Here is a 56,185-nt window from a genome sequence, read left to right as displayed (position 1 = left end):
CACCTTTATTTTTAAGACTGAAGTTTTCATTCAGTTGGAAGGGGTTCTTAACTCTCCCAGGTTTTGTTCACTGTATTTAATGCTATAATTCTCTAGCCTCTACTTCCCTAGTGAATAAACGGCATGCACCAGGGCCAGCAAGATTGTTCACAGGTTAGGGTTGTTTCAAACTCAGACAACCTGAGTTCCTTCTCAGGACCTACATAGTGGAAAGAGCGGCACAGACTACTGAAAGCTGTCCACCTCCATGTATGCAGTCTGGCATGTGTACATCCATGTACATATACCTAAAAAAATGTAATGTTTATCAATTCTAATTTATGTAAAATGTGATTGCTCAAAAAAAGTATCTTAGCACTTTTGACAGGTTTTCATTCGACATCACATTCCAGATGTGTCCAAATTTACATTTTCATAACTCCTATTCCACCTCTTTCCAGCCTTTTTTAAATATTACACTTATGGGGCTGGAAAGAAGGTTCAGCAGCTCAGAGTATAGATAATGCTCTTCCAGAGGGCCCTAGCTGGATTTCTAGCACTCACCTTAGGAAGCTCACAGCCATCTGTAATTCCAGATCCAGGGGAACTACCTCCTCTGGCCTTTGCACACACCAACCCTCATGCACATATAAACACACCTATCCATAATTCAAAACTTTAAAAATACCATGAAAATTTATTTAAAGCCAGGCTGTAGTGGCACACGCCTTTAATTCCCATACTTGGGAGGCAGAGAGGCAGGCAGATCTCCAAGTTCAAGGCCAGCCTGGTCTACAGAGCAAGTTTCAGGAGCCAGGGCTACATGAGAAACCCTGTCTCAAAACAAAACAAGACAACAACAAAAAAGGTATTTAAAAATATCTCACTTTTTTATACATGTGTAGGAGATTGTGAATGCAAATGATGGCATGTGTGCAAATCCAAAAACTTGGGGACTCAGGACTCCCTCTTCAAATGGATTCTGAGGATCCAACTCAGTCTATCAAGCTTGTTGATAAGCACTTTTACTTCTGAGTCATCTCACTGGCCCTCCAGACGATTTTCTTTCATACCCCACAATAACAAGTTGACCAAAGACAATTCCACATGATGTACAGAGTTCTACCCACTGGGTTTCTTTTCTATGTGAGCTCTTTCATGTTTGTGAAGGCAGGTGGAAACCCTAAATGCTTTCCCACAATAATTACATATATAAGGCTTTTCTCCAGTATGAATTCTTTCATGGTCACGAAGGGATGTGGAAATCCTAAATGCTTTCCCACATTCCTTACATACATATGGTTTCTCTCCAGTGTGAATTCTTTCATGATTATAACAAGCATCACGTTGGATGAAGGCTTTCCCACAATGCTTACAAACATAGGGTTTCTCTCCAGTGTGAATTCTTTCATGGTTGTTAAGATGACTGGCACGAAGAAATGCTTTTCCACAGTGCTTGCAAACATAGGGTTTCTCTCCAGTGTGAATTCTCTCATGAATGTAACGAGCACTGGAATGGGTGAAGGCTTTTCCACAATGCTTACATAGGTAAGGTTTCTCACCAGTGTGAATTCTTTCATGCCTCCGGAAGGATGTAGAACATGAAAATGCTTTCCCACACTGTGCGCAAACATAGGGTTTCTCTCTAGTGTGAATCCTTTCATGACTGTACCAGCCGCTATAATGGGTGAAAGATTTTCCACAATGCTCACAAGTATAAGGTTTTTCTCCACTGTGAATTCTTTCATGGATGAGAAGGTCATAGGAACGGATGAAGGCTTTTCCACATTGCTTACACACATATGGCCGCTCCCCACTATGAATCCTTTCATGGTTCTGGAGGGATGAGGAATACCTGAAGGCTTTCCCACACTGCTTACATGTGTAACATTTCTCTTCAGGGTGAATTATTTCATGTTTGATAAGATGACTGGAATTAACCAAGGCTTCGTTATACTGCTTACACAGAAACTGCTTTTCTCCAATGGTTATCCTCTTATAGATTTGACCATAACTGTACCTCCAGAAGGCTTTCTCAACTTGCTTCCATTCATGGAGTTTATCTCCAGTGGGAATTCTCTCACAACACTGATCAGAATTGAGACTCCTACAGACTTCATTAGAAGATTCCTTATTTTGATAGGCTGTCTCTCTAGGACTTCTATTTGTCTGAGAGGACTCAGAGTAAGTCAAATCTTTCCAACATTTCTCATGTGTAAAAGCTTTCTCCACTTCTTCATGAGACCCATATGGCTTATCTGTAATTTCACATCTGAGGTGCACTTGTGAGAGTAAATGAGCAATGATGTCTCTTGCAAGCACACTGTTTTCAGATATTTCTATTGCAGGAGCCATGTCTCTTTGAAGAATATGCTCTGAAATCTGTGGCTCAATTTCTCCACACTGACGACCATCTCCATAGACACAGTTTCTTTCAACCACCTGAGTTCTGCAAAAAAAGGAGAAAAGCAAAACTACACTTTTATAATTCGCCAAGAGAAGTGCTAGATGTTGTGCCACTGTTATTACAGTATTCTGGAAGCAGTAGAAGGAAGACAGTAAGTATAAAGTCCATAGGGCCATATACAAACCCCTGGTAGAGGGGAATGACACTGCTGACTTTGTTTCTGTAAGAAGTTATAAATACAAATGGACTGAACACTCAGCTGAGGTCCTGAAGATAGCATACAAACATAAAGTTCTTAACTACTACTGCTTGGGTCTGGAGAGATGGCTCAGAGGTTAAGAGCACTAACTGCTCTTGCAGAGGTCCTGAGTTCAATTCCCAGCAACCACATGGTAACTCACAACCATCTGTAATGAGATCTGGTGCCCTCTTCTGGCCTGCAGGGATACATGCAAACAGAACACTGAATAAAAAATGTCTTTAAAAAAAAAAAAAAAAAAAAACCACTGCAGTTCATACTGTATGAACCACAGTTAACAAAGATGAATATTCTTAATGAAAAATAGTGTGCATTGAAATAGCTAAACATTCTTTATGTGATGCATTGTTAATAGGTTTCGATCTAAACCTGCAACTCACTTTACTTCTGTAGGAAGGGCAATTTGGGGGCAATGAAACACAGAAACAAATCTCACAAAGGTTAGTGTTGGATGTTTTGGCAATACTCATATACTACAGAATTGGCACCCTCAAATTCTGAATGTTCCAACTCAATGCACTTGTAAAGAAAATTTGAGGGCCAGGTGGTGGCACATACCTTTAAGCCCAGCACCAGGGAGGCAGAGGCAGGTGGATCTCTGTGAGTTCCAGGACAGGCTCCAAAGCTACACAGAAAAACCCTGTCTTGAAAAACCAAAAAAAGAAAAAGAAAAATGAAAAAAAAATTGAGATTAAAGATTAAATCAATTGTACCATGATGTGCTGAGTCATCTGCTTGTTTCTCAGATTTCCTACCACTTGTAAATACTTGATATGACTTCCTCTTTCTTTGAGTGTATATTACCTCACATTTTTCCTGAGATTTTGGTAGTTGTCTTCAATATTTTCCTTTCCCTTTGTTTTACCTAAAAAGTAAACCAAAAGAAATCATTATGACCTAATTCAATATCATACAAAAACTTACTAAATTCTATGCTTTGTTATTGTGCAATATGACTAGGAATGCTACATTTACCATCAAGCTCCTTTCCAATATTTCAATTCATGTATTCACACAGATGAATGAGAAATTGATGTTCTCTAATTAAAGTATAGAAATCACACTGTATTTTTTACCTATGGAGATCAGGTTCATAAAGGTTTCTGTCATCACATCTCTGTAGAGCTTCTTTTGACTGGAATCCAACAAAGCCCACTCTCCTAGGGAGAAGTTCACAGCCACATCCTCAAAGGTCACGGGCTCCTGAAATAATCCACATGAAAAAATGTCAAAAATGAGCTGACAACCTGACAGGATCCAGAGTTATGAAAGATGTTGGGAGCACCTGTAAGTACACTGAAGGCAGAGGTTAACTGGCCATTCTGACAGAAGCTTGAAACATGAGAATGCTGAAAGAAATGGGAACTGTCAAGGGTTTCAAAGGGAAACAAGGACACACAGAAACCAGGATAAAAGCTATTTGGGTTTTAACCAAAATTTGGCTTCATTCTGCCCAGAGCCGGATGACCCAAAAGAAGTTGAATTTAAAGAAAGTGAAATAATTTTACATAGAAAATAAGTATAAACAAGCTTAAAATTTTGGACAAGGAGAGTATAGATGACAAATCAGCCATGATTGTTAAAGAGATGAGCACTGAGCACTGGGACAATAAATAGTGAGGCATGCAATTAGCACAGTGACTGTATTAGCAAAATGGGACTCCATTGACTTGGACTATGCAAACATCACTCTAGGAACAATGCACCTCAACCCCTATGTTCACCCGGGGGATACTTGTATACCTACTATGTACAATGAAAACACTCCCCTTACTACCATGCTTCTACTCACATAGATTCTGTAATGCTTCAGGCACTTATGGGCAACTGTAGGTGGTTGTTTTTACTCTTTGCTCTTTACTCTTAGCACTTTGGGGGCCTGCCACCCAACTCCCAAATAAATACACAAACACTTACTTACGAATGCCTGGCCTTAGCTTGGCTTATTTCTAGCCAGCTTTTCTTAATTATCCCATCTACCTTTTGCCTCTGGGCTTTTACCTTTCTCTACTTCTGTTTATCTTCCCCCACCTCCCTTCTTATTTCCTGTTTGTGTGGCAGGGTTTCTGGCCCCTGGCATCCCCATCTACTCCTTTTCTCACTCCTCCCTCTTCTTCTTTTCTCCTATTTATTCTCTCTGCCTGCCAGTGCCACCTACCCTTTCTCCTGCTTTATAGAGTTAAACAAATGCAACATAAAAGAATGCAACACATCTTTGCATCATTAAACAAATAATCCAAAGCATAAATGAATGCAACACATCATCAACTAATATTCCACAATAGGCAATAGAATGATCTGCCCTGAATTAATTTTGGGTGTGTGCACAAAAAAAGGCAAATTACGTTCAAAATGAATCTCTGCGGAGACTTCTCTATTTATTATTTTATGCATATCATAATTAGGATTCCATAGGATTAAAATCAGGTATATTTGGGGAAGGAACAACTGCAGTAAGCAAAGGCTTACAAAATAGAAGCCTATCAAAACAACTCTCTGTATATGATACACAACTTAGCAACTAAACTTCTTGTCAACTGCACATTAAAAGGAAGCCTTAAACAATAATCTGGGCCCTTAAGTATCTCCACTCATGTAGCCAATTATCACCATTCAGAGTTTATTTCTGATCTGTACTATTGCATTACTAGCCCTGGCTACTTTTGCAAATCTATGAGGATCATTATTTCAACAGTCATGACTCTGGGGTTGAGCAACCCTTTCACAGGGGTCACCTAGAACCATCAGAAAACACAGATACTTACGTTACAATTTATAACTAGCAATTACAAAGTAGCAACAAAAATAACTTTATGGTTTGGGGAACACCACAAACCCCGCTACTTTCTAACCAGTTTTTCATACTGATGTCTATGGCTACAATGATTGATGGAACTAATCCACTTGGTTAAAAGGCCTCTTCAAGGGCTGAAGAGGTAGCTCAACAATCAAAAAACCATAACCGAATTCCTGCTCCTTGCCTTAGGATAGTTTCTACTCTGTGGAGCTGCAGAACCTAAGTCTACAGTCATGCAGAATGTATAGACTTTTTTTCTCTCCTCTTTCCATTTTTTCCCTATGATTGTGTATTTCTTTATTTGAAGTGATTCTGCTATATTTTGCTATCCCAAAATTAAAACATGGGTCCTCTGGATTCACTGAAGTTATTTCTGCTCTATCCCTACAGCTGACTGAATTTTAAGAGTTTTTCTCAGGCTGGGGGTGATGATGCCGGCCTTTAATTCCAGCACTGGGGAGCCAGAGGCAGGCAATTTCTGTGAGGTGGAAGCCAGACTCTTCACAGTTCATAGTGAGTTGCAGGACAGCCAAAGTTAAATAGTGAGACTCTGTCTCAAAATAATAACCTTTCTAGTCTTGCTTTTCCTTAGTTTCACATCCATCTAAATGATATATCTATTCCTGAAATGCAAACATTAAGAACATTTGTATTCTTGTGCTGTGGTTTCACAGAGGCAAAACAAATGACTAAGAGTGAAAGAAAGGACACAAATCCAGTTGGAAAGGAGATCAGCAGCTGCCTCATCCAACGACTGGATGAGACTCAGAGCAAGCCAAAGGAATGTAATGCCTTAATCAACAAACCTTACAACAAGATAAATAGATAAATTTTCCTGCATCCTGATACTGTTTCTGTTCTCTGGAACAAAGCCAAATTCTGCTGCTACTTTTAATACATTTTCCCCAGTCTTTTTTTTTTTTTTTTCATTTTCTCTTTTTCTTTTCCCATGTGTCCAGCATGCCATAACTTGAAGAGTTCTGATGCTCAAGTTGGAGACAATAAGGTCTTACACACACACACATACACACACACACACACACACACACACACACACACACACAATCTTTGTGGGAATATTTTTTGTGACAATTGCAAAGGATTATAGAGTTGACCAAATCAAATGTTGGGGAGGTGAAGAGGAAAAACTGCCCTGAGATCTGAAGAAAGCAGGCCACCACTCCTGGATATGCTAGTAAGTTTTATATCAACTTGACACAAGCTGGAGTCATCTGAGAGGAGGGAACCTTGATAAATTGTCTCTGTAAGATAGGGTGGTGCCATCTCTGGGCAGGTGGTCCTGTGTGCTATAAGGAAACAAGCTGAGCAAACCACAAGAGCAAGCCAGTAGGTAGGCAGCACCCCTTCCAGGCCTGTGTATTAGCTGTAGCCTCCAGGCTCTCAGTTTGAGTGCATTGGCCTTCAAGGGACTGTGATTCAAGACATGTAAACCAAATTAACCCTTTCCTCCCCAAGTTGCTTTTGGTCATGGTGTTTCATCACAGCAATAGAAGCCCTAACTAAGACATATGGCAAAACTGCTCTCCCAAGCTCCAGCATCCAGGAAGCAAGCTCCCGACTGAGGATTCTTTGACCTTCTACCTTCCCTTACCTACTCTCTTTTTACTTTTAAAATATCTGTTGTCTTTCTCAGTGTACAGCGTCTAAGAATCAAGAGCCATTAGGACATCTGACACTGGTCAGGGGTTCACATATGCTATCTTTTCTATATCATAAGATACTCTACCACTCAGTAAAACAAAGAGTTTATGTCAGTATCTAATTTCCTATTGAAACCTTGAGAAAACAAGCTTTCTTCTAGGACAGCATTTCACTGACTTACTAAATAAGTAGATAGCCTGCCAGGACCCTATTTTTAAGGTTACTTTTAATTGTGTGTTGATGTCTGTGTGTATGTGTGAATATGTGTATATGAATGCAGTGTCCAGGGACCAGAGAGGTCATCTGATCACCTGGAGCTAGAGTTATAGATAACTGTAGCTGGGAATAGAACTTGCATCCTCTCCAAGACAACCTCATAACCACTGTCTTAACCAATGAGTCATCTCTCTCTAGCCCCAACCCTATGTTTATAAGGATTATAACCCTACATACATACTATGGCTTCAACCTTTGCACCAACTCTGTCAGTCAGTAACCCAATACATGAGACAGTGCCTTTCACAAGATGTCTGTTGTAGGATTATGTATTCCATCCAAGAAGAGTTTAGCCAAAAGCCATTGCCTGCATGAGTAGTACTATACAGTCACAAAAGGACAGATTATGGAGGAACTCACAAAGAGATATGAAAACAAAACAAAAGAGATATGGCATCTCTTACAAGCACAACACCTGAAGATGCTCAGCATCCAAAGCAGAGATTCTAGATGGGGATCTACCAGAGTCTACATTCTGATATTCCCTCTTTTGAGGGAACTTTTCCATTTCAGAGGAAACTGTCGATGATTCTCCATTTCTTCCTTCCTGTTAAGGTTACCGTGGGCAACTCCTTGTGTGTAGTGACAAATTTCCTCCACCTGCCCAAAACCTCAGGTATATTAGTAATCACTAGCAATAATAGTTTGACCCAGACAAAAACATGTCACATTCATTGTAATACTGCCTAGACCCAGGACAAACAGGGACCCACAGAGAAATTATCCCAAAACAGAGCCTCAAATAAAATACTATTCTTTACCTAGATCTTATTTGTAGAAGACAAGAGAAACGGTGTGAGATTCCCAATATTCAAGCCTCCATGGTCCTCTAACAAGACTCCTTCATTTTCCAAGGAACCAGGGGAAGCCCAAAAGGGGAACCTCAAACTTGTCCTTGATACTGTGAATGATACATTCCTGAGTGGTCTGTGTCTCCAAGAAGAATCCCTTACCATCCTGCCCTTATGTTTCATCAACCCAAAAGCTACAATAACTGAGACCTACAATAATGCTTTGCTGTGACCTTCCCACCTGAAGCTGACAGAATCTCCAGGGAAACTGATATCTGATTCAGTTTACAACAATAAGGTTTTCTTAAATACTTGTCTGCACTTAGAAACAACCCCCCCACAAAAAAAAAAATGGGCTCAAAGAACAAGGATTTTATTCTTTATCTTTTTATTGAATGAGCCAAGACTTCATGATCAAATTTTGTTCAAATGCTCAGTGTATATGATTTATGCTTTTCCTCTCAAATAAAGCCTCACTTGCTGCTTAACTACTGCCAGGACAATAGGAAAAATTCTGTTACAAAGAAATATTCCCATACTTCTGCTATATCACAGATATTTGAATCTATTTGTAAAATTTGGCCAACTGCACAATACTTAATGTCTATGACCTTCAGTTATTTAGAATGATGATTAAATAGACAGCAGCACTAATTATAAAAATGAAGTAAAGCACTTGGTTTCCTTAGCCAAAGGCCCTCTCATTAGTGCAGAATCTAAGATGTACATCTTTCAGATAATATCCATGATCTCCTCAGAAACTAGATACTGGGGAGCCGAATGTAGCGATGCACACATTTAATCCCAATATTCAGGAGGCAAAAGCACTGGATCTCTGTGAGTTCAAGGCGAGCCTGCTATACATAATAAGTTCCTGGACAGCCAGAGCTACAGAGTGAGACCTTGTCTTGGAAAAAAAAAAGGAAAAAACCAAACCAAACAAACAAACAAAAAGAAAGAAAGAAAAGAAATACTGGGTACCTACAGACACGCGCGCGTGCGCGCGCGCGCACACACACACACACACACACACACACACACCAAACACAAAAACAGAAATGTGATGACACACTCCTTTAATATCAGAACCTGGGTGGGAGTCAGAGATGGCTAGATATGTAAGTCTAAGGCCAGCCTGGTCTACACAGTGAGTTCCAGGACAGCCAGAAGTACAAAGTGAGACCATGTCTCTGAGGAATAAAAGGAGGAGGAGGAAATGTTAATGACTATCATAAGGGTCTTTCATAATACACTATAATCAGGAATTCAGAATTTTTACACAGTATTTGCACAGTGAGATGCTGAGAAAAGAAAAACGGATTTCCTTAGTTGGGAAAACATATGGCAGCAACAATTCCTTCCAACCTGGAGAGAAAGGGTTCTACCAGGTACTTCAAACTACCTCCTGGGCTGTAACACTTCAGGATATAAACTCTCAGTTCACGCTTTGCATCTCAGCTTTCCGTCCATTTGAGACACAGTCTCATGGACTCCAGAAAGCTGGGTGACAATCATCTTCAACAATTAGACATTAGATACCCTAAGTAAACTTAAAACCCCCCCAACAACATTTCCAATTTGCATTCTTATTCCATTCTATCCTATTTACTCATGTATAGTATTTGTGTGTATGTCTGTGTGCCAGGGCATGCAGACGGGAGGTCTGAGAACAAGTTAAAGGAGCTGACACCAGCCTTCTTCCCCTGTGTTCTAGAGACTGTCCTCATGTTGTCAGGGCTAGTGGTGAGGGCCTTTACCTGCTGAGCCGTCCTGCTGCCTCTCACATTTTAATATTTCTCAAATAGTTTTTTAGTTTTTAATTTTTTGAGAATTTCATACACAAGTACTATATTTTTAGCATTTCCACCTCTACCAACTCTAACTCCTCCCATGCCCTGCTCAAATTCATGATCTCTTCTTCAGTTACATATATGTAACTTTAGTTACATGTGTGTATACATATACATACAAATACACACACACACACACATTTCCAACCTGCTGAGTCCATTCAGTGTTGCCGATATGCATTTAGAGATTTAGGGCTGACCACTTGATGTTGGATAGCCTAGGAGAGGGCTCATCCCTGAAAAAGATAGATTCTCCCTCTTTTAGTAGCCATGACTTGTCTGAAGCTCTTCATCTATGGTTGGGGCCTTGTGACATATCCCCTATCCATGTTGGCATGTCACCTGGTGCTGACAATTGTGTAGGTCTTGCTTAGGTGACCAGATGGCTGCAATTTCATGGGTGCAGACCCCTTATTGTATAGACACTATCTTGCTGCAGCCATGCTGGTCCTCTGGCTCTTCAAATCTTTCTGCCTCCTCTTTCATGATGCTCCCTGAACCTAGGGAATATGTAAATGTATCAACTGGGGTTGAGCACCCAACTGTCTGCTGCTTTCCTGCCTATCAGCCTCACCTACACTAGGTCCTGGGATGGGTTTTTCTAACACTGATAAGACACCATTTGGTCTCCCCATGAACAAAATGTGGTGCCCAGCCCACAAGAAGAATGATAGACTCAAATGTACAGGGGAAAAGTCAGTGTGTTAAAGTTGCCACAAGAAAACTGAAAGACTGTGTGAAGCAAAAACTTTACAAGCTGAGAGCCAATTTTATCTTGGGCCCTCTAACTTAGCCATGCCCACCTCCATGTGTGACTATTAGGTAAGTCTTTTCATGTCAGTAAATCTGAAATATAAAATATATACTGTTGACACTCTTCTCCTAGGTAGTGGCCCTCCACTCCCTGGTTCTCAGTTACTTCTGGACCTCATATTCTCAATACGCTTACATGGTTTGTTTCATCAAGAATCTAACAGGTCCACCTGCAGATGATCCTTCAACAATAGGTGTCACCAGGAAGAACCAAGGACACTCATGTGACCAGGGTCAGGGGAAACATCTATTTGACCCTGAACCAACAAAAAAAGAAGGTTCTTGGCACTCTCCAAGGAAATATAGTAACTTTAGATACAAAATAAGATGTACATCCCTATCTGTTCGGGTTTGTTTTCTCTTGCGGTGAAAAAGAATATGACTTACTTGACTTACATGTTCTGATCATGGAAGCCAAGGCTAGAACTCAAAGCAGGGCAGGTACCTGGAGGTGGGAACTGAAGAAGGGCCCAGGAAGGAAATACTGCTTACTGACTGGCTTCTTACAGCTTGCTCCAGCTGTTCTGTTATAAAACCCAGAAGACCCCATCCAGAGTCAGCTGGGCCCTCCCATATTAACCATTAATTAGCAAAATGAGACTTACTGGCAAGCAGTCCTTTAATTAAAGTTCCCATATCCCAGAAGCACATAGCTTGTGTTGAGCTGACTAAAGAAAAACAAAACAAAACCAAAAACCTAACTAGTATACAACCCAAAAAAAAAAAAAAAAAAAAAAAAAAAAAAAAAATGCAGCTAGGAACCTATTTGCAACCCAAGCCTCCCACTTCCAATACACTGCACATATACATGCTTAGAACAATGAGAATTTTCCCTCAGGAAACCCTTAGCAAAGCCCTGTTTCTATTTAAATATATCTTGGAACACACCTAGGACCTATGGTCTTATGCGGCCTGAACTAGTACAATAAAGCAAATCATGTCTTCCAAGTGAACTTTTAGGAGAACCACCTATTTACCATTTATGCCTATGGATAACTGGGCATATATATGATTAGAAAAAGATACACTGTAAGAGAAGACATGTGCAAAAATACACTGTAAGAGAGGACATGCGCAATGAGTTTACCCAGTGCAAATCTATCAAAACAGAGAACCACGATGCATGCTATGCTCCTTAGGAACCAAACTCTCCCTTTTCTTGATCTCTATAAAATGAAGTTCCTACCAGGTGGTGGTGCACTACACCTTTAATCCCAGTTCTCAGGAGGCAAAGTCAGGCAGATCTCTGTGAATTTGAGGCCAACCTGGTCTACAAGCATGAGTTCCAGGACAAGAAATCCTGTCTTGAGAAGATGGGTGGGTGAGTGGGTGGGTGGGTGGGTGGATGGATGGATGGATGGAAGCTCCTAAGAATAATCAGGCTCCTTTGGCACAATGATTCATGTAATTCACTATCACACTTTACTGTGTGTTTGTGAGTGAGGCATGTGGACTTGCTTTGAATAAAGTTACTTGACTACTTTTGCAAGTCAATGGGAGCATTTTTCTTTTCAATAATTTAAATAATAGGCCAGGAATCTGCAAACACCTATCCCCAGATATGGCCAACATTAGGAAGGGTACACTGAAGGCAAGGCCACAACTACTAGATCAATAAGAGGAACAGTTACATGAAGGCAAGTGCCTACTCATCAAAAGTTCCAAAGTGTAAAAATGCAAATCCTTGTGAAAGAAAACCCCTGAACTAAGAATGCAGCCAAGGGGCTTCACTGCTGAAGAGGCTGTTTCCCTAGAGTCACCAAGCTTTGTAAAGCAATACAGTAGGGCTAAGGATGCCGCTCAGTTGTTATAGCACTTAACAACCACTGCTGAACAGCTGAATTCCATCCCCAGCACTGCATAAAACTGAGCTTGACTGTTCAAACCTGTCATCACACTCCAGAGCTAGAGGTAGGGATATCATAAACTCAAGGTCACCTTCAGCTATGTATTTAGTTCTATATACAAGCTAGATGAATGATAACTTGCCTCTCTTTTTTAAAAGAAAAAGAAAGGAGGCAACAGGTCTCAAATGCCTAAAAAAATAAAAAAACTTGCAAAATAAGCCAAATGACTTGAGAGTTTGATTGCAAGAAGACACAAAAAGTGAAAAGAAGAAAGCCAATAGTACAGGATCGAAAGCAGCAACACAAAGTATCTCACAAACTTAATAGTAATAAAGTATTTCTCAACATAATGCACACTCAAGTTCAAAAACGTTTTCACCAGAAAAAAAAAATAAGGATGTCTTTGTCTCAGGCTGACTATCCCAAAGGTTTAGATATTACCGGCTACAGAGAACAAATACTTGAAGGCAAAGGGAAAGAGCTGAAGATTAATTTTCTCCCAAGAACTCTATTCCAATTAAATTCTGATTGACGAATTCTCATCCGGTTCTTTCTGTTTGGAGAAACCCACTAGAGTAAAACAAAATTATGGTTACAAGAACAGGCTTACAGACACACACACACACACAAAAGCAACAAGACTGCAAAAGCTTTTCAAAATCCTACTTACTGCCTTGATTTATTAATCAAGAAAAAAATTGACCTGCATTATCATTAAAAAGAGAGGAAGCGATACAATAAGAGGTAGAAAAATAGAACCAGAGGAGAAAAGCCTTCACATAGTGAGGAACATTTGCCTAACGTGCCTAAAGCCTGTGGTTCAATTTTAGTACCAAAAGGAAAAATATATACATATATACACAGTGATCACAGAGGAAAACTAAAGCAGGACAAACGGAAGCTCGAGGACAAACGGGCAACAGCGCTCACTACCGCATCAGTTTGGATTCAGCATCACCAACCTGCCAGCGCCGCAATTTCTGCAGAAGCTCGAGTTCGAGGTACGGACTCTCCCTGAGAGGAGTGGGATGAAGCCGCTTAACAGGAAAGAGACAGGACCGGAGGCTGGTCTCCTGGTCAAAGCTGCAGTGATGTCACAAACCCGCCACCCTCGAATCCAGAAGCGCACGGAACACTCACCATTCTGTGCTTGTGACGCATCCTGGTGTCCTCTCCAAGTAGCCCACAATCGGCAGAAATGACGGTCGCCAAGGCAAAACAGCCACGAATCTCCCCGAAGCTACACAGGCTCCAAAATGGCAGCAAGGGCGGAACCCTTCGGTCATCTGCGCTTCTTATTGGACAGTTAATGAAGCAGAATAACAGCGTCGTTCATTGGTGAATAAAATTCTCCCCGCCTCCGATGAACCGAACTGAAGGGCAACAGTTGGCGTGCCTGTGCAGCTAAAGAGGCAGTTATCACTTGTGATCCTTTCAGTCTGCACTTCGCTAGTACAAATTTGGCACAACCTGAAGTTTCGTGGCATCTAAGCAAATATTCTGTAGGCTTTTTAGTGCATTGTATATTCAATGGGCCCTTCCTAGTCAGCCACCTCCCATCCCACCTCCTCCCCAGCACCAAAGAAATAGTGCTGCAGCTTTGCAATAGAACTTCTAAACTTAATATCCCAAGGAAAAAAACCAAGACGTCGCGTTAGGAGAGATCTTCAATTTGGACAAATGAACAGAAAGGGAAATCTGATAAGCAAGCTCAAGACTTGGGGATGAGGTAAAGTGAAGGTTTCCTCACCTTGTGTTTCAATCTACCCATTTTCTGCCAACAAAATCAAAACATATCAACAAGGAATGCAATTATACAATATCCGGAGGAAAATGGAATTAGAGGCTGTTGAACTTCAAACAGAAAGGTTTCTTGAACCAAATGCACAAGGAAATTGAACAGAAAAAGACAAAACTACTTTGGAATTTTATCTTACCCCAGGCAGAATAGCCAAGATCAATAAAACAAATGGCAGCAAATGCTGGTGAGGATGTGGGTAAATGGGAACAACTTATTCATTGCTGGTGAGAGTGCAAACTGCTACAGCCACCATGTAAATTAGCATGGAGTTTCTTCAGGAAGCTGAGAATCAATCTATCCTAATATACAACTAGTCCATTCTTGGACATATACCCACAGGACTCTATATCTTACTACAGAAATATTTGCTTATCGCTGTTTATTGCTGGTCTATTCATTATAGTCAGAAATCGGAAATAGCTTAGATATCCATCAATTTATAGATGGATAATGAAAATGTAATATATTTACACAATTGAATACTATTAGCAAATAAATGGGTAGAGCGAAAATCATCCTGAGTGAGGAAATCCAGGCTTCAAAAGACAAATATTGAATGTTTTCACTTATATGTGGATGTAACTTTTAAACTTTACATATGTTTCAATCTAAATAACTACAGAGGCTATGTAGCTAGTAAGATGCCAGGAAGGAGGTGTGATCTTCCATGGAAGAAGAAATAGAGTGCAGGGTTATAAGCATATAAAGGAAAACTAGAATGGGGGGATTAAATACGGAGGAGAATGGGAGAGCAGCATAAAGGGGGTAATATGCAAAGACAAAACTAATACTGAAAACCTTTTGAAAAGCCATATGAAAACCAACTATTGTAGAAGCTTTCTAAAATGTATGCATACACGAGAGGAATCTAAATGGGGGAGGCAATGTCCCAGCTAGACATCTTATGCCACCAACTAACACCTCTAGTGCCAGGAATCTATCTGGAAGAGAAGGTGGAAATATTCTAAAAGCCAAAGGTGGGAGTGACTCCAAAGAAACAATGTCTTCCAAAGACTGCAGTATTAATACAGTATGAACTTACAGAGACTGTGAAAGCATTTATAGGATCTGCACAGGTTCAAACCAGGCAAAATCTCAGCACTGAGAAAGGGGTGTAAGCACAAAGTTCTACCTCTAACCAAGAAGCTACTTGAAATTGATATTTGCTGGAAAAAAAAAAAAGTCTGTCTTCAATGGGCAGTGGTGGCACATGTCTTTAATCCCAGCACTAGGGAGTCAGAGGCAGGCAGATCTCTGTGAGTTCCAGTCCTGGTCTACAAGAGCTAGTTCCAGGACAGGCTCTAGAGCCACAGAGAAACCCTGTCTTGGAAAACCAAAAAAAAAAAAAAAAAAGTGAAAATATATTTTGGCTGGGTGGTGGTGGTGCATGTCTTTAATCCCAGCCCTAGGGAGGCAGAAGCAGACAGATCTTTGTGAGTCTGATGACAGCCTAGTCTATAAGAGCTAGTTCCAGTACAGCTTCCAAAGCTACAGAGAAACCTTGTCTCAAAAAAACAAAACTAAAAAGTCTCTTTTCTCAAATGGAGTGTCATTGGGTATATCAAAAACACTCCAGGGCATGCCCCAGTCTCAAGAGTAGTTGCCCAACACAAAACAGGCTTGATATATTGGGAACATTTTTGTTTTGTTTTAGTTTTTGTCTTTTCTTTTTGCTTTGACTTTTGGGTTTTCTTGTGATTTCCATCTTGTTGATAAGAAATTAGCTCTTTATTGGGCAGAACTGCACTTCCCCCATAAAGGGGTACACCGTTGTTTTCTCCACACCACTGGGAAATGATATAAGGAACCTGCACTCATTCTGGAGTAGACCTAAACATAAAAGACTTCACTTTATCACAAATCCAGATTATTTTCATGGAAATTTGAAGCTTCCTAGGGACAGGGGAAATCATAATGGAGGTTTGTAGAAACTTCTGAAATTTTAATATTACATCTTTGGTACATTATAATTATTCCATTTGTGGGCTACAATGTGATGTTCTGACACATGTAGATTTTGGATAATACTGTGATGAGATAAGCATAGGTATCTCCTCCAACATATATCTGTGAAGTGGTAATTCTTAAGTTGAGAAGAAGAAAAGGCAGACAAGGGAACAAGAAGCTCTATGGTAGTATAGGACTTTATTCAGGTGAAAAACATAGAGGGGTCTCTGGTGTAAGAATTGAAGCCTGCCATCTGCTTACAGGACATGAAGGAGGAATGGGGTTGAAGCTTTCTTGTCTTGAACCACAGTGACAGATAAATATCATCTGTGGCTGGCCTTTCATGGGGATTAATAAGAGCAGGGAAGGCTAGAGAAACAAGCTTACTTTGGTTCTAGAAAACAAATTACTGCAATTTTTGGAATCATTACCATTCAACCAAACTGGAGGGATTTTACAAAGTGAAATGGCCTTAAAAAATCTATTTCATGATTTTTAAGAAAGATTTTAAGCTGAGTATGGTGGAAGTCAGAGGAAAACTTGCAAGTCTATTCTAACTTCATACCATGTGGGCTCCTGGGATTCAACTCAGGTCACCAGGCTTGGCAACATATTGCTTTACCTAAGCCATCTCACAGGCCCCTCTATGGAGTTCTTCACCAGTCTCTGAACCAACATCATAGGTCCTTTAAATCAGGTCTCATCATTACCAACAATAGGGTCATCTTCACTATTTTCTATCTCATTAAGTACAAATAGAAGCTGAATCAAGTGTGAGCACTACTTCCTTTTCTTGGTCTTGTAGTAAAATAATTGTCTATTAATTTGAGGTCTCTTTACTGTTTGAGTGGAATGTTCTGTAACATGTCTGTTAGATCTGTTTTCGTGGTGGTAGTGGTGGTATGTGTGTGCGTGTGTGTGAGTGATGTCATTTAACTCCAGAATTTCTGTGTTTAGTTTTTGTCTGGGTGACTTGTCTATTAGTGACAGAAGGGTATTAAAATCACCCACTACTGCTGTGTTAGAGTCAGTGTGTGATCTGAGACTTAATGTTGTTTCTTTAAGGAACTTGGCAACTGGGTGCCTCTGTGTTTGTTGTGTAAATGTTTAGAATTATATAATCTTAGTGGATGGATTTTTCCTTTAATGTATATGAAGTCTCATTCCCCATCTCTTCTGACTAACTTTAATTTGAAGTCCTTTTTCCAGATATTAGAATAGCGAGGCCTGCTTTGTTCTTATTTCCATTTGCTTAGATTACTTTTCACCTTACTTTTATTGTAAGGCAATGTCTGTCCATGATGCTGAAGTATATTTTTTGGAGTCAGTAAAAATATGTGTTGATATTTTCTGTACTTAAGAATGGACCACAAGATATCCAACAGTAATGCCCATGCTACAATCTGTTCCATGAATCAGGAGAAGGGTTAGCGGTTGAAATAAGAGGCAAGACAGTGGGTCATTCGTTCAACAGCAATGTCAGAATGCTGAATGCCAAATGCTGTTTATTGAGGGGAAGGAGTGGGCTTATATACTGACTCACAGCACAGTGGAAAACAACAGGGTTTTCAGGCTTAGCTCCTGTCCAGCAGATGTGTGTTAGCAAAACAGGAAGAGTACCAATAACAACTCTGGGGCAAGATTTTCCAGCCAACAGCTTCAGGCTTGCTCTAGGTGCCTCGGGGATCCATGCAGGGCCCTACATCCAACAAAGCTCACTTTAAGAGTTTTACTAAAGAGTGGGGAAAGGGAAGAGGGGGCATGTGCAGGCCTGTCTAGAGGGGGTGTGTCTATTTTTAAGGTCACTCAGCACATGCATATGGAGCTTACATAACCATGCCACACATGAACATAGATTACAAGGCCATGCTGTGACTGCACATAGATTATATAAGGCCCTGGATGACTAAGCATTTTGCTGAATGATGATGGCCATGTGTGCAGCCATGAGACCCCAAACATGCTGGAAATTATAACATGTATTATTACTTACTATAAATCATATATTGAAAATGATTACTTAGAAGTGTTTATTAATTAAATTTATTTTATTGTTGTGGTGTTGTTTTCTAGACCTCTTTTGGTTAACTGTTCTAGGATTATTCCTTTTGGAACAATGATCCTAATTAGTCTTGATAATAAAAACCCAGAGTCAGATATTGGGGTAAAAGCTGAAAGATCAGAGAAGTAAAGGACCAGATACAGTTACTTTTTACCTCTCCAAATGGAAAAGGGCTGAAATCTGTCTCCACTCCACCTTATCATTTCCTCTCTCCACCCATTCTTGTCACTTTTTGTCTATCTGTACATACCTCCAGAACTCTATAGTTAACTAGTGACTAGCTCCACCCTCTGATCTTCAGGAAAGCTTTATTTGTCAGAACACCAACAAAATATCACAATGCTTTTTGTTCCTTTCAGTATGTTCAATCTTCATGTATAATAGCTATAATTCTCTTCTAGGAATCTTCTGTCGAGATGGTTTAGTAGACATTAATCCTCCGAATCTGTTATTTTTATATGTCTTTTGTCTGCATGTATGTCTATGTACCATGTGTGACTGCTGCCCTTACAGAGCAGAAAAGTACATCAGACCCCTTGGAACTGGAGTAACGGGTGGCTGTGAACTGCCATATGAGTATGGGAATTAAACCTGTATCCCCCTAGAAGAGCAGCCAGTGCTCTTACCTACTGAGGCATCCTTCCAGCCTCCCTTTAAATCTATTTTTGTTTCTTTCTCCTTTGATTATGACTGATACTTCTGCTGGGTATAGTAATTTGGGTTGAAATCTGTGGTGTTTCAGAACTTGTAAACATCAATTCAGGCTCTTCTTGCTTTCAAAATCATCATTAAAAACTCAGGTGTAATTCTGATTAGTTTGTCTTTAAATATGACTTGGTTTTCCTCTCTTACAGTGTTCAACATCCTTTCTTTATTTTGCATATTCAGTGTTTTGATTCTGTGTTGTGGGGAATTTCTATTCTGGCCCTCTCTATTGGGTATTCTATATGCTTCTTGCACCTTGAAAGGAATTTCTTTCTTTAGAATAGGAAAATTTTCTTCTGTAACTTTGCAGAAAATACTTTCTGTGCCTTTGCCATGGATTTCTTCTCTTTCTCTTCTCTTATTCATAAGTTTGGCCTTTCCATGGTGTCCCAGATTCTCTGAATGTTCTTTTGTTTTAAAGATCTAACATTTAGCTAAAAGATCCATTTCTTCTACCGTGTCTTTAAGGCCTGATAGTGTCTCTTTTTCTTGATTTAACTTGTTGATGAGGCTTTCCTCTGAACTTTGTGTTTGACTTTTGAGATTTTCATTCTAAGTTTTGCTTTGCTTTTATCAAAGGTTATATCTCCTTAATAAATCCTCTTTTCATATCTTTATTTTCACTATTTTATCAATTGTTTGGATTTTCATGGCCTTCATTCAAGCACTTATATCCCCTTTGAGCTCTTTGAACATGTTTATAATTGCTATTTTGAAGTCCTTGTCCTGTGCATCAGCTAAGTCACTTTTCTCAAGGAATATTACAATTGGGGGTGCTAGTTTTTGGGAGAAACATATTATCTTACATTTGTGTTTTTATGGTGAGATCTAGATATCTGGTGTTATTTATGATATTTACAGTAAGGACACCTGGCCTCCACATTGTTGGGTGGACATTTGGAACTTTGCTGTCACCCAAACTCGTCAGGTTGTAGACAATTGAATACTTTTCAGTCTTAAAACTATTCTGGGATTCCAGGTGGGGTTCCCAGGTTGGCACAATAGGTAGGGCAGCAGATAGGTTGGCAGGTGAGGGGAAAACTGGGTCCTAGCATCTCTAACTAAGATTCAGAGTTGGGGCCCAACAGTAGTTGGTGTGGCTATCTGTTGACAGGCTAATGAACTGTCATTGGGAGCCCACAAGATCTCAAGTAGAAGCAGGAAGTGGGGTGGTTGATAGGTATGCATGCAGGGAAGGGGACTGGCTCTCCCTTTCATGATTTTTAAAGCAAACTATAATGATCAAAGGCTGTTCCATTGTGGTTACAAACAAAAGGTAATTTCCTTCATGAATTTCAACATACTTGAATTTCCTAAAAGCTTTCCCACATTGTTTATATTCATGGTGCATTCCTAAGTGTGAACCATGTCATGGCCCTAATCAAATGTGAGGTGCATATTGACTTCATTGAGTAGCTTACTTTTATAAGCTTTCTTTCCAGTATGAGACATTTCTATGGATTGTCTCCATAGAAAGAACTAAAGGATTTTCCACACTACTTATATGACTCTTTCTCACATTGGTGTAAGATTAAACTCTGGGCAGTAAATGGATAAGTGATTAATGAGGATGTCTACAAACAAATGAGTGTGCTAGCTAGTTTTATGCCAACTTGACACAAGCTGGAATCATCTGAGAGGAGGGAACCCCAACTGAGAAATTATCTCCATAAGATTGAGCTGTAGACAAACCTTCAGGCTATTTTTTAAATTAGTGATTGATGTGGGAAGGTACAGCCCACTGTGGGTCTGATGGCCCTAGGTGCTATGAGAAAGTAGGCTGAGCAATAGGTGGTTGTGGTCCATACCTTTAATTCTAGCACTCAGGAAGAGGAGGCAGAAGGACCTCTGTGAGTTTGAGGCCAGTCTAGTCTACAAACTGAGTTCCAGCAGGATAGCTAAGACTAAAGAGAAATTGTCTCAAAAAAAAAAAAAAAAAAAAAAAAAAAAAAAAAAAAAGCAAATAACAAAAGTAAGCTGAGAAATCCATGAGGAGCAAACCAGTAACCAGCACTACTTCATGGCCTCTGTATCAGTTCCTGTCTTCTGGTTCCTGCCCTGTCAGTGTTCAATGATGAACCATCATATGGAAGAGGAAGGGAATAAACCTCTTCTTCCCCCAAGCTGCTTTTGGTTATGGTGTTTCATCACAGCAATAGAAACCCAAACTAAGATACAAGGTATCATAGAGGAAAACATTTTCATGTTCATAGCATGCTTTGGTCACTGTTGGGTCTCTCCACATTACTTTAAATGTGTTCACAAAAAGAAAACAAAACAAAACTCTATTACTTAAGGGTTATAAAAAGTGAGAAGTACATTTGTGCAATTTTAAGTATTAGTGATTCATGAGAACTGTTAATTTTATATGTAGTAGGAATGTGGAAACCTGAATGGATGAAATGCCACTCAGAGCTCCACATCGGCTATTACAAATTGTGATATTTTGCAAACACATCTAATACTATTTCTATCTGGTAAATGCTGCTCAAATGAGAAATGATAGGAAATAATAGCTTGGTATATTTAGAAATATTTGCATATTAATAACAAGATGTTTTGAAGATGAATCCTAACACCAAAACTCATTTTTATTGAACTTGTCCTTGAAGCCACACCCCAAGGCTCACTTGCTATATCTTAGAATGTTTTAAAGGTTTACTTTCATTTTATGTATATGAGTGTTTTGTCTACATGTATGTTACTCATGAAGGACAGAGGAGGACCTTAGATGCCCAGGAACTGTGTTAAGGACAGTTGTAAGCCATAATATAGATGATGGAATTGAACCCAGGTCCTCAGCAAGAGCAGCAAGTACTCATAACCACTGAGGCATCTTTCCAGTCCCTTAAAGATGCTTTTATTTTATTTTTTCTGCATGAAGTTAAGAAATTAGAACCCTTAGACCTAATTTTTGTGGTTTCACATTACATAATGTCTTCATTGTTTGCTTATTTAAATTTTCCAATTATATGTTGGGCAAAATGTATATTTCCTTGTTTTGAAAACATATTGGTTCACCATGAGCATGACTTCTTTATTTAAATAAAATTTAACTTAGATTTCTCCAGAAGGTTTTTTTAGATTTATTATTTATTTATTTCATGTATGAGTGATATATATGCATGTACAACTGCATGCCAAAAGAGAACATCAGATCCCTTATAGACAACCACCATGTGGTTGCTGGAAATTGAACTCAAGACCTCTGGAAGAGCAACCAATACTCTGAATTGTTGAGCCATTTCTCCAGCCCTCTCCTGTGTTTTTCCTAAAATGTACACTAACAAAACTCATACTTTTTTTTGGCCCATTTATGAACTTTTTTTAGATTTATCTTATTTATTACGCAAACAGTATTCTGTCTGCATGTTTGCCTGAATGCCAGAAGAGGATATCAGAACTTATTATAGATGGTTGTGAGCCACCATGTGGTTGCTGGAAATTGAACTCAGGACCTCTGAGAGAGCAGTCAATGTTCTTAACCTCTGAGCCATCTCTTCAGCTCAACTCATGAATTATTAAACATTAAAAAAGAACAACTTTTTGCCACATCACTAGCACAATATCATGTACAGTACAGTCACCCAAATATTTCCTTTTTTTATTCTATGAGCAAGAAATTGTTTTCCTCTGATTGACTAAGAAGCAGGCCATTTTTACCTACAAAGACCCAGTTCCACAAAATCACATCTTCATAGAGCTCCTTTTGGGGAGGATCCAACAGAGCTGTCATGCTATATATGATGAATACATCTTCAAAGGCCAGTGACTCCTAAAATACCTTCTATACATAAACAAATGGAAGGGCCATACAGCAAAGGAGACAGTCACTTCTTTGACACAGTGTTGTGCTCTCCAAATATTTATTTAATTTTATGGTCATCATTCTCCATTTATAGTGAGACCCTTACACAGCCATAAGGATGCTACAATGGGACTATTTAGTAAAGCAATAAGAAGACAGCATGTGTTGGTGTTGCTTGATCACCACAATTTGCTAGCATAAAGCCTACAAAGGCAAATATCACTACCCCTACAATTACCTATCTCTAAAATGTATCAGAAGATCATCTATTCAGCCCTGATACCCGCTCATTAATATTGATACAAATGCCACTAGCTCAGTTTAGCACTCAAAGTTTATGACAATATGCTATTTGCTTCATTTATATTACCCCTCTGCATGTTCTAATATCTGTAGTATTTTTCCAAAGGAAGCCTACATGATTAGAACCCAAAATACTCTACAGTAAGTTTTGGTAGTGAACTCATCTGACACCATGTAATTCACCAGACAAAGGTATGTACTCAGATAATTGAGCATGCCTTACTATAAGGAATCTAGATTCAATGACATTCACATCAAAACTCTAATGTGATTCTTCACAGAAATTGAAAAAAAAAAACAAACAAACCTAAAATTCATTTGAAAACACAAAACACACCTGATAGCAAGAGCCATCCTGAAGACAGAATAATGGAGGAAGTTTCACCAGAGATGCTTTCAAGGTATATTAGGAAGCTACACTAGTAAAAACAGCATGGTGTTGACAATGTTGTCCCCATTGACATGGGGATCAATGGAACAGAAGACCCAAACATAATTCCATTAAGCCATACCCATCTGATCATAGACAAAGATGTGAAAACTACTCATCAAGTGAAAAGCACCTGAGAAAACTGGATATTGTCAATGCATAAGTGCAACTCTAACCTCAAAGGAGATAAGAGCCAGTTTATTCTGAAGTCCACTGTGAGTGACCACAGCCTGGCACCATAGGTTTGGATCATAACCAAAATCCATATTCCAATGTGAAAGGAGTTTCATGGAGATTTCTAGAAACAGAAAGGGAAAGTCATAAACTGAGACACTTGTCAAATTAGGTAGGAATGCTAAAACAAAGTGGAGAAACCTGTGCCATAGGCCTCAAACATCTAGTGACATTTCTAGCTTTTTTAAAAGTTGGTTAGAAATCAGTGCTGTTTTCACATTAAAGGGATTTGTCTAATGATCACAAAGATGTCAGCTAAAGTAGAACAAATTATGATTATGGGGGCTAAAGATGACAATTTGGTGCTGGACTTATAGCTTTCCCAATTCTCTATAGTCACAGAAATTCTGCACAGTTGGTCACCCTTACAGACGGTCCAGTGGAAGGTTCAGCTTCTTTTTAAGAACTTTTGTTTACAATAGTCACAAACACAAATATGACTCCAGACCCTTACCTCTCACCTTGTACAAAAACAAAACAAAACCTAAATGTGGCAAAGGTTTTAAGGGTGTCTGAAACTGCCACAGTGTCTTTGTAAAACACCCTAAGGAGACATGCTACTTTTCATGATAAAATAAATGAAAACAAAACAAACCCTTTAAGGTTAGCCCAACATAAGATGGAATGGTAAACTTAACCATTGTAAGTAGAATATTGAAGACTGTGTAGTGATGCATCATAAGTTCCTATACTTTCCATTCCTAATTATGTATTGTGGTCTAATAGTATGATGAGACATGTGATGTAAACCTGAACACCCTGAACAGTGCAATCAGCAGCACATGGAGGCCGATGTAGAAATGAGCTCACAATCAAGGCCCACTGAGAATGTGATAATGGAGAGATGCTGGGGATGCCAGCAAATAAGACGAGAGAATCAAAAGCCCCACCATTGCAATTCAGTGAAAAATAATCAAAATAAACAATAGTCTCTGTTCCAATGACAGACATGCTGAAAATAAATATGGATGTCTGCAAAGAAGAAACAAGTGAATACACAATGGAATTTGGGCTGTTCTGAGCAGAAACCATCTCAACTCTTTTCAAAATGGAATGATTGGCTACAGGAACATTTAGGTCTACCAGCTCTTGAGGCTTGAACACATTTCAGGCTTGAGACAGGAGAACAGGGCAAGGCTACAAAGACAGAGGCTGAAGTAGCTATCGTTTACCATTGTGGTTAGTGAGAATCACTGGGTAATTGGTTTTTTTTATTTAAATTAGAAACAAACTTAGTTTAGATATCAATCCCAGTTCCCTCTCTGTTGTCCCATCCTCCCATACCCTCCACTGACCCCCCCCATCCCATCCGTGTAATTACTTCTCCCACCTCCCTGACAATGGTACCTTAGGAACAGGTAGGTGGAAAATGACTGGCCTAAAGATAAAACCAAGTGTTTCAGGAACATATTTGGGATCAGTGTTTGTTCAGGAGAAAGAAGTTTAAGTATGGCAAATATGCCTGGAGCTGATCACCTGTGGGTATTCTCCTGAAGAATCTCAAAATGCCTGGGCACTATGGGAACTGAAAAATACAAAGCTGAACTCTGAACAGATGGGCTAGACTAATCCAAGAGGCAAATTGTTTCAACTCCATTGGATACTGCATAGCCACAAGCTGCTTCTGAAGGTTTGAATTGTAGTGCTGAACCACACTTCCACAGCATGGATTTCTACATGAAATAGCACCAGGAGGGGAGTCTTACATACAAAATATATGTTTTAACTAATTTTACCTTTTAAAATTGCACTTCAGTGTTTCTAATGAGACAGTCTCACAATGTGGCTAGCTTGGAACTATATGGACTGGGTTAGCCTTAAATTCGGAGACCTGCTTGCCTCTTCCTCTCAATGCGGAGACTAAAGTTGTACACCATCATGTCCAGTCTATAATTAATTTTGTAATCTTTAGTCTTGTATGAATCTCTGAACAGTCTTCTTTTAGCTTTTCTACTTTTCAATGAGGTGTTTTGGTATGTTTCTGTGCTCATTCAGTGACATACTTTCTACTATTCTTCCCCACACAAACCATATACTCTCCCTCTTGTTCCTAGGTCATGTTCTCTCCATCCTTCATTCAGTTTTACTTCTCAACTGTAACTCTCCATGTCCTTAATAAGTCTTACCTCTGTAGAACTGAGATGATGGGGAATGTTCCTTTGTATTTGTTTCCCTTATTGGTGCATGAATAAAACACTGTTTGGCTAATAGAGGCTGGAAGATAGGTAGGACTAGAAGACAAGGAGAATTCTGAGAAAGGTGGGCAGAGAGACACTACAGAGGGAGACACCATGTAGTGGAGAAAGTAACACGTCCAGACCCTTTTCTGGTAAGACCATGTGGAAATACTTAGATTAATAGAAACAAGTTACTAATTAAGACAGAACTAGCCAATAAAAAGCCCTAGCCATTGGCTAACATTTTTTATAATTAATGTAAGTCTTTGTGTATTTATTTGGGGCTGAGAAAAGTGGTTGTGGGACCAGGTAGAACAAGAAAACTCCATCAACACTGTGCCTCTCCTGTTCCTTTTTTTTTTTAATCAAATTTATCAGCCTTTATGCTCTCAGTTGATCTACTTCCTTTCCACATCTCAACTTAGTATAAATCATATCATCCTTCTTCCAATATAAACAGGACTTAAAGGCAGCAGTTTTTGTGGTTGTTTGAAATGGAGAGTCACTATATAACCCTGGCTGGCATGGAACTCACTATGTAAACAAAGCTGACATTGAACTCAGAGAGCTGCCTACTTCTGCATCCTGAATGCTGGATTAAAGACATGTGCCACTACATCTGGCTGCACTACTGTTTTCTAATGTGACTCTTCCCAGCAATCGTGGTTGCTTCTGCAGTTGGAGTGGTATGGAGAATCACAACTCAAGACTTCAGCCTGATGATCTGAGTTTGAAGCCTAGGACCCATAGAGTAGAAGGAAAGAACTGATTTCTCTGACTTCCACAAATCCATAGTGGCACACTCACACCCACATATAAGCACAAATAAAGAAACAAACCTAGAGGCTGGAGAGATGGCTCAGCTGTTAAGAACACTGGCTGCTGTTCTAGTGGTCTTGAGTTCCCAGTGACCACATGGTGGCTCACAACCTTCTAGAATAGGATTTGATGCCCTCTTCAGGTGTGCAGGCTCTATTTGCAAATAGGGCAATCAAATACATAAGATAGATATATCTTAAACAAAAAAAAGAAAAAAGAAAGAAAGAAAGAAAAGAAAACAACCCTATGGTGGGATACCATGTTCAGCCTTGATGGAGGCAAAAGGGGCTTGGTCCTGCCTTAACTTAATGTGCCAGGCTTTGTTGACTCCCCATGGGAGGCACTACCCTTTGTTTGGAGTGGATTGGGGGAGGGGAGCAGAAGGAAAAAAAGGAGAGGGAACTCTGGTTGGTATGTAAAATTAATAAAATAAAATTATCTCTGTATGGCTTTTTTAAAAGGAAACAAACCTAATTAAGGAAAATTTAAAAACCTACAAACATAATATAGATCAAGTAGAAAACGGCACCAACATTGAAAGACAAACATGAATGAGAACATTCAGGCACTGATGAAGAGAAAACAAAACAAAGATGAACAGAGCATGTAAGATCAACTCCCATCCAAAATAGACTAATTTATGAAGCATGAAGATGGGAAACATCAAGCAATGGTGAAAAATCACATACTCAATGGAACTGTAGCAGGAAATTACCTAAATATAGGAAGAGACTACTCTTCTAACTCAGAAAATATTTAGGATACAAACTGAAAAGATGGGGAAACACCTATATATACTATATTTAAAACGTATAAAAATAATTTAAAAAATCAATAATGGTGAAAGCACCTTGAAAAAAACAGTCACATGTAAAGACAAAGTCATTAGTACTGGAAATTTCTCAAGAGAAATACATCAAAAGGGAAAGAACTCCCTGGCATAATTAATGTGAAGATGGCTGTAATTCCAAAAGCAAACTTTTAGGTTCCATGCATTCTTTATATGGAAAACCAAAAATCCAGCTTGGTGGTGGTGGTGCACAACTTTAATCCCAGCACTTAGGGGGCTGAGGCAGGTGGATCTTGGTATGTTCAAGGCTAGCCTAGTCTACAAATTGAGTTGCAGGACAACTAAGGTTATAACACAGAGAAACACTGTCTTGAAAAGTAAACAAAAAATTAATTTAAAAAATAGAAAATAAAATTCTAAACTATATGTGGAAGCATTAAGGAATATAACTAACCAAAGCAATTCTGAGAAAAAAATGTTCATGTTATTTCCATGCCTGATTCCCTGTTCTACCACTGAGCCAGTGACAAAAACAAATGGAAACATGAATCCATGGAAGAGGACCCATATGTAAACTTATGCAGCTAGAGCCACCCATCTTTGGCAAGGATGCTGCAAACATACAATAGAGAAAAGACAGTATCCTCCAAAAGCTGATGCTACCAAATTGGATATCTATCCACATTTAGAATGAATAAGAACTTGTCTCTCTGCATAAAATAATTAATTCTAAATGAGTTGAACATCTTAATGTAAAATCTGGAATTCCACAAACTTTAGAGGGAAAACAACAAAAAAATAAAGCATTTCAAGATAAGTTTATAAACAAGGACATTTGGGGTGGGGGAGAACCTAGGAAATAATGGCACGTGTTGACAGGCAGGACTGAATGAAATAAAAAAGCTGCAGCATAGCAAAAGGAACTGTGTGAAAAGACAGCTAACAGCCTACAGAATAGGAAAATGCCTTTGCTAGCCAACCATGAAGTGACAGAATTAGGATGTAAAAGATACAGAAAAAAAGAATTAACAAATCATACAACCTAATACACAAATGGGCCAGTGTGATCAGGATTCTCAAAGAATGACTACAAATGTACACTGAGGCTCCTTCCTCTTCAGACCCATTAGACAAGAAACAGTTTATGTATTTCCATTGACATGAAACATGATGGACTAGTCAGTATCTGCTTATATAATTTATTTATAGATGTCTGTATGAATACATTACATTACCAACCTTAGACTTACATCGCCTCAGTGCAAATAGTTTATACATCTTCTGTTGACACTCTTTCAAACAGTGTCTTACTGGTCTTTAATTAATAGCTTTAAAGCTATTCTCCTATTTTGGCATTCTATGGAGAGCAGGATCACAGGCAAGCAAAATTAGGCTAAAATTACTTGCCAACCATATTTTAAAAGGCAAAATAATAATAATGGTGAAAAGTCAAGATGTTTTGTTTGAGAATAGAACAATGATTAAAAATAATACAGCTACAATGTTACTAGATTGACTTCTTTTATTCCAAGCACATTTAATAGCTTCAGCTTCTGCCACTTCTTCCTTAAAGGCAGCAACATTACATTTAAAAAATACTTTCCTTGGGGCTGGAGAGATGGTTCAGCAGTTAAAAGCCCTGGCTGCTCTTCTGGAGGTCCAGGGTTAGGATTCCCTGCACCCATGACAACTCATAACAATTCGCACTTTCAGTACCAGCACGTTCTTCTGGAATCCACAAGCACTGCACAAACATAGTGCTGTAGTGGGATATAAATTTGTTTATCCTGATCCTTATTTAACCACAATATGGTGCAGGCAACATACCTACAAACAAAAATGCTTTCCTCATTCAGGTCCAGAATGTTTGTCCAATTGATAGATAAAACAGATAGAGTAGTGAGTAATTTGTCCCAAATGGCACTAAACTGCACATTGGGCCTGGTGTAAGAAGTCTAAGCACAACAGACACCAGGGCAGCTAACAGTCAATTTTTCACAAGAGGAATTTATTGTGGCTTACCTTTTCCAAATTGTTTATTACTAATTTCATGTAATAAGAAAGGAAAATTATGCAAAGGCATATGCAATATCATGAATTGGACGAACATTTTAATAGCTATTTTGGTGAGTTACTTTGGTATACATGTTCTTTGTATTGAGACACATGACATCATAAGCTCATCAAAATAGAACATACTTATGTAAATGATCAAGTTTTTAAAAAACACTCAGAACTTACTATATCTCTTTCATGTGGTTTATTTTAAGAAATATTCAACACAAATTAATCTTCAATATCTTCACATTTCTTTTGGACTCAACCACAAGAGAAATTTTTATAAATTTTATCTTATTGATAAATACACAACTTTCTTATATTTACACATTTAGTTGGAGTTGGTTCTTAATCCTCCCAAGCTGTGTTCAAGCCCAGTAAATAGCACAGGCTTCATTTAATACTGTAATTGTCTAGCCTCTATTTCCTCGATGCTGGAATGAAAGGCATGTGGCAGCACACTTGGTGTACAGGTTCTCATCTTACGGAAATCTGCACACAAGGACCAAAATTATACTTCTGCAGTTCTCATAATGTAGTGGTATCTCTCCACTTTCTTCTTTCACACCTCAAAAGTAGATGTCAGACGTCCCCACAATTTACACTGGCAGGAATATTATCCACTGAGTTTTTCACTGTGAGTTCTTTCATGTCTGAGAAGGTATGTGGAACAGGTAAATGCTTTCCCACACTGCTTACATATATAGGGTTTTTCTCCAGTGTGATTTTTTTCATGTATTTGAAGGGATTTGGAAAAAGTGAAAGTCTTCCCACATTGGACACACATGTATGGTTTCTCTCCAGTGTGAGTTCGTTCATGACTGTAACAATCATCACGTTGGATGAAGGCTTTCCCACATTGCCTACATACATATGGTTTCTCTCCAGTGTGAATTCGTTCATGTCTTCTCAAAGAAGTTCCCTGACTGAAAGACTTCCCACACTGCTTACATACATAGGGCTTTTCTCCACTGTGAGATCTTTCATGTATGTGAAGGGATCTGGGGAAACTGAATAGCTTTCCACACTGCACACACATATATGGTTTCTCTCCAGAGTGGATTCTCTCGTGCTTGTGACATCCAGTGGCATACGCAAAGGCTTTTCCACAATGCTTACATACATAGGGTTTTTCTCCACTGTGAGATCTTTCATGTATGTGTAGGTAGGCAGAACATTTAAATGCTTTCCCACATTGCTTACAAACACAGGGTTTCTCTCCAGTGTGAATTCTTTCATGATAATAACAAGCACTGGAGTAGGTGAAAGCTTTGCCACAATGTTTACATACAAAAGGTCTCTCTCCAGTATGAATTCTTTCATGGATGAGAAGTTGGCAGGAACGAAGAAAGGCTTTCCCACATTGTTTACAAGCATACGGTTTTACTCCAGTGTGAGTTCTCTCATGATTGTAACAGGTTCTGCGATCAATAAAGGCTTTTCCACAATGTGTACATACATAGGGTTTCTCACCAGTGTGAATTCTTTCATGTTTGTGAAGCTGTGAGGGACGACTAAATGCTTTTCCACATTGTTTACATGTGTGGCGTTTCTCTTGAATGTGACTTTTTTCATGCCAGAGAAGGCTACAGGAATCACTCCATGCTTTCCCACATTGTTTACAAACATATGATTTCTCTTCAGTGTAAGTTCCCTCATAATCATGATCAGAAGTGAAACTCCTACAGGCTTCATTAGATTGTCTGTTTTCACAGGGTTTCTGTCTCATAGAAGGGCTTTTATGCATCCGAAGCAACTCAGAATAACTGAAATCCTTCCAACATTTCTTATATTTAAAAGCCTTCTCCATATGTTCCTGGTACTGGCATGGTTTCTCTCCAGTTTGACCTTTGAAGTGTGCATCTGAGGGTAAATAAGTAACCATGTCTCTTTCACACTCAGTTATTGCAGGAGACATTTTTTCATTCACAATATGCTCTGGACTCTGTCGATAGGTTTCTCCATTCTGACCACCATGATCATATTTACAGAGTCTCTCAACCACCAGAGTTCTGCAAAAAGTGAAAAGGGAAATACTAAGTATATTAAGAGGTAGTAGCAACAGGAAAGCCTGTTTAAGGCCCAACTGTACCACACAGTTAAACCCTTTCCCAAGGAAAGAAATAAGAGTATTGACTTTATTTCCCTAAGAACGTATAAACGTTGGGGAGGTGAGATGGCCCAGTAGGTAACGGCATCTGTTGGCAAGTCTGAAGACTCGAGTTTGATCCCTGGGATCTGCACGGAAGGAGAAAACCCATTCCCGTGTGCATGCATGCACCAATGCACACTGACACAAAAACAAATACACGTTTTAAAAAAGAGAATCATCATGAACATTAAAGGGCTAAATATTTAGCCAGAGGTCCTGATGATAGCATACAATCAAACAAGGCTCTGTAATCTTTCAGGCATTAATCATATATGGCACTAAGCCACAGATAGCAGCTGAACATTCATAAAGCAAAATGGCTTTCATTATGGTATTTGAAATAAATGAATAATTGTTCACATGATTTAATAAAGATGGGTCTCAATCTAACCCAAAATTCACTTTACTTTACACACCCCTTTTAGTCAAGCCTAAGTATAACTTGATTAATATTCTGAAATTTTGTGCATAAAGGAAAGTTACATAATGAATCATAGGAAAATATCATATAACATTATGGATCTTTCAGTATTCTAAGTGCTCCAGAGGTTCTCAGATTTCCCGTCACCACCAGATACTTGATGCATTTCTTTTTGTGACAGTAAATTACCTCAGGTTTCCCTTTGGCTTCTGGTACTCCTCTTCAATATCTTCTTCTGTTTTCCCTACAAGTACACCCAAAGAAATTATGTAAAGACTTACTCAAAATTATATTTTTCTTTTATAGTATGGCCAAGGATGTGACACAGGACAACACTGTTCTTTCACTTTTTAAAATCATGGAACTACACAGATTAACAAGAAATGACTGTTATGATTAAAGTAAAGGAATCCAAGTGGTTTTGTCTTTACCTATGGAGATCAGGTTCAAAAATGTTTCCTTCATCACATCTCTGTAGAGCTTCTTTTGGCTGGAATCCAACATAGTCCACTCTCCTAGAGTAAAGTTCACAGCCACATCCTCAAAGGTCACTGGCTCCTAAAATAATCCACATACATTTACAGGAAGAGTAGTGAAAAAACATAGGTGATACATAGTCACATGATTAGTTTACTTCATGCTTTATTCTTCAAATAGTCCAAGGCCTAGAGAGGAGGCTCAGTTAAAAGTACTGGCTTGCAAATGACTGGGCTTCAGCTCCCAGTACCCACATGGCAATCAGCAACCATCTGTTATGTCCAGTTTCTGAAGATTCAACACCATCTTCAGGCTTCTCAGGACATCAGACACAAGTGATATACATACATACAGGCAAAACACATACATTAAAAATAAACTTTTTTAAATTAGGGACTGAAGAGCTAGCTTAACACTTAATGAGTGTGCACTGCTATTACAGACCAACTGTCATGCCAGAACTCCTTGGGCACCCTCTCACACATGAAGACACACACACAAATACATAATAAAAATAAATACATATTTAAAAATAATAAATAAAAAGATCTGGGTTAAGAGCACTTGCCACTCTTCCAGAAGACCCAGGTTCAAATCCCAGAACCCGTATGTAAGGGTTAATGACATAAAAGCCCAAGAAGCTCTGGACAGGAAAGCTGCCCCCTCCCCTGTTGGTTATCTGCCACTTTGAGACTTATGAGGAACTGATCTGCAGATGAAATCTTCCATTTCAACCCTATTCCTCCCTATACCACCCCAACCCCGTGCCACATGGACACTGTTAGTATTTAGGCATTTGTACTGGCCTGCCTTTGGAGTTCTGACAAGATACACCCTCAGCTGTTGCCACTAAGAACCACCACCTGTGCCTATTCATTATGTTCCCTTTTAAAAGGGCACTACCCACCTCCCATCCTGCTCTTTCTCTCCCCCCCCCCCCTTCCCTCTTTCCTCTCTCCCACTGCTCCTGTCCCCAGAGACTGGTCTCCCCTTCCCCATTCCCCTTTTTGTGATCCTTTTCCCTTAATAAAAAACCCCTCTGTTTGAACTCTGTCGAATGGAGTCTTTCTCAAGCAGCTTTTTAAAAATTACAACAGTCTCCACTACTGCAGAAACTGTGCCTTTCAACTGTTCTGATTAAAAGAACAATTCTGGCTGAGTGGTGGTGGTGCACACCCTTAATCCTAGCACGAGTGAGGTAGAGGCAAGCCAATCTCTCTGAGTTGAGGCCATCCTGGTCTACAAAGCAAGTTTCCAGAAGGACAGCCAAGTCAAGGGCTTCACAGAGAAACCCTGTCATGAAAAACCAAAACAGGAAAAAAGAAAAGGAGCAATTCTACTCCTGGAGATGCCTACCTTTCTTTTCTCTATCAATCACAATCTAATGTACATGGTGACTCACAACTGTCTCTAACTCCAATTCCAGGGGATTCTATGCCCTCTTCTGGGTCCATGGGCACCAGGCATACAAGTGGTGCACATAGAAACATACTTACAGACAAAACACCCATAGACATTAAGTTTTATTTTCTACTTTTTTAAGATAGGGTTTCACTGTGTTGTGTAGATCTCACTCGGTAGATAAGGCTGGCCTTGAACTCACAAAGAACCCCCTGCTTCTGCCTCCAGAGTGCTGGGATTAAAGATGTATGCTACATCCCCCACCCCACCCCCAGCAACATCGAAAGTTTTTTGGAGGATGGAGAGAGGCTTAGTAGTTAAGAGCACTTGCTGCTCTTCCAGAGGACTGGGTTGGGTTCCCAGAATCCACGTGATGGTTAACAATGCCCCATTAACTCCAATTCCATGGTATCTGAACTCTATTCTGACCTCTGTGGCACCAGGCAAACAGGTGGTGCACATACATATGTGCATAGAAAATATTCATGAACATAAATCTTTGAAAATTTTTAATGAGAAAAATACAGATCTAACTGTCTAATGTGTCTAAGAAACATACTTCATTGATAAAGACACCCACAGTAGGAAAGTAAAAAGATGGTGGTCAACCTATCCAGTGAATGGAAATGTAAGTCAAGCTGGCATATTTTGTTCTCTGATAAAATAGACATTAAAAGCAAAATCAGAAGATATAAAAATCTCACTACATATTAATAAAGAATATAATTAATAAAAACTAAAAATGTAAATCTATGAGTTGGATAGCCCAAGGCTAACCTTTTTCCCTGAGGAACAAGGTTCAATTCCCAGCACCCACAAATCAGCTCACAACTGTACAGTTCCAGGGGACCCAACACCCTTACACAGGCAAAACAACAATGTACAATAAACAAATGGATGAATGAATGAATAAATAAATGAATTGTTTTAAGGATGTAAACATATATATGCCAATTGTTCAACCTCCCAATTTCAAAAACAAATACTAACTGATATAGGTCAGCTATGTCTTTATACAGTAACAGGAGGAAAATTCAGTAGCCCACTGTCATCCTTCAAACATCCAAACTAAAATTTTACAAATATACATGGTAGTTAAATTACTGATTAAATGGATGTAACTGATATAAAACATCTAAGAGATCAGAATGTATTCTTTTCAGGAGCCTATGGAACCTACTCTAAAGCAGACCATATGCAAGGATATTAAAAAAAATTGAAATAATATATTTTATAAAATAAATCAGAGAAATAAAACTAAAAATATCAGAGAGTAAATTTTTAAATTGTTAGAATAAAATGAATATAAAAGCAAAACTTGCCATGATTTTTGCAATACACCCAATGCAATATAAGAGGATCTCTGAGTTGAGAACAGCCTGATCTACAGAACAAGTTCCAGGACAGCTACTAGACAGAGAAACCCTGCCAGAGAGAGAGAGAGAGAGAGAGAGAGAGAGAGAGAGAGAGAGAGAGAGAGAGAGAGATTGAGATTTAAATAGCTTAATGATGCAAACACATGACCTTAGAAAAATAAGAATAAGCCCGATCCAAAGGACACAACAAGAAATAATAAAGATCAAGTGAGAAAGTATGAAATGAACACCAAAAGAATATTATAAACCAAACAGCTGTTTTACAGACAGAAAGAGAGAGATTTGCAAGCACTTAGAAAAATCCAACATAAAGGGCACAAATTAACAAAAAGGGAGATGAAATAGGGAAAGTTATAAAAATTCCAGTAAAAGGCAGAGGAACATCAGATAACAATGACATACCAAACAGAATCAAGAAAATAACAATCTAAACACGTCCATAAGCAATAAGACTATAGCAGTTACACTAGCATGCCTGAGACAAAGTCCAGTACCATACAGAGTAGCTGCCAAAATCTACAAAAGCTTTAAAGATCTAATCATAATGTTCTTCAAATGGTTGCATAAAATAGAAAGGAAACAAAATCATTCTACAAAGTCAGCATTGCCTTGACTCCCACTATATAAGAAGCAACAACCATGACAACCCAAATACTACTATCCTGTCTTCAAATTTCCTCTACCACACAAACTGATTTGTTACCTTTAAAGTTAGCCCCCAATCAATTTATTAGAACACAACCATATAGCTACATATTTCTTTTAAGCACAGCTACATGAATGGTCTCTGACCTACTTCCTAATAGTCCTTGTTCCCTCTGAGCTGGGTCTCTTAGTGTGTCATTTTTCTTGGCATGTTAACATTCTATATTTCCACCAGATGGCCCACGAAACTCTTCTTGGCAGCATTTTAGGGCTTCTCTAGCCAGCAGCATCAAATGCTTCAACATTTCTTGGGAGCCATTTCCTATTTCTAAAAGTCCCTCCTGCAAAGAGGAGGGATGCCTGTTAGTTTCAGGAAGCTCCTAAAACTTACAAGACCCATAATATTCCTCCCTAAGGTCATCCCATAAGCAAAAACAATTATTGGGGACCTGAGACACTTCAACAAATAATTTCCTGAATGTTCTTTAGGAAGTTTCAGGAATATAGCTTTCAGGATCCATCAGTAGGCTAGGATGAGCTTTTGGTGTATCTGCTGCTATTGAGTTACCCCTGTTACCCTGTAAGTAACCTTGTAAACTAACTAGTTTACTAAATTATTCCACATGGAATCATTTGTCCTGTGGTTGGAGACAATAAGCATTTATTTATACATTGCATAGTGGGGAAAAACAAACAAACAAACAAAAAAACCCACAAAATATTCCTCCCACAAACCAGCTCTAAAGCCTAAGAACCAGGTGACCAAGTTTGTTATGGTAATTGAACACTCTTTAGTACCTGTTTTATTATTTTTCTCATCATCATAACAAAATAGCTGGCAAAACCAACTTAAAGAGAGGGGTTGACAAGATATTTTATAACAAGGCTAACAACCTGAATATGACCCTCGGGTGCCAGATGATAAAGGCACAGAACTGACTCCTGCAAGTTGATGCTTGATTGCTTGATCTCCACAAGGGCACTATGGCATATGGTAAATAAAAATTAAAAAAAAAAATTTAAGGATTTCTTTTGGCTCACAGTTAAAGAGAGAAAAGCATGATAGCACCAGCATGCAATGGGCCTCATTAATTACATCTATAGTCAGGAAACAAAGAGAGGTCAGGAATGCAGGCCATGCCATAAAACTTCAAGGACTGGCCATTCTGCCTCTAGTCATCCCTATGCACTCTGCTTCCTAAAGGGTCCGGAGCCTATCAAACAACACCATCTACTGTAAATTAAGTGAGCAAACACATGAGGTCATGGAGAAATAGTATACCATTCAAATCAATAAATCAACTCAAGCAGATGTGTTAGTTAATAATAATAATTAGTGACTGGCTTGGCCTTTAGTAACCCCATGAGTTTCGCACTAACTCACACACACCTGCCTGTCTGCTGATAGTTTAGGATTTCCTGTTAGAATCTGAGAAAAGGTTCAACTTCTAAATTGTACTGCAAGGCTGCAGATGTAGCTCAATTGGTAGAGTGCTTGTCTAGGACAGACAAAACCCTGGGTTCCAGGTGTTGCCTAACGTGCCTTGTTGGTACACTCCGGTATTCCTGGCACTTGAGAGATAAGAGGCAGGAAGCTCAGTGAGAGGGCCAGGGAGCCAGACCAGAGTCATGACAGGTTTCTACTGGCCTGCCAGGGACCAGGCCTTGGTTTCAGTTTACTGGAGGCTGGAGCAGAGCAAACAGCTCTCTGTTGGAACCAACTCTCAGGCAATCAATCAATAGGCGTCCATAGATGACCACAGTCCTGATAACTAAAGATAGCTTTCCCTAACCTGCCACTGAAAAGTTCCTAACCACTAAGCATCCAAATCAGGTCCCAGACTAATCTTTCCTACACTCTAGATTAATTCCTCCTCCCTGGAATTCCCTTAACTCTGCTTAAAAGAAGCTTGTGACCTTCTTTGGGGGTTGCCATGTACCACCCCAACATGTTAGAATAAAGCACTCTTGTTTATTGCATATGTGACTGTTGACTTTTTTTTTTTTTTTTTGGAGGGGAGGGTCATTGGGACACTAACAGTGTTGGATACATCAGAACTTAACTGGAATAACAAAAATGCTCTAAACACTAAAATAAACTTTCTATAGCAGATAGAAAACAAACACTTCTTTCTTTCTGACTAACTAACCCAGATTTTCTCAATGGTCAGAAATGACAACTGTCCAGAGTTGGAGAGATCACTTAGCAATTATGAGTACATATTGTCCTTCCAGAGGACCCAATTCAGTTCCCAGCATCCACAAGCGCTACTGACAACTGCCTGCAAAACCAGTTCCAGGAGATCCACGCCCTCGCCGGGCCTCAGCAGAAACCCTCACACAGGCAGCACTTACACAGCATATACTCACACAGAGAGACATACATATTTATATGCATTCATTTAAAATGTTCTTAATTTAAAAAATAACAAAGAAATTACACTGTCTATAAAGACTATTAAGAAAATAGGAAGGATATTAATATTTTCCCCAAGAACTACACTCTTGGTGGAGCTTTGTTTGGTGTTTGTTGTTGTTTGTTCATTTTGGTTACATGAAACAAGGTTTCACCGTGTAGCCCTGGCTAGCCACGAGCTCTGAGATAGGCCTGTCTCCACCTCCATTTGGGATAAAAGAAACCCCCTCACCCACACTACATTTGGAGAAATGGCCTAGAGCTAGCTTGACCGACATAGCTAGTTGCAGACCAGCCAGCGCTATACAGATAAACTCTGTATAAAAAAGGATTACATAATCCCTCCCCTCCCTGGGCTTTTTTTCAGCGCTATCAAGGCTGGAAAGGCTTTTCAAAACCTCACATTCTGCCTCAGAAATGGTCAGCTTGACCGATTAATACAAATAAGTAATTTTAAAGTAAATTTATATTTCTCTCTTTTCTCCAAGTTAGGGTTTTTTGCCTACACAGAGTCAGTGACAGCTACACAAATCCAGTTGTATTCACAGAAAACAAACCCGGGACGAGGGATACGGTAAGGCATTCGCCTAGCCTGATTGACTGAGGTTCGATCCCTAGTACTTAAAATGAAGAAAAAGACGACCTTTAAAGGGGGAAAAAAAAAAAAAGAAGAAAAGAAAACCAACTCTCTGGGATGATCACCGTGTAAAACTAAAGCAGGAAACAAGGAAATGAAAAAAAGTGCAAAACAGCGCACAGCACTGTGTGCCTTCACAGCAGGGTCTGGCCAGAGCTGCACTGTCTGCGGAGGCGCAGGTTCGCGGCGCAGACTCACCACGGGAGGACTAGGGACTGGGAATGAAGCAGCTTCACAGGAAAGGGACAGGACTGGACTGGACGCCAGACTCCCGACTGCCCGCTGCCTGCTTTGCACACAGTTCAAGTGCACTGGGGATGAGGGCTCCAGCGCCAGACTCCACCTCGGACTCGGCTGCACAGCGCCAGGGAACATCGGGGAGCTAGAGCCACATTGCAGCAAAGCCGCAGCAGTGTCATAAAGCCGCCGCGGACCATTCCAGAGGCCCGGGGCGCACTCACCATTTCCTGCTTCTGATACATCCAGGCGTCCCCGACTAAGAAGCCGGCAGTCAGGAAGCACAGAGACAACTCTCCTCCCTTCCGCTACCCGGAACTCAAATATGGCGGCAAGGGCGCCACCTTCCACTATCCGTGCTCCTCATTGGTTAGTACGGGGGAGTAACAGTGTCTCTGATGGGTGAATAATACCGAACCCAACTCCTAAAGAACTGAGTTTGCGGGTCCAGCAATATTTACCATCCAAATGGCTCTGTAAGTATAAATTGCAACAACAGACTGGCCTTGGCTCAGACTTTTTCTCTGGAACAAACTTGGTTCATCCTGGAGGGTTATCACATTTAAAAACACATCTCAGGCCGGTTGTGGTGGTGCATATTTTTAATGCCAGCATTCGGTAAGCAGAGGAAATCTGTAAGTTCCCTGCTAGCTTTGTCTACATCGTGAGTGCCAAGCCAGACAGCTATATAATGAGACTGTCCTCTCATCCCCCAGCACACATCCAGGGCTTCTGTTTGGTTTTTGGTTTTTCGAGACAGTGTTTCTGAAAGATTTATTGATTTTTTTATTTTTACTTATGTTTCAGAGTGTGCGCTCGCGATTGTTCACTGAGGCCACAAGAGGGCGCCAGATGTCCCCTCGCTTTTCCTTTGAGGCAGGGTTTTTTCATTCTAGCGATCCTCTTGTGTGAGGGTTTCAGGCGCGTACAGGGGACCTCTAACTTGAGTGCTGGGATCCAAACTCCAGTCCTCACTATCTTAACCACCAACTCTCCAGCCCCATTCGCTGCCTCTTATGCTCAGTGAGGTCTTCCTGTTTTTTTTTTTTTTTTCACATAGAAATAGTGTCACAACATCCCTACGAAATATATCCCATTCTAAATCCTTTGCTCCTCAATCAGAGTAAGCCAGAAAGAGTCAAGATATAGCAAAGCTACACTGATTCTTTTAAAATCCCTCTACAAAATAACTTTGATCGTGTTCACTCTGGTTAGCGTTTTAAAAATCCCTGCACCTGATATTTCTCTTCCTTAAAAATCTTACTCCTGTTTTCATATCGTCTCCTATTTAGATTCATCCAACACGTAATATTTGTTGACTTCCTCTAGTTCCATACATTTTTCTGCAAACAACATTCTTTGTGCATGAATACTTCACTGTACATAATTACCACATTTTTGTCCATTTATTCATCCACTGACCTAGGCTGATTCCATCATTCAACTGTTATACTTGATGCCACAATAAACGTGTGTGCAGGAATCTCGGTTATGTGGTGACATTTATTTGTGTATATGTAGGAGGCTATAGGTGGTAATGAAATAATTTGATTTTTAGTTTGGCGTTGGGTGTTAAATGTCCCCGCCCCCAAAGGTCATGTGTTGAAGGCATTGTCCATAGGTGATGGGACTGTTTGGAGATGATGGAAACTTGGGGGGGGGTTGCCCTTGGAGCAAGTATTGGAACTCTAGCCCTTTCCTAAGGACCTGGGCATTAACTTTTATCTCTCTGCCTCCCAGCTACCATGAGCTGAGTAGCTTTGCTCTTTCTTTGGGCATCCCACCAAGGACCCCTGCTTCACCACAGACCTAAACCAATGGGACCAGCTGACTGTGACATAAAACCATGAGCCAAAATAAAGTCCTCCTCCTTATAAACTGTCCTGGGCATTTTGTTTAAGCAACCAATTTCTGACTAAACTACATTCTATTTATCTGAAGATATGTATCACATTTATCTTGAGATACATAGCCCAGGTTCACTTTAAATTTCAACTCCTTATGCCTCAGCCTCCCAGATGGGAATATTATACACATGTGCTGGTCCTAGCTTCTTTCTATCATAGCAGGTTTATTTTAAGGACTTGGTCCATGTGGTTATTTGACAGACAAAGTCCAAAATCTGTAGAGCCTCTGGCTCCAGGCACAAACTCAGACAGATGCTGAGTCTATATGCACAGAGCAGAATTTTGTCTTTACTGTGTAAGTCAGCTTTTGCTCTTACGGCCTTTCATTCACAGTAACCAAGGTCATCATCTCTTTTTGTAGTACCAAGAAAGGAATCCAGGGCATCTTGCATTCCGAGCATGGCCTCTACCACAGAGGGTCACAAAGCATTTGACAGCCACATATAAATGCATCTGATTAAATCATTGGGTGCTTTAGTCCATCGAAATTGATAAAATAATATGCTACTATCATAACCACTCAATGGGAGAGGTAACTGAAAGGGGTAAACCAAACTCAAAGGCTTCACTTCTAATAATTCATACTGGAGGGGTGTATAAATGTGGCAAAGCCTTAAGTTCCCATTCAACTCTTATTATTCATACTAGAGAGAAATAAATGGACCAAACCCTCATTCAGCCCCCTAATTTAGCAGCCATGACAGACTACAGAAAAGACACATAGGCCTCTGACTCAGCACATGATACAAAGAAACTCCAGATCCCCTGGCCTCCTAGATGCTTGGTTCCTGGGAACTGTTTAGCCACAAAAGAAACTCCAAGGGAGACCAAAACCTCCCCCAGAGTCTCCAGGATACGAGTCTGAAAACTATTGGTATCTATGAACAAACAATAGGCCACCTGCAAGTAACAAGACAAAGCCATAGAAACCACAGAATGTTCCCTCTCAGCACTGACCAATGAGAATAATTGGTGCACAGGTATTTCATGCCAAAATATGACTTTGAGAAATTCCCCCAATTGTTCCCCAAATCTCAAACAATCAGAAACCAACCCATACCTACTGATGTAATCCTGTGATGTTTGCCTTTAAAAACCTGACAGTAGACAGAGAACTCAATTCCTCTGATGGCTGCTTCATCAGCCAGCTTGATGAGGTTCCTGACATGGTTGGATGAACAGTAAACTTTATGCATTTGCATCAGTGGGTCTGTCTCCCTGGTGGTCTCTTTGGGAATCTTCATGACTTAGGTATAACAGTAACAGGTTGACACTATCAGGAAATGGAGGACAAATGGCCACTTCTTATAACACTACACATCTTTAGTCTTCAGGGATTTCCATTCTCTCCATGGCCTGGAATGGTTGGTGGTATTCTAATTAAGTTTTGTCATCAGTGGGTGGGGGTGGCTAAGAGAAGAAAGAGAAAGAAAGGAGGAGAAAAAGAAGACAAAAAAAAAAAAAAAAAGGAAGGATAAAAAGAACCAGTGAGCCACATACATGCATTCTTGGTCGTCAATGTTATTCAGCACCTCATTTAAAAAAAAAAAAAAAACTCTTGCTCTTCTACCTTCCTGAACAGTTCACTAGGTCCTTTGCAACCCAAATTAGGAATATAGCATACCCCTAAACTGGTCAACTGCAGCTGCAGAAAGGTTGCTATGCTTGGAGGCCATCCAAGGGCCTGGGTATTACTACCTACTGCATTCCATTATTATCAGTAGAGCATATCCAAAGCCAGCCAGCTAACTTCTGATTGGTTCCTTGCCACATGGAAGATATCTGGTAGTTGCTTCCTAGTGATTAGGGCAAGGTTGAGGGCTCAGCACATGCTGCTGAGTCAGGGGGCCTACATCTTGCTGGTTGCTGCTGTGTCAGCCATCTAGATGAGGTCACTGTCATGGTTGGATGAACAATAAAACTTAAACATTTGCATCAGTGGGTCTGTCTCTCCCTGGTGGTCTCTGGGGATCTTCATGGCTCAGACACAACATTTTGAAACTTTTAAGAGTTTGAGATTTTCAGAGTGGTGGTGGTGCATGCCTTTAACCCCAGTACTTGGGAGGCAGAGGCAGGCAGATCTTTTGAGTTCAAGGCCAGCCTGGTCTACAAAGCTAATCCCAGCACAGCCAGGAGTACACAGTAAAATGCTGTCTTGAAAAACCAAACATCAACAGCACAGTTTGAAGTTTAACCAAGTGTGTGTTAGCCTAAAGCCTTCGGAAGCCTGATGTTCTAAGGAGGAAGAGGGGGAGGAGGAGGAGAGAATAGGTACACATGAAAATTAAGAAATACTGCCAATGATATACCATGGGCCAAGTGAGAATTCAAATGACAGACTGAGAGAAGTCTACACTCAACACACACATCTGGACTATACAAAAACTTTCTGAAAGTCAACAAGCAAAGGACATATGGCCCAAGAGAAGACTAACAAAAGATCTAATCCAGGCCAGCATTCCTCAACCTTTCAGAAAACACAGATATTTACATTTCAATTCATAGCAGTAGCAAAATTATAGTTATGAAGTAGCAGTGAAAATAATTTTATTCGTTTTATGTTTGTGGGGTCACCACAACATGAGGAACCGTTCTAAAGGGTCACAGCATTTAAAAGGTTGAGAAACACTTATCTAGAATGTCACAAGATTCAAGCACAAGAGTTTTGTGTTTTGTTTTGTTTTGAAGATAAAATCTTATCTACATGTTACATAACCAGGTTGACCTCAAACTCATAAATCGCCTGCATATGTCTCCTGGGGACTGGAGACTTAAGGCATGGGTCACCACACACAGAGCACAAAAAATTTGAAAAGGATCTCCAGGATGAGAATATGATCCCAGGAGGCAGAGACAGAATGATAGTAAGTTCCAGGATGGACTGGGCCCACATAGCTACTGGACTGTACAAATAAGAGACTGGAGACACCATTAAAGTGGCTCGGTGGGTAAAGATGCTTACTGCCAAGCCAGGTAACCTGAATTTGATTTCCTGCAAGTCATCATCTGACCTCTGCATATGTGATGTGGTACCCAGAACACAATCAATGTAAAAAGGTAGAATGCTTGACAGGCATGCATGAAAGCGTAAGCCCCAAACCTAGCACCCCATAAACTATAAGAGGAAGAACTGACTGTAATTCCAATGCTTGCAAAGTGAAAACACAAGAATTATAAATTGATGTTCGATGCCAGCCTGGGCCTGTATAAGACCATGTCTTAAATATCAGAAAGTCAGGGCTGGAGACCTGGGCTTAAGAATTTTTCTTGCTCGACTAGGATACAAAGAGGAACCTAAGAGATTAATACAAGATCCCTCATAGAAGGGGAAAGGAACAAGATCTCCTGAGAATATTGGGAGTGGCAGGGGCCAGTGAGTGGAGAGGGAGTTAGGAGAAAGAGAGGGGAAGGAGAGGAGAACATGTGAGACCAGGAAGATTGAGTCAGGGGACAAATAAATGAGAGCAAAAAAAGGAGATACCATAATAGAGGGAACAACTATAGGTTTGAAGAGAAAACTGACTCTGGAGAAATGTCCAGAGACCTACAAGGATGACCCCAACTAACAATCTGAGCAACAGTGGAAAGGCTACCTTAAATGCCCTTCCCTGATAATGAGATTGATGACTAACTTATATGCCATCATAGAGCCCTCATCTAGTAGCTGATGGAAACAGAAGCAGACACCCACAGCTAAACACTGAGCCGAAATCCTGGAATCCAGTTGCAGAGAGGGAGGAGTGATAACAAAAGGGGCCAAGACCAGACTACAGAAACCCACAGAGACAGCTGACCTGAACAAGGGGGAGGTCATGGATCCCCAGACTGAAAGCTGGGAAACCAGCATTGGACCTACTCAGACCCCCTGAATATATGTCTCAGTTAGAAGGCCTGGGCAGTCTAAGGGACCTCTGACAGGGGAACCAGGATGTATCCCTGGTTCATGAAGGACTTAGGGAGCACATTCCCCATGGAGGGATACTCCCTTAGCCTAGAGGCAGGAGGGAGGGCCTAGTCCCTACTCCAAATGACTTGACAGATTTTGATGACCTCTACTGGAACATCACCCTCGCTGTGGAGTAGGTGGGGGAATGGGACAGGAGGGAGTTTGGGGGGCATGGGAGGGAGGGAGAGAGGGAGAGGGAACTGGGATACGTAAAATGTGTGTGTGTGTGTGTGTGTGTGTGTGTGTGTGTGTGTGTGTGTGTGTGAATTCTTCTTGCTCTTCTAGGGGACCATAGGGTTTGGTTCCCAAAACCCAGGTTTTCATAATTGTCTGGAACTCCAGCACTAGGGGATCCAACAGCATATTGTGGCCTCAGTGGGCATGTTCATAACCCCCTCACATATACACATAAATAAAAAATGAATTTTTAAAAGAAAAATCAGGGACTAGAGAAAGGGCTGTGAGGGTAAGATTAGTCACTGCTCTTGCAGAGGACTGGGGTTTGGGTCCTAGAACCCTAATGGTACCTCATAACTGCCTGTAAATCCAGTTCCTGGGAATCCAGTCTCCTCTCTGGCCTCTGCATGTACATGCCTCCTGCATGTACATGCTATACACAGTCTCTTGAAGGTAAACACACATGCACATTAAATAAAGGAATCTTTAAAAACATTTAATGAGAGGAGCTTAACTCAGTGGTACAGTTCTTGCTTGAGAGCACGAGTTCAGTCTCTGGTACTTAAAAGAAAAAAAAATCAGCAGCATTTTTTAGAACAAACCAAATTGGTTTCAAAAAAACAAGAACCCAACCAAAATTTAAAAAAAGAAGAAAGGAAAGGGGGAAAAAAGAATCATGGGACCGACTATGGAGCATGTTTTTATTTTTTTCCTTTTCGAGTGTTTTTTTTTTTTTTTCCTTTTCAAACATGACAAAGAAGACTTTTTAAAAATTACATTTATTGATTTTGGTGGGATCACAGTTATGATGTGATATGTGAATATCAGGGCATGTGAAGGTCAGAGAATTTTCCCCCCTGAGACAGGGATTCTCTGTTTTGGTTTTGGAGCCTGTCCTGGAACTCGCTCTTATAGAACAGGCTGGCCTCAAACTCACAGAGATTCACCTGCTTCTGCCTCCAAGTGCTGGGATTAAAGGCGTGCACCAACACCCGGCTGAGAACTATTTTTAAAAGCTATTTTATATATTTATTTAAAATTTTTGTTATGTATAGTGTTCTGCCTGCATGTGTACCTACTTAACAGGAGAGGGCACCAGATCTCCTTAAAGATGATTGTGAGCTGCCATGTGGTTGGGGGCCTTGAAAGCGGGTCCTCTGGAAGAGCAGCCAATATTCTTAATCTCTGAGCCATCTCTCCACCCTCAGGGAATATTTTACAGCAGCCATTCTCTCCTACCACCACGGTGTGGAGGTCAAACTCAGTGTCAGGCTTCCACAGGCTGTGGGCTAACATGTTTGAGTAAAGTTCAAACTCTTAACGGTTTCCTCTTCTCATCCTCTCTTCTTCAGTTTTACAATTCATGTTTTTGGAGTTTTAAGAATTCTTAGCTGAGTAGTGGTGGTGGTGCACCCTTTTAGTCTCCGTACTCTGGGAGGCAGAGGCAGACAGACCTCTGTGAGTTCCACGACCACCAGGGTTGTTTTACACAGAAGCCATGTCCTTAAACAACAACAACAACAATAAAAGTAAGTCTTACTGTCTCTGAGGATTCAAGTATTATGCTGGCCTGCCCCTGTCACTTGGCAGAATGCACTTAGGTAGTACCCTGGTCTGCACGCAGGTGCAAAGAACACTTTAAAAGAAAGACCCCCGCCTACTTACTGATCTCTTTCCTGCTGTTCCCCTGGGGTAGACAGTACTTTTCCTGTTCTCTTTTCTCTTCTGTCCTGTCTCTGTATCTCTTTACCTCTTTTTTCTTTTCTCCCTTTCCCCCTCCCTTTCTAATAAAACTTCTAATGTAAGCTCTGTCTGCCTGACATGTTTGTTCCCTCGCCTGCCTTGGAATCCGCCAAGGTTCCCCATGAGCTTTATCATAACACTGCCAGCAGACAAAGGTGTCTCTTACATCACTTCCTTGAATATCCTATTTTCGGGGTTTTTTCTTAATCAGTCTGGGAACGGGGGTGAGTGATTAAAGAGTAAGTTCAGAATTACAGTTGGTTGGGAGAATGGTTCCGGTGTTCTGCACACTGGCACCCCTATAATAAAGAATAAAGTGTTGGGGACTGAAGAGATGGTTCAGTGATTAAGAGAACTTGTGGCTGTTGGAAACTCGGCATTCTGCTAACTCCACACCCTAACGATGGGCAGGACACACATGCCTGGAGAAGCTACGTCATGGCTACATCATGTGTTATGGGGCTGTGTCACACCTTATGGGGCTGCCTAAGGACTCAATATGCATGTGCAACCTTCCCCTTTTAAGCATGTGCCCCTCCCCTTGCTCCTCTTCCCCTGCTCCAGGTTGGCCAACATCTACCCCCTCCTTTTCCCTCCACCAATAAACTCCATGTGGGTGCATTGAGTCTCTTGGTCCATGTTCCATTGTGCATAATTGTACTAAAGAACAACAGTGGTTCTTGCAGAGTTCCTGGTTTCAGTTCCTAGCACCCAAGTGGTGGCTAAGAACTGGCTGTAACTCCAGCTTCAGGGGATCTGATGCTCTCCTCCACCCCTAAAGGCACTGTACTCATATGATGTATACAGTTTCATGTGGGCAAAACACTTATACACAGAAAACAAAATAAATAGCTCTTTTTTTAAAAAAGAATAATAATTTGTACATTTTGAAATAACTAGAAGAGTTCAGGTATTGTTACCACAAAGAAATGGCAATTGGGGTCTGTAAGATGACTCAGATGGCTGGGGCTGGAGAGATGCCTCAGAGGTAAAGAGCACTGGCTGCTCTTCCAGAGGTTCTTAGTTCAATTCCCATTAGCCACATGGTGGCTCAGAACCATCTGTAATGAGATCTGGTGTCCTCATCTGGTATGCACCCTTTTGTGGTGTACAGACATACATGCAGGCAGAATATTGTATACATGATAAATAAATAAAACTAAAGCCACCCCTCAAACAAAAGACGGCTCAGGTGTAAGAGAACTGATGCCACAAAGTTGTCCCACGGCCTCCACATGCATAAGCATTCAGGTACTCACACAAAATCATACAATAATGAAACTCAATTTTAAAAAAGAAATCTTTGCAACGATAGCTGTGTTTTAAGTTAACTTTGTAGCTTTCGGCGTTTGAGATGCAAAGGGAGATTCTTCCCAGCATTTACAACAAACAAGAATTGGGAGTGAGGTTAAAGCCATGTGACAGAATGTAGATTAAATAAAAACAGGTTAAATTATAAGAACTAGTCTCAAACAAGCTTAAGCTAAAGGCCAGACTTTCATAATTAATAGTAAGTCTCCATGTAATTATTTGGAGTTGGTAGTCTTACAAAAGAAAATCTGACTACATATCTTCTTCCACAACATGATTTCTGAACATAGAATACAATACAAAAAATAAAAGACCCAGAGACTGATATTGGAGTTCAAGCTTCAAACTGAAAATCAGAAAAGCAAAGCAGCTGGTCACTAACTCTCACCCTTAGCTCAGCCTGAAAGGGCTGATCCATGCACATGCTCTTCACCAAGTCTCAGCCTGGGACCTCTCCTCAGTGTGGCTGGAGAACAAATTCCTCTCTGAGATCTCACTTCTGTCTTATATACTTCCCCGATGCTGGGATTAAAGGTGTGAGCTGTAATTCTCTTTTAGACTGATTCTCTCTTGTGTAGATCTGGGTGGCCTTGGACTCAGAGATCCAGCTATCTCTTAATCCTGAGTCCTAGGATGGAAGATGTGTACCACCACCCTCTGGTGCTGGGATTAAAGGTGTGAGCCTGGCTTCTATGGCCTGTGGCTGACTTTGCTTTCTGAATCCTCAGGCAAACTTTAAGAAATCACAAACAATATCTCACCACAATAACACTTGGTGTAAGCATCCCTACCCACTAAGCCATCTCACCATCCCTTTTCTATTTTAAATTTGATGTACCTCTTAATGAGCTTTAATTCTTCTTAACAGAGTAAGTTTCGTAGGCCCAGGACACAGCTCAGCAGTGGAGATGGCTTACCTGGATGCACAAGGCTGTCTCTGTGCCAGTGCTAGAAAGGAACAACTATAGTCAGATTCTAAAGCATATCCCAGGTAGGATTTTTTTTTATTGAGCTATACATTCCCCCCACTTCCCTTCTGACCTCCCCTCTCCCCTTTCATCCTCCCCTCTGCCTCAGGAGATCTTGTCTTTTTTCCCTTGTATGTCTCTTATGGGTCCTCTTAGTTACCTAGGTTCTCTGGAGTTGTGGTCTATAGGCTAGTTGTACTTAGCTTTAAGTCTAATATCCACTTATGAATGAATACATATTTGTCTTTCTGGGTCTGGGTTGCCTCACTCAAGATGGCTTTTCCTAGTTCTGTCCATATGCCTGCAGATTTCAAGATGTCATTGTTTCTTAATGATGAGTAGTACTTCATTGTGTCAATGTACCACCTTTTCTTATCTATTTTTCAGTTGATGGGCAACTAGGTTGATTCCAGGTTCTGGCTATTACAAATAATGTTGTTATGAACATAGTTGAGAAAATGTCCTTGTGGTGTGAGTGTGCATCCTTTGGGTATATGCCCAAAAGTGGTATTTCTGGGTCTTGAGTAGATTGATTTGATTCCCAATTGTCTGAGAAACTGCCATACTGGTTTCCAAAGTGACTGTACAAGTTTGTACTCCCACCAGCAATAAAGGATTGTTCCCCTTACTCTACATCCTAGCCAGCATAAGCTGTCATCAGAGTTTTTGATCTTGGCCATTCTGTCAGATGTAAGATGGTATCTCAGAATCATTTTGATCTGCATTTCTCTGAAGACTAAGGAGGTTGAGCATTTCCTTAAGTGTCTTTCAGTCATTTGAGATTCCTCTGTTGACAGTTCTGTTTAGATCTGTATCCCATTTTTTTTATTGGATTACTTGGTCTTTTGATGTCTAGTTTCTTGAGTTCTTTGTATATTTTGGAGATTAGTCCTCTGTCAGGTGGAGGAGGTGTTGGTAAAGATCTTTTCCTATTCTATAGACTACCATTTTGTCTTGTTGACCATGTTCTTTGCTTTATAGAAACTTCTCAGTTTCAAGATTCCCTTTTATTCATTGTTGTTCTCGGTGTCTGTGCTACTGGTGTTATATTTCGGAAGTGGTCTTCTGTGCCTATGCACTCAAGGATACTTCCCACTTTCTCTCCTATGAGGTTCAATGTGGTTGGTTTTAGGTTGAGGTCTTTGGTCCATTTGGACTTGAGTTTTGTGTATGGTGATAGATATGGTTCTATTTTTTCTACATGTTGACATCCAGTTATACTAGCACCATTTATTGAAGATGCTTCTCAGGTAGAATTTTATTAGGTTGCATTGAATACATTTACTAACAGAAATAATTTACTTCTTTGTTTTGTTGTTATTAGGCAAGGTTTTTACTTGTTTGTTTTGTTTTTGCTTTTCCTTTTTTTTTTTTTTTTTTTTCAAGGCAAGATTTCCCTGTGTAGCTCTGGCTCTCCTAGAACTAAATACTAGGCTGGCTTCAAACTCAGAAATCTGATTCCCAAGTGCTAGGACTAAGGGCAAATTTACATCTTCATAAAAATAGGTCATTCCACCCTGAAGTATAGAAAGCCCCTATTTATTCAAATAAATGTGTAAGCCCTTTATAAATATCTGTTCTGCCTTTGTTGTCTTTGTGTGTAATCTTTTCTAACTCAAGGATTCATGTGGACAAGGCTGACTTCAAATTCTGTGTGTGTGTGAATTGACCTTTAATTCCTAATCCTCTTCCCTCTACATCCTTAGTGACAAATACCACTGCACCTGGCTCATACCACTGTCCTACAATAGGCTGGGCCCTCACACATCAGTGAACAATCAATAAGGTGCCTCACAGATATCGCCTACAGTGCTGGAGGCATCTCGTTGTTCAGCTTCTCTTTTACCAGGTGAATCTGTTGTGTCAAGTTGGCAAACACTAGCCAGCACACTCCTCAAAGTTACTGTGTTGGGTTCAGACCTGGTACTGAGCCCTGAGCCGGGAGTGCTACATAGAGGGTGGAAGCTGTCAGAGGTCGGGCCCACTGGGTGGGACTTAGGTTTTAGGGGTATGCCCATGAGAGGAATGTTGAGTCCTCAGTTCTTGTTCTCCTTTCTCTCAGTCACCATGAGAAGTTTGCTATGTCATGGTTCCCTAACATTATGCTCTGCTCCATGAACAAAAGCAGCTCATTGTGACCTAAAACCTCTGAAAGAGTGAGCCAAGATATACATTTATCCCTATAATTGTTCCTATGCTTTACCACAGTAGCAGAAGGCTGACTGTAGTAGTTACTTTTCTCATAGTAACAACAACAACAACAACAAAGATGTTAAAAAGAACTTGAGGAAAGAACGACCTGGGGTGTGGGGCTGCACGGAGCCAATACAGTCCTGAATGCCCATAGTTATTGATAGAGCAAAGGCCTCAGACCCATGAAAAATGATGAGGCTCAAAGGGATGGCAAAGCCTTCCCTTGCTCCAAATATGAGCACTGTCTAACCATTGAACTTTAGCTAAAACTGTGTATGCAGAAACTGTCAATCACAGCTTCCTCCTCCCTCTCTGATGTGGATGTTTACTGGCCCAAATTGCTCCCCAGTAGAAACTTCCAGACCTCGGCCAGTTAGCCCCTCCCCCTTGTGCTGTGCATAATAAACGCTCTGCACCTATGTAATGGAAAGAGAGAACTGACTCCTATAAATTGTTCTCTGAAATGTGCCATGGCACATGAGTGTGCACACATACACAAAAGAAAAAAATATAATAAAGAAAATTAAATATACCCCCCAGCCGCACGTGTGCACACACACACCTAGATGTCTTTTTCATTAAATGACTGGGCAATGTCAGTCAACCAAGTTGACACAGAAAACGCACAATCAGCTTTCAATGAAAGAGGAAGCATGGTTTGCCACCATGGTAGGAAGGGGCTGCTTTTTTTTTTAAAACATAATTTTCTATTGATTCTTTGAGAATTTCACATCATACACCCCAATCCCACTCATTTCCCAGTCCTTCCATATCTGCCCTCCCCCATTGTAACTTGTTCCCCCCCAAAAAGCAAAAAAAACAAATAAATAAAACATCTCGCCGACCTCTCTGGACACGACCTGCTCCACCAGCAGCCACAGTCTTCTCTCACTCTATCACAGCTGTCCCATCTCAGCTTTCGCTGCTGCACCTGTATCATTCCACTCCTCCGTCCTTCCCACCTCTCCATCATAGCCCAGCCCGAGGATTTTCATGACTCAGCGCAAGAGCAGGATATCTGACAGGAGCCTCGGTGGGGGTCCAGTGTTGCTGGTGTAGCAGTAGGCAGAGGCCTTGAAAGAAATCAATGACTTCAACGACTCGTTGCAATGAACATTTGCAAGTGAAGTTGTTTGGGCAAAAGAGTATACTGAGTGGCACACTGCAGCTTCCAACGCCACTACAGGATCAACTATAGTGATCAGGCTTTATGCTGGCCTGCCCTCTGTCGTCATGGCTACTAGTCACAGGTGCAAAGGTTCCTTTAAGAGGGAAACTCCACCCACTTACACTCTCTTTTCCACTGTTCTTCCCCTCCCCCTTCTCTCCCTCTCCTTCTCTTCTCCCCCTCCCTTCCCTTTCTCCATTCCCTTGCTCCCCACTCAATAAAACTTTCCACATAGCCACATCTGCAGGGACCTGCTGTGAGGTGCCACCACCTGCTGCATTCACCAGTGAATGAATATGTGAAGGAACCCACCCCCTTCTTTAAGAGTTCCTTTTCTAGCTTGGGATGGTTGATGTTTGCCAGACTGGCTGAGGAATTTGGTATATTCCCCCCATTCAGTCTTGTGATGCCCTCAATATGCCCTCAGGATTCTGTATGGACAGCCACTCCAACATTTTTTTTTTTTTTTTTTTTTGAGACAAGTTCTCCCGCATACATAAGGCTGGTCTTGAAACTTGTGATCCTCCCCTTGGCTTCAAAAGTTGTCTGAGCCCCAGTATTGAATGAGCATCTATGACACTAGCCCATGGCCTGCTCTGCCCTCCACTGCCTGTACCTCCTCTGCTCATGGCCCCTCTACCTGCAAGCTTTCCCTTGGACCTCTGACACCTCAGCCTCCAGGTAAGCTTTATCTATAGACTCTGACCCCGTTGGTTCCAGCAGAGTTGCATTATTTGTCCTTGCTCTGGGATTCTTCTGTCAACCCAGAACCTGTGGTGCGAGAAGGAAGAAATTGACCTCTGTCAGGCTGTGCAGTTAGTGGGCAGGGACGTTTCAGAGACTCCCAGTTCTGCACTGAGAAATACTGCATGCTGTCCCCCAGCCTGCTGTGTAGAGTTGCTAGAAGAGGCCCTCCTGCAATAGGCGTGGCCTGAACCTGGCACCCTGGCACCTGAACTATGGTGTTCATGTTTTTATCTGCCAACCCTTGGCCTTGGGAGGCCAGGCGCAGTCGTAAACTTGGAGTCTCAAGACATCTATGTCCCTGGTGCAGATAGAAAGTGTTGAATCCTGAGGATTCCGGGGCTCTCAACCAGTTTCAGTCTGTTTAAGGTTGGACCCGCCCCCTTCTCCTTGGCCACTTGCCAAAGCCGGGAGGTTGCAGCTGGGCCTGAGAGGGATTGGCTGGTTCAGCTCAGTCCATCCAGTTCCCCACGCAGTTTGCAGCTTCCGGCAGGTCAGAAGCCAGGGACAAAGACGTTTCCAAGAAGACAAGAGGTCCCGTAAGACTCGCTGCTCCTGAGGGAAGGTGCCAGGCTGGGAGGCAGGAAAGAAGGTCCTGGCCCTGAACAGGGAGAACTCCTCCCACAGCTGGGAGGGCTGCAGGGTGTCTGCGGGCTTTGGAGACTTGTGGTTTCCTGGTAATTGCACCTAGGGTCTGTGCTTCAGGCTGAGCCATTGTAGAATGCAAACAGTTCCTGCCTGCAGTCCCTTCCTCTCCTGTTGTTCCTCTTCTCTCATTGTGTGCTCCTTGCCCTTCCTCCTTCTCTGCCAACAAGTCATCCCAGCCTATATGGTTATAACTCTATCTACTAAACCTGCATTTGCCTATCTCTCTCCTGGGCCTCAGAATCTCACCCTCTGCCCATCTGCTGCCCTGCAGGATGCTACAGCTGAGCCTGTCTTGGCTGGGACTGGGGCCTGTGGCTGCCTCCCCGTGGCATCTCCTGTTGCTGGGTGGAGCCTCCTGGATTCTGGCCCGAATTCTGGCCTGGATCTATGTCTTTTATGACAACTGCTGCCGCCTTCGTTGCTTCCCTCAGCCCCCTAAACCGAACTGGTTTTGGGGTCATTTGGCCATGGTGAGTGTGGCAGTAGGTGGGTCTGGGGGTGTCAGAGTAGATCTGTTCCCAAGGGGTGAGGAAAGGTGCTCATGAACTCGGGTTGGGAGAGGCCTGGAACACAGGCAATAGAGGAGGGAGGGAGGGCCTAGGGAAGCCTCTCTCCTCAGTCCCAGCATCCCCTTTGTTCCTGTCTGCCCACTCTGAGCTCAGAGGCCTTACTCCTCCTCTCCCTTCCCGGCCCCCAGCCTACTTCAGGTCATATTATGACCAGGACTCATGGTCTGTGGTCTCTTCCCCTATTTATGCAAATGTATCCTACACAGGAGCTCCCAGGGAGGGGAGCACAAAGCATGGACATCCCTGGCCCATTCAGTTTCCACTGATGGATTTGTGGCCTTGCTGCAGCATGCTGAAGGTGTGGCCCCTGCCTGGCCCATCCTTGGGTCACTGTCTGTACCTCTCTGGACTGCCATTTCCATTTAGTGATGAGCTATGATCCCCCTGTCCACCTACAGGAACACACTGAGCAGGCATGTAATACATCCTCAACTCCTTAGACCCTATTCTTTCTTATCGTAGCCTACCCTCTCAAGATTTATCAGTGGACTCCATTGTCCAACTAGAGCATTGTGTTTATATTTGTGGCTCTGGGACAATGCAAGCTCTGCTACTGAGCTGTACCACAGCCTCGACTTTGCTCTTTGTCATTAGGGACCACTCTGGCCTCTCCCATAATAGCTACACTTCCTTGGATGGACTCCTTCCTCAGCAGTCCCCTCATTCCTAGCACTCTTTGCTTCATGCCGCACTGTGACCATTGCATAGTCACCCTTTACATTCCCGTGTCATCTGGAAGAGCACCACCTCCAGTGCCACCAACTCAAGTACTGCTTTCTCTCCACACAGTCCTTTTTCCTTCCAAAATCACCCTTGTCATTCCAAGTCCCCTCAGGACCCCCTTCTTCTCTACATCACAGTTCCGCTTCCTACCGATCCTCCTGATCAGGTAGAGTCCCATAGGAGAAATATGTACACACACACACACACACACACACACACACACACACACAATTTCTTAGAGTGCTGTACAATCAGCAATGCCTGATTAGTTCAACAGCGGCCATCTGCAACTGGAGAGAACACATTAAACACATTAGTTATATGTCTATGACAGTGGATACCTCAGCAGTTCCAGACTGGTACTCAAAGGTCTGGATATCTCATGGAAAATTTCTGGTCTTCAGTCTACAATGGAGGGCCGAGGAAGCAGAAGTTAATGTCAGTAAAGATGGATGGCCAAAAGACAGGCAGGCAAACAACACTATTTGCCTCAAACATTTTTTAATATTTA

At 40.9% G+C, this 56,185-nt stretch overlaps 2 protein-coding genes across 2 annotated transcripts in view; one reads left to right on the top strand and one right to left on the bottom strand.

Annotated features, from left to right (window-relative positions):
- Positions 1-880: 880 nt before the first annotated feature.
- LOC127216530 (zinc finger protein 14) lies at positions 881-39,947 on the bottom strand. The gene is made up of 8 exons (XM_051177233.1): positions 39,802-39,947; positions 32,820-32,946; positions 32,578-32,632; positions 30,433-31,827; positions 13,822-13,972; positions 3,722-3,848; positions 3,450-3,510; positions 881-2,428 (listed from the first exon to the last, which is right to left on the bottom strand). The coding sequence occupies exons 1-8, from the start codon at positions 39,820-39,822 to the stop codon at positions 1,102-1,104; spliced, it is 3,264 nt and encodes a 1,087-aa protein (XP_051033190.1). The 5' UTR covers positions 39,823-39,947; the 3' UTR covers positions 881-1,101.
- A 14,470-nt stretch (positions 39,948-54,417) lies between these two features.
- Positions 54,418-56,185, top strand: part of LOC127216714 (cytochrome P450 4F6-like) — a 22,691-nt gene continuing 20,923 nt past the window's right edge. Inside the window, 2 exon segments of the mRNA XM_051177532.1 lie at positions 54,418-54,590; positions 54,592-54,852. Coding sequence (XP_051033489.1) covers positions 54,456-54,590; positions 54,592-54,852 — 396 coding nt within the window. The 5' untranslated portion in view covers positions 54,418-54,455.

The sequence above is a fragment of the Phodopus roborovskii genome, unplaced genomic scaffold, assembly GCF_943737965.1.
Source record: "Phodopus roborovskii unplaced genomic scaffold, PHOROB, whole genome shotgun sequence".
Classification (NCBI taxonomy): Eukaryota; Metazoa; Chordata; class Mammalia; order Rodentia; family Cricetidae; genus Phodopus; species Phodopus roborovskii.
Note: the sequence above shows the minus strand (reverse complement) of the source record. Positions and strands in the feature narration are given on the sequence as shown.

Coding starts and splice junctions, on each gene's coding strand:
- LOC127216530 (XM_051177233.1), bottom strand. CDS start 39,822: ATGTATCAGAAGCAGGAAATG. Junction 31,828..32,577: donor AAGCCAAAGGGAAACCTGAG/GTAATTTACTGT, acceptor CACTTTTTGCAG/AACTCTGGTGGTTGAGAGAC. Junction 3,849..13,821: donor TGCGTCACAAGCACAGAATG/GTGAGTGTTCCG, acceptor GGATTATTTCAG/GAGCCCGTGACCTTTGAGGA.